At 39.1% G+C, this 72,089-nt stretch overlaps 9 long non-coding RNA genes across 9 annotated transcripts in view; all 9 read right to left on the reverse strand.

The window, feature by feature from the left end:
• Positions 1-11,713: 11,713 nt before the first annotated feature.
• On the reverse strand, positions 11,714-13,294 carry LOC307049191. Its single transcript, XR_013810737.1, has 2 exons — positions 13,052-13,294; positions 11,714-12,297 (listed from the first exon to the last, which is right to left on the reverse strand). It is a non-coding gene; the product is annotated as an uncharacterized lncRNA (long non-coding RNA).
• Positions 13,295-18,641: 5,347 nt separating this feature from the next.
• LOC307070187 lies at positions 18,642-20,235 on the reverse strand. Its single transcript, XR_013811533.1, has 2 exons — positions 19,993-20,235; positions 18,642-19,238 (listed from the first exon to the last, which is right to left on the reverse strand). It is a non-coding gene; the product is annotated as an uncharacterized lncRNA (long non-coding RNA).
• A 5,360-nt stretch (positions 20,236-25,595) lies between these two features.
• Positions 25,596-27,176, reverse strand: LOC307047764. Its single transcript, XR_013810692.1, has 2 exons — positions 26,934-27,176; positions 25,596-26,179 (listed from the first exon to the last, which is right to left on the reverse strand). It is a non-coding gene; the product is annotated as an uncharacterized lncRNA (long non-coding RNA).
• A 5,361-nt stretch (positions 27,177-32,537) lies between these two features.
• On the reverse strand, positions 32,538-34,118 carry LOC307048263. Its single transcript, XR_013810699.1, has 2 exons — positions 33,876-34,118; positions 32,538-33,121 (listed from the first exon to the last, which is right to left on the reverse strand). It is a non-coding gene; the product is annotated as an uncharacterized lncRNA (long non-coding RNA).
• Positions 34,119-39,472: 5,354 nt separating this feature from the next.
• LOC307048391 lies at positions 39,473-41,053 on the reverse strand. The gene is made up of 2 exons (XR_013810703.1): positions 40,811-41,053; positions 39,473-40,056 (listed from the first exon to the last, which is right to left on the reverse strand). It is a non-coding gene; the product is annotated as an uncharacterized lncRNA (long non-coding RNA).
• A 5,354-nt stretch (positions 41,054-46,407) lies between these two features.
• LOC307048274 lies at positions 46,408-47,988 on the reverse strand. The gene is made up of 2 exons (XR_013810700.1): positions 47,746-47,988; positions 46,408-46,991 (listed from the first exon to the last, which is right to left on the reverse strand). It is a non-coding gene; the product is annotated as an uncharacterized lncRNA (long non-coding RNA).
• Positions 47,989-55,641: 7,653 nt separating this feature from the next.
• On the reverse strand, positions 55,642-57,222 carry LOC307068895. Its single transcript, XR_013811474.1, has 2 exons — positions 56,980-57,222; positions 55,642-56,225 (listed from the first exon to the last, which is right to left on the reverse strand). It is a non-coding gene; the product is annotated as an uncharacterized lncRNA (long non-coding RNA).
• A 5,369-nt stretch (positions 57,223-62,591) lies between these two features.
• On the reverse strand, positions 62,592-64,172 carry LOC307069286. Its single transcript, XR_013811487.1, has 2 exons — positions 63,930-64,172; positions 62,592-63,175 (listed from the first exon to the last, which is right to left on the reverse strand). It is a non-coding gene; the product is annotated as an uncharacterized lncRNA (long non-coding RNA).
• Positions 64,173-71,826: 7,654 nt separating this feature from the next.
• Positions 71,827-72,089, reverse strand: part of LOC307070285 — a 1,581-nt gene continuing 1,318 nt past the window's right edge. Inside the window, exon 2 of the long non-coding RNA XR_013811535.1 lies at positions 71,827-72,089. This exon is cut by the window's right edge and continues 321 nt beyond it. This is a non-coding gene — a long non-coding RNA (uncharacterized lncRNA).

The following is a 72,089-nucleotide window of genomic DNA, read 5'->3' on the forward strand; positions in this document are numbered from 1 at the left end:
CCCTTTTGATTCCTGGTGCGCGAGGAGAGGGCATTAAGAGGGCTGCTTTGGGAAGCGCCGGAGACGGGCGCAGGCCAGGGCTAAAGGCGCGGACCCCGGAGAAGGGCATGGGACGCTGGGGCTGCTGCTGCTGCTGCCGCCGTGGGGCCTGTGTGCGAGCACGGGTCACTGTCCGACCCGCCTTCTGGGGCGCCTGTGCACACCGCCACTGCCGGGGTCCCGGAACCCAGGGACGGCTTTCCCGGAAAGCGCACGGAGCGCCTCAGTTTGGTGCAACGTCACGCCAGCCTCTGCCGCCGCAGGCCCACCCCACACTGCGCGCCCCTCCCTCCCCTCTGCCTGAGTGAACCCAGAGCCCCCGAATCAGCGGCTCCCTTAAACCCGTCCTGTATGAGTGACGAACGGACGCCCTCCGGCGACCTACGCGCAGAGGCGGGGCCAGGTCCAACGCTGAGACTCGGGAGCTGTGAGAGCAGGGAAGAGACAGGGAAATCTCTCTGTGCAGCCTCGGAGGCAGTGGATTAAATCTCCACGGTCCACTTGATGTGGCCTGCGTCTGTGGAGTGCATGAATGGACAGCGAATCATCCCAAATTGAGGAAGTGGACTTTGAGGACAAGATTTAAGACTTTCCCCCCTTTTCCTCTTTTTACAACGAATGATACCAAATTAAGGAGATGGACTTAGAGAGCAAGATTTCAGACTTCTCGCCCTTTTCCTCTTTTTACAATGAATTATCCCAAATTGAGGAGGTGGACTTGGAGAGCAAGATTTTTGATTTTTCCCCCTGCTCTCTTTTTGTGAATGTGTATGTGTAATCTTCTGTGTAAGATTCTCTCTGTATAGCTTTGCTTCCACCATATGTCCCAGGGTTCTATCTGTCCGTTTTTTTTCAATAATTACTTTTTAATTTTAATAATGCTACTATATGTCATACTTTATTCTATTTTACTTTACCTGCTCTTTCTTTTTTCTCCTACTTTCCCTTCCTCCCTCCCTCCCTCCGCTCCTCCTTTCCTTCTTTCTTTTTCTTTCCTCCCTCCCTCCATCCCACCCTTCTTCTTTCCACTTTCTTTTTCTTTCCTTCCTCCCTCCCTCCCTCCTGTCTTTCTTTCTTTCTTTCCTTCCTCCCTCCCTCCATCCCTTCTTCCATTCACTCTTCCTTTAGCTTTCATTCCTCCCTCCCTCCCTCCTTTCTTTCTTTCTTTCTTTCCATCCTTCCTCCCTCCCTCCCTCCTTTCTTTCTTTCTTACTTCCTTCCATCCTTTCTTCCCTTCTTCCTTTCTTTCCCTCTCTCTTTCTTTCTTCTACTAATTCTTTCTTTCTACTTTTTCTCCCTGTTATTCTGAGCCGGGTGGATGAAAGGCTCTTGGTGCTGCAGCCAGGAGTCAGTGCTGTGCCTCTGAAGTGGGAGAGCCAACTTCAGGACACGGGTCCACAAGAGACCTCCCAGCTCCTCATAATATCAAGCAGTGAAAATCTCCCAGAGATCTCCATCTCAACACCAGCACCACGCTTCAGTCAACGACCAGCAAGCTACAGTGCTGGTCACCCTATGCCAAGCAACTAGCAAGGCAGGAACACAACGCCACCCATTAGCCGAGAGGCTACCTAAAAACATAATAAGGCCACAGGCACCCCAAAACACACCACCAGAGGTGGACCTGTCCACCAGAAAGACAAGATCGAGCCTCAACCACCAGAACACAGGCATTAGTCCCCCCCACCAGGAAGCCTACACAACCTACTGAAACAACCTTAGCCACTGGGGACAGACACCAAAAACAACAGGAACTATGAATCTGCAGCCTGCAAAAAGGAGACCCCAAACACAGTAACATAAGCAAAATGAGAAGACAGAAAAACACACAGCAGGTGAAGGAGCAAGATAAAAACCTACCACACCTAACAATTGAAGAGGTAATAGGTAGTCTACCTGAAAAAGAATTCAGAATAATGATAGTAAAGCTGATCCAAGATTCTATTTCCAAGATCCAAATCTTGGAAATAGAATAGACAAAATGCAAGAAACAGTTAACAACGACCTAGAACAACTAAAGATGAATCAAGCATCAATTAAAAACACAATAAAGGAAATGAAAAATACTCTAGATGGGATCAATAGCAGAATAACTGAGGCAGAAGAACGGATAAGTGAGGTGGAAGATAAAACAGTGGAAATAACTGCTGCAGAGCAAAATAAAGAAAACAGAATGAAAAGAACAGAGGACAGTCTTAGAGACGTCTGGGACAACATTAAACGCACCAACATTCGAATTATAGGGGTTCCAGAAGAAGAAGAGAAAAATAAAGGGACTGAGAAAATATTTGAAGAGATTATAGTTGAAAACTTCCCTAATATGGGAAAGGAAATAGTTAATCAAGTCCAGGAGGCACAGAGAGTCCCATACAGAATAAATCCAAGGAGAGATACGCCAAGACACATATTAATCAAACTGTCAAAAATTAAACACAAAGAAATCATATTGAAAGCAGCAAGGGGAAAAAAACAAATAACACACAAGGGAATCCCCATCAGGTTAACAGCTGATCTCTCAGCAGAAACTCTACAAGCCAGAAGGCAGTGGCAGGACATACTTAAAGTGATGAAGGAGAGAAAACTGCAACCAAGATTACTCTACCCAGCAAGGATCTCATTCAGATTTGATGGAGAAATTAAAACGTTTACAGACAAGCAAAAGCTGAGAGAGTTCAGCACCACAAAACCAGCTTTACAACAAATGCTAAAGGAACTTCTCTAGGCAAGAAACACAACAGAAGGAATATACCTACAACAACGAACCCAAAGCAATTAAGGAAATGGGAATAGGAACATACATACCAATAATTACCTTAAATATAAATGGACAAAATGCTCCCATCAAAAGACACAGGTTGGCTGAATGGATACAAAAACAAGACCCATATATATGCTGTCTACAAGAGACCCACTTCAGACCTAGAGATACATACAGATTGAAAGTAAGGGGATGGAAAAAGATATTCCATGCAAATGGAAATCAAAAGAAAGCTGCAGTAGCAATTCTTATATCAGACAAAATAGACTTTAAAATAAAGACTATTAGAAGAGACAAAGAAGGACACTATATAATGATAAAGGGATCGATCCAAGAAGAAGATATAACAATTGTAAATATTTATGCACCCTACATAGGAGCACCTCAATACATAAGGCAAACACTAACAGCCATAAAAGGGGAAATCGACAGTAACACAATCATAGTAGGGGACTTTAACACCCCACTTTCACCAATGGACAGATCATCCAAAATGAAAATAAATAAGGAAACACAAGCTTTAAATGATACATTAAACAAGATGGACTTAATTGATATTTATAGGACATTCGATCCAAAAACAACAGAATACACATTTTTCTCAAGTGCTCATGGAACATTCTCCAGGATAGATCATATCTTGGGTCACAAATCAAGCCTTGGTAAATTTAAGAAAATTGAAATTGTATCAAGTATCTTTTCCGACCACAATGCTATGAGACTAGACATCAATTACAGGAAAAGATCTGTAAAAAATACAAACACGTGGAGGCTAAACAATACACTACTCAGTAACGAAGTGATCAGTGAAGAAATCAAAGAGGAAATTTAAAATTACGTAGAAAGAAATGACAATGGAGACACGACGACCCAAAACCTATGGGACGCAGCAAAAGCAGTTCTAAGGGGGAAGTTTATAGCAATACAATCCCACCTTAAGGAACAGGAAACATCTCGAGTAAACAACCTGACCCTGCACCTAAAGCAATTAGAGAAAGAAGAACAAAAAAGCCCCAAAGTTAGCAGAAGGAAAGAAATCATAAAGATCAGATCAGAAATAAATGAAAAAGAAATGAAGGAAACGATAGCAAAGATCAATAAAACTAAAAGCTGGTTCTTTGAGAAGATAAACAAAATTGACAAACCATTAGCCAGACTCATCAAGAAAAAAAGGGAGAAGACTCAAATCAATAGAATTAGATTTGAAAAAGGAGAAATAACAACTGACACTGCAGAAATACAAAAGTTCATGAGAGATTACTACAAGAAACTCTATGACAATGAAATGGACAACCTGGAAGAAATGGACAAATTCTTAGAAATGCAAATCCTGCCAAGACTGACTCAGGAAGAAATAGAAAATATGAATAGACCAATCACAAGCACTGAAATTGAAACTGTGATTAAAAATATTCCAACAAACAAAAGCCCGGGACCGGATGGCTTCACAGGCGAATTCTATCGAACATTTAGAGAAGAGCTAACATCCATCCTTCCCAAACTCTTCCAAACAATTTCAGAGGAAGGAACATTCCCAAAGTCATTCTACGAGGCCACCATCACCTTGATACATAAAACAGGCAAGGATGTCACAAAGAAAGAAAACTACAGGCCAATATCACTGATGAACATAGATGTAAAAATCTTCAACAGAATACTAGCAAACAGAATCCAACAGCACATTAAAAGGATCATACACCATGATCAAGTGGGGTTTATTCCAGGAATGCAAGGATTCTTCAATATACGCAAATCAATCAATGTGATACACCATATTAACAAGTTGAAGGAGAAAAATCTTATGATCATCTAAATAGATGCAGAGAAAGCTTTCGACAAAATTCAACACCCATTTATGATAAAAACCCTGCAGAAAGTAGGCATAGAGGGAACTTTCCTCAACATAATAAGGCCCATATATGACAAACCCACAGCCAGCATCGTCCTCAATGGTGAAAAACTGAAACCATTTCCACTAAGATCAGGAACAAGACAAGGTTGCCCACTCTCACCACTCTTATTCAACCTAGTTTTGGAAGTTTTAGCCACAGCAATCAGAGAAGAAAAGGAAATAAAAGGAATCCTAATTGGAAAAGAAGAAGTAAAGCTGTCACTGTTTGCAGATGACATGATACTATTCATAGAGAATCCTAAAGATGTTACCAGAAAACTACTAGAGCTAATCAATGATTTGGTAAAGTAGCAGGATACAAAATTTATGCACAGACATCTCTGGCATTCCTGTACACTAATGATGAAAAATCTGAAAATGAAATCAAGAAAACACTCCCATTTACCATTGCAACAAAAAGAATAAAATATCTAGGAATAAACCTACCTAAGGAGACAAATGACCTGTATGCAGAAAATTATAAGACACTGATGAAAGAAATTAAAGATGATACAAACAGATGGAGAGATATACCATGCTCCTGGATTGGAAGAATCAATATTGAAAAATGACTCTACTACCCAAGGCAACCTACAGATTCAATGCAATCCCTATCAAACTACCACTGGCATTTTTCACAGAACTAGAACAAAAAAATTCAAAATTTGTTTGGAAAAACAAAAGACCCCGAATAGCCAAAGCAATCTTGAGAACGAAAAACAGAGCTGGAGGAATCAGGCTCCCTGACTTCAGACTATACTACAAAGCTACAGTAATCAAGACAGTGTGGTACTGCCACAAAAACAGAAAGATAGATCAATGGAACAGGATAGAAAGCCCAGAGATAAAGCCACGCACCTATGGTCACCTTATCTTTGATAAAGGAGGCAGGAATGTACAGTGGAGAAAGGACAGCCTCTTCAATAAGTGGAGCTGGGAAAACAGGACAGGGACATTTAAATGTATGAGATTAGAGCATTCCCTAACACCATACACAAAAATAAGCTCAAAATGGATTAAAGACCTAAATGTAAGGCCAGAAACTATCAAACTCTTAGAGGAAAACATAGGTAGAACAGTCTATGACATAAATCACAGCAAGATCCTTTTGGACACACCTCCTAGAGAAATGGAACTAAAAACAAAGATAAACAAATGGGACCTAATGAAACTTCAAAGCTTTTGCACAGCAAAGGAAACCATAAACAAGACCAAAAGACAACCCTCAGAATCGGAGAAAATATTTGCAAATGAAGCAACTGACAAAGGATTAATCTCCAAAATTTATAAACAGCTCATGCAGCTCAATAGCAAAAAAACAAACAACCCAATCCAAAAATGGGCAGAAGACTTCAATAGGCATTTCTCCAAAGAAGATATACAGACTGCCAACAAACACATGAAAGAATGCTCAACATCATTAATCATTAGAGAAATGTAAATCAAAACTACAATGAGATATCATCTCACACCAGTCAGAATGGCCATCATCAAGAAATCTAGAAACAATAAATGCTGGAGAGGGTGTGGAGAAAAGGGAACACTCTTGAACTGCTGGTGGGAATGAGAATTGGTACAGCCACTATGGAGAACAGTATGGCGGTTCCTTAAAAAACTAAAAATAGAACTACCATATGACCCAGCAATCCCACTACTAGGCATATACCCTGAGAAAACCATAATTCAAAAAGAGACATGTAGCAAAATGTTCATTGCAGCTCTATTCACAATAGCCTGGATATGGAAACAACCTAAGTGTCCATCAAGAGATGAATGGATAAAGAAGATATGGCACATATATACAATGGAATATTACTCAGCCATAAAAAGGAACGAAACTGAGCTATTTGTAATGAGGTGGATAGACCTAGAGTCTGTCATACAGAGTGAAGTAAGTCAGAAAGAGAAAGACAAATACCATATGCTAACACATATATATGGAATTTTTTTTAAAAATATCATGAAGAACCTAGGGGCAAAATGGGAATAAAGACACAGACATACTTGAGAATGAACTTGAGGATATCGGGAGAGGGAAGGGTTAACTGTGACAAAGCGAAAGAGAGGCATGGACATATATACACTACCGAACGTAAGGTAGATAGACAGTGGGAAGCAGCCGCAGAGCACAGGGAGATCAGTTCGGTGCTTTGTGACCACCTGGAGGGGTTTGATAGGGAGGGTGGGAGGGAGGGAGATGCATGAGGGAAGGGATGTGGGAACAGATGTATATGTATGACTGATTCACTTTGTTATAAAGCAGAAACTATTAAAAAAATAAAAATTTTAAAATTTTAAAAAACTAAACATTATTGCCCTAAGGGATGATATGACTTGAATACATTTGTAAACACAAATGAAATGTAATCACTGGGGCCAATATTTGTTGGAAATGTACTATCTACAATATTATTTCGAAATAAATTTACTTAATTAAAATAAAGAGAAAGTTGATATCCCTTTATTAAACATACTGTCACTGAAGTTCTTTGCCATTCACATAAAATTTCTTCATGATTAATAATAATTTTGTTAAATTTTAACCTACGTTTTATATTTTCCATTTCGCTCACCATGGAACATATGTCAAATAAGTATATTTCCTGCTCTGCTTTCTTCATACAATTTGTCAGTGTGATGGAAGGAAAGTTTGGTGGTTAATTTATGGGTCACCTTCTCTGGCAATATGGTCCCCGGTTATCTGCTGAAACATTATTCTGGGTGTTTCTGTAAGGATGCTTTTGCACGAGAGTATTATTTACATCAGTGGCCTGAGTAAAGGCGGTTGCCCTGTATAGGGAGGAAATTCCTCTTCCAATCCAATGACGGCCTGAATAGAACAAGGCTGACTATCACCGAGGTAAAAGACGATTCCCCTGTTGCATGGGCTTCCAGCAGGCTTTCAGCTCTGCAGATTTTGAGATGGCCAAACTTTGTAATCTCTCTATCTCTCTCAATCAATCTCTCTCTCTCTCTCTCTCTCTCTCTCTCTCTCTCTCTCTCTCTCTCTCTGTCTCACTGTCTCTCACTTTCTGTAACATATTTCTGTATGTATATATATATTTATATTTTGCAATATTTAATTTGAATATTTCATCTGTCTTATCATGCACATGATTACCTATGGTCAATTAAAATTATAAATTTTCAAAGTTATTATAAAGTGAAGTTAAAGTAGAAACTACTGTTACATGACACATCTGATGTGGAATTATGACAAATATAATGAGCTTGTAGCAAATAACTGAAGTCAGGATCCAGTGCCCTAGCATGTTCTCCAAATATCTTATTTCTACCTTTTCAGAGATTTAGCTGTCAACAGTTCTTCTACGGTTCCTCTCTTCTCTCCTGGACATGAACACTACACTTTTCTCTGCTGTTCCCTTGGGCACTGAAGCTTCTCGTGATGGGCCATGGTTGTTTAAGTGCCCTGTCTCGTTTAGAAATAAATTTGCAACTCTCATTTTATATTACTCTGGAATGTGGGAACACATGTTTCATGGAATCAGGATGTCCCTCTCACCTGACGCGAACACTACCCTAGACTGCTGTCGTGCACTTAAAATTCCTTTATCAGGAAATAAATCCCTTGTGTTTCATAAGTAAATATCAAGTTTCAATTGTGTGAAAACAAAAATAGATATAAGATACCATTTAAGACTAACAGCGTCACATATAAGTGATTGAGAGTGGGGTTGGGAGTGGAGAGAAGGTCAGAGCACTAAGGTCTGAAATCTAGATGAAATATGGACTTAGGGCTCATCTGATATACTTGCTTTCTTCTGCTCTTTCCAAACATGCTTTATAGCTTTGAAGACAGTAATTGAAAAAGGTTTTCACTGTTTATTCTCTGTCTTCTTTTTCAACCCTCCAGAACCCTCAACCTGCCACATTACCTTCACTGCCCCATATATACAACATAACTGTCCAAGTTGGTACTTTGACATGCTGCCCATGCATTTACTAAGAATCCTTTCATAGCTTTCATAATTCAACCTGCAGTCAGAAGGAAGAACTGGCGTAGTAACGTGTCTTGGTCAATTAATCAGCAAGCTTCTGACGAATGTCATTTTATAATGGGAAAGGAGGAAGAAGAGGAGATGAAGAGGAGAGAAAGAGAAAGAGGAGAGACAGAGAAAGAGGAGACAGTTGAGATTTCAGAAGGGTCACCAGCTAAGCATGTTCCAGAAGTCCAGGACCTAAACTGTCCCTCAAGCTCAGCCACATGTTCACTACTATAAAATATTTAAATATTATAATAGCGGGTTATAGAAATGAAATTACAGTGTATAATATATAATTGGGAAAACATAATATTGTTCCAAAATGAAAACGTCTAATAAACTGCCAAGAAAAATCACTGCTTATATTTTGCTGTATTTAGTGTTAGGTGTTTCCTAGTTTCATAAACCCACAGACATGCATACATGTCTTTCAGGTTACTGATTTGAGATCTTTTATCTTTTGCTACATAGATGCCTCCAGCCATAAGTTGCTCTCTATGTGCTGCATTACATTTATCCCTAAAGGTCTTCTATGTTTTCTTTGCATTTTCATTCATCCCAAACTATTTTCTATGTATTTCTTATTTCTTCCTCGACCCACTGTTTACTTAGGAGTGTGTAACCAAACTCATAGATGTCACAGAAACAGAGAGAAGAATGGTGGTTAGCAGGGGCTGAGGGGTTCAGCAAAAGAGATGTTGGGCAATGTGTACAAGCCTGCAGGCATACACTGAAGAAGCTCTGGGAGTCCATGGAACATCATGGTGAGTCTAGTTAATAACACTCAGTTGTGTAGTTGAAATTTGCTCAAAAAATAGACCTTAAGGATTCTCATCACACACACACACACACACACACACACACACACACACACAAATACATAGACATAGACATATTTAAATGATTAATGTTGAAGTGGTTAATGTATTAAGTGACCAATGGTGGTAATCACTGCACAAAGTACACATATATCAAATCATCCCATTATGCAACGCAAATATGTCCAATTTACTTTGTCAATTATACCTCAAAAATACCGGATGGAAAAGATGAAAGAAGAACCAGCCTACAAAACAGTAACAAAGTCTGAGAATCTTTGTGTTCCTTCTCCTTGCCTCTCTTAGGCTCTGATACTGTTCTCTGAGAGAGCTTCCCTTAACAATTCTTCTCTGTGGGCCTTGTATCCACCACACAGTGGATAATCACTTCTAGTCACATATACTGACCACATGTGAAATAGGTAGAGTGGAAAGTGGGGAAAGAGGGCTGGAATGTCATTACAATTCTTGAAAAATCAGTCTTTTGCGTTTTGGCTCATAGTTAATTTAGTTGTCATTTCCCTCAAAAACTTATTAGACACCCGACATCATTCATTCCTCCAATCATTTCTGTGTCCCAGGGACCTCACTCAGGTCCTTTCCTGGAAGTACTTTTCTGGCCTGATTAAATTGCTGCCTTGATCCCTGAACACAATTCAACTACCATGAGGCTCCCTGGAACAAAGGTGGAAAGACTACAACTTCTGTCTCTTTTCTCTCTTGTTGCAGTCAACGGAAGTTGGACTTCAATTTCAAAACCACTTCTAACCTCATCTCTTACTCTTTACGGCTTACAAGTGTTGACTTTCCTAATTCAACAAGGTTTTGAATATCTAAGCTGTATTTTTTTCTTTTCATTTTTTAATATTTCTGACCTGCCAACCAGAATTTTTTTCCTGAACATATATTTATTGAAATACCCCGATCAAGTCAACAAGTGACCAATATTTGGTTTGCCTCTCAGAATACCATGGACAAATATTACTGCAAATATTTTCCCATTGAATAAAATGTATCACCACAATTATGGCTTCTAATATCAAATTCTTGCCAACCACCTCCAGACTCTAAGCCAATGCCATAATTTTAAGATATGTTATGGAAGCATCCCTCCTCAAACACTAATTTCTGTGTCAGGTCAAATAACACTAGCTACAGGAGAGACAACTCCCAAATATCAGTGTTGATATCTCACTCATACAATTGTCTCATAAGCATCGGGCAGTAATCGGGACATCTTTTCTTTCCTGCAGTTCTGGCATCTTGGACTCCTTTACTTCTAGGACCACAAGAAGAGATATGCTTAAAGAACACATCCCTTTTCACCGCTTACTGGACCTGTAAGCTACTCACTTAGAAAACAAGCTGCATAGCAACAGTCATTTTGTAAATCTAGATAAAGAGTGGAATCCCCAGTGTACCTCAAAAGTGGGGTCAAATCAGTCAAGAAAGCAATTTCAGACGTGAAAAAATATAATAAGACACTGAGGTTGTTGAGGTTTGCAGTAAGAAGAACGTGTTGTGCACATGGAGAGCAGGCAGCACTGTGCATGGTAAGGACCCTTGAAACTTCCCTTTATTTGTACTGCCCATGTTTTCAGAACTACTATAATTTTATGCAGAATATCCCAATAATTTCCCAAAGCCTTTAATATTTCATATGATATTATAAATACCGTTATTTTGGAAAAGAATAGGAACACAGAATATGCAAGTGTAATATAGTTTAAGAATCACCTTATGCGCTGTACTAGGTATGTCTGAACCTCTTTCCTTCTAGAGCAAACATTGTGGTGGTGGTGATGGTGGTTACAGGCATGATGACACAGACAATGATAATTGGCCTCCTCAAAAAGTCCCAAATATGTGCCCGGCATTTTGGTAACTGAATTACACACATTCATGTAAATTTTATGCCTAAGCCTGTTGGCACTGTATATGTGATTTTCCCCACATTTTAATAAAGGGATTGAACTTCTGAGGAGTTAAATAATTTGTTGCTCAAATCAATCAAACAATAATTAAGAAAATAACCTGGATATGAAATTATATACAAATAATCATGGATATAACTCAAAATTCGTATAACACTGGTTGTGGGAGCCTGAAATTTGGATCGAAAAAGGATAGAAATCAACCAAAATTATGATATGATATGGCTAAAAGCAGGTTTTAAAAGAAAGAAAATACTTTTACCATCACAAAAATGAAGTGTGTTTTATTCAGGAAATGGAGGATAAGTAACAATTGCTCATCTGGTAGAAACCGCTGCCCAGGTGACAGACAGACACAGAAGACAGTGAGAGAATCCTCAGAGGGTACCCAGGAGGAGAGATACTGCTCTTCCTTCTGAGGCTCTGTGATGCTTTCTTGAATACCTCCCAGAGGGAAGCAGCATAGCAGACTCAGATAGGAAACCTCTGACCGTCAAGAATCACCACACTCACACTGCAGGCTGAAGGGTGGAAAGCTTCTTCTGTATCCATGATAGGCTTTGAAGAGAAGATGAAGGTGGGGCTGTGGAACTAGGTGAGCCGATTGTCCTTATCCTTTCCAGATGCAGATAAAAGCTGAAGCTGTTACTTGTTCTTGGGTGGGCACTTCTGCTGGCATTGCTGGGGAGGTGTCACAGGAGGGCATTTCTCAGTGCACTTTATAGGTGGGCAAGGGTCTGAACCCTTGGTAGGTGAGCAAGGATCAGGGCACTTAGTTGGGCACACTGGAGTTTGCTTGTCCTGCTGCTTGCATTGCTGCTGTTGAGAAGACATTTTTCTGGGGTCTTAATACCTGAAAGAAAGTATATGACCGTGTTCACAAGAAGGAATTCCTTCAGAGAGAAGAGCCAAAGCTTTTATAACTCAAATAGACAGTATCTCTCCAGTCTCTAAGTACGGGTTTTAATCTCTTTAATACCTTTTAATGAATTTCTGACTTCTCTCTCGTTCTTTAGCAAATCTATTCATCAGCCCGGAGAAAACATTGTCTTTTCTCATACAACATTTCCAAAGAAAATAGCTTTGTTTAAAAGAAACAAGCAATGTTTTCTCTTTTGGTTTCTTTCTTCTTCTTTTTTTTAATGAACACGTCATCTTCAAAAACAGCCATCACAAATTCTAGACTCCTGGGCTAGCTCACAAGCAATTTCTATCACCATTTTTTCTTATGAGGTCCCGACAGGATTACTTATGTACAAAGCAAAGGGCAATCAGGATGAATGTAAGGGCATCACACCTTCTAAGATAAATGCCTCTGAAATCACAGCAGAGGTCTGAGAGAAAGGCATAGAAAAATGTAAATACTTTACTCTTTATCCCTTCATGTCAAAATTTCCTGTTAATTTCTTTTTCAATAGAGGAATTCAAACTAGGTTTCAGAAATCTACTAAATACAATAGAACATTGGGCGCAGATTCCAAGTTCCCAACCACTAAGGAGCATTACACCCATGATCATAACTTTGGACCCATCAAATTTGCTGTCTCCAGCATAAACTCAACATTCAGGGGCCCGAGAACAAAGTTGAACTGAAGAATCAGACTCACCAGGATATCCAAAGTCAATCGGAACTCGAGCAGAAGGAAGATAGCTGTCGTGCAGCAGAGGCCCTTTTTATTGGGGTTTGCTGCCCCACCCAGGGGGAAGCGGAGCTACCAAAACTGGCCTGATTCAGTCATTTCCCAACCAAATGCAAATCCATCCTTAACTGGCTTGGCAGGGACTCTGAAAACAGGTAATGTCCTGCGCCAGCATCTCCTCACTAGATTATGTTCTCATGACTCACAGAGTCCCTGCCTTATTTCTCCGTTTCAGTGGTTTATGGCAGTGGGAGGATTTCGAAGCTTCTCTAACTTGTAGACAAAGGTTCCGTTTCTTGATTGGGGAAGATGACCCTTTTCTATCTTTCACTTTCCTTGACTTCTAAATCTGCCTGCCTAGTTGCACTTGAACTGGTGGCCATTTATTTGTACATGCTGGTTTGAGAAGGGCCTGGCTACCTGGTGACACCTTTCTCTTTATCTCAAGCCCATCTTATTTATAATGCATTTCCTCTTGATCCATGGCTTGCTAAGTGAAGTATCTTCTCTTCTAAAATGGACTGAAGGAGGGTTGCAGATCATCTCCGATGACTTCCCACCGTGATACTTAGATACGTTTAATAAAGTGATGACCTCAAGGGACCACCTTTCATTGCTTTGCTCCTTCAAATTAAGAACATCCAGCAGTCACATTCCTATGAATTTGGTAAATCTGTTTCACTTCCGGCCACAAGGAGGTCACTACGTGCGTAGCATCACCTACCATAATTCCAATCAGCTGGCAGATCACAACTTAGACTTACAATACAAACCAAGCCTTTTACTCATACCTCCCAAACGTGATATACCACCTGCTCTTACCTAATTTCTCCCAAAGGATCTCTTTGGATTTCTTCAACTTTTGAAGAAAGCTCAGAGGGGTCTTTAAGTATTCTGGCTTCCTGTCCCTTTGAAATTTTTGGAAAACCCTATCTAATAGGCAATGCCATTCAAGTCTCTAATTTTATATGTATTTAATATTTACGAATTATTTAAATACATGTCGTTTCACATCAAATCTAGGGGTAAATTCAAGAGAAACTTGATATTCCTTTTTTAAACATGCAGTCACTGAAGTTCATTGCCATTCATATAAAACTTCTTCATGATTAATAATAATTTTGTTAAAATTTTAACCTACGTTTTACATTTTCCATTTCGCTCACCGTGGAACATATGTCAAATAAGCGTATTTCCTGCTCTACATTCTTCATACAATTTGTCAGTGTGATGGAAGAAAAGTTTGGTGGTTAATTTATGGGTCACCTTCCCTGGCAATATGGTCCCCGGTTATCTGCTGAAACATTATTCTGGGTGTTTCTGTAAGGATGCTTTTGCACGAGAGTATTATTTACATCAGTGGCCTGAGTAAAGGCGGTTGCCCTCTATAGGGTGGGAATTCCTCTTCCAATCCACTGACCTCCTGAATGGAACAAGGCTGACCATCACCGAGGTAAAAGATGATTCTCCTGTTGCATGGGCTTCCAGAAGTCTCTCAGCTCTGCAGATTTTGAGTTTGCCAAACTTTGTAATCTCTCTTCTCTCTCAATCAATCTCTCTCTCTCTCTCTGTCTCTCTCTCTCTATCTCTATCTCTCACTGTCTCTCACTTTCTGTAACATATTTCTGTATGTATATATATATTTATATTTTGCAATCTTTAATTTGAATATTTCATCTGCCTTATCATGTACATGATTACCTATGGTCAATTAAAATTACAAATTTTCCAAATTACTATAAAGTGAAGTTAAAGTAGAAATTACTAATGTTACATGACACATCTGATGTGGAATTATGGCAAATATAATGAGCTTGTAGCAAATAACTGAAGTCAGGATCCAGTGCCCTAGCATGTTCTCCAAATATCTTATTTCTACCTTTTCAGAATTTAGTTGTCAACAGTTCTTCTACAGTTCCTCTCTTCTCTCCTGGACCTGAACACTACTCTTTTCTCTGCTGTCCCCTTGGGCACTGAAGCTTCTTGTGATGGGTCATGGTTGGTGAAGGGCCCTGTCTGGTTTAGAACTAATTTGCAACTCTCATTTTATATTACTGTGGAATGTGGGAACACATGTTTCATGGAATCAGGATGTCCCTCTCACCTGACACGAACACTTCCCTAGACCGCTGTCGTGCGCTTAAAATTCCTTTATCAGGAAATAAATCCCTTGTATTCCATAAGTAAATATCAGGTTTCAATTGTGTGAAACCAAAAATAGATATAAGATAACATTTAAGACTCACAGCGTCACATATAAGTGATTGAGAGTGGGGTTGGGAGTGGAGAGAAGGTCAGAGCATTAAGGTCTGAAATCTAGATGAAATATGGGCTTAGGGCTCATCTGATATACTTGCTTTCTTCTGCTTTTTCCAAACATGCTTTATGACTTTGAAGACAGTAATAGAAAAAGGTTTTCACTGTTTATTCTCTGTCTTCTTTTTCAACCCTCCAGAACCCTCAACCTGCCACATTACCTTCACTGCCCCATATATACAACATAACTGTCCAAGTTGGTACTTTGACATGTTGCCCATGCATTTAGTAAGAATCCTTTCATAGCTTTCATAATTCTACCTGCAGTCAGAAGGAAGAACTGGCCTAGTAACGTGTCTTGAGCAACTAATCTGCAAGCTTCTGAGGAATGTCGTTTTATAATGGGAAAGGAGGAAGAAGAGGAGAGAAAGAGAAAGAGGAGACACTTGAGACTTCAGAAGAGTCACCAGCTAAGCATGTGCCAGAAGTCCAGGACCTAACCTGTCCCTCAAGCTCAGCCACATGTTCACTACTATAAAAATTTAAATATTATAATAGCTGGTTATAAAAATGAAATTACAGTATATAATTTATAATTGGGAAAACATAAAGTTGTTCAAAAATGAACACGTCTAATAAACTGCCAAGAAAAATCACTGCTTATGTTTTGCTGTATTCAGTGTTAGGAGTTTTCTAGTTTCATATACCCACAGACATGCATACATGTCTTTCAGGTTACTGATTTGTGATCTTTTATCTTTTGCAACATAGATGCCTCCAGCCATAATTTGCTCTCTATACGCTGCATTACATTTATCCCTAAATTTCTTCTATGTTTTCTTTGCATTTTCATTCACCCCATAGAATTTTCTATGTATTTCTTATTTCTTCTTCGAGCCATTGTTTATTTAAGAGTGTGTTTCTATACTCATAGATGTCACAGAAACAGAGAGTAAACTGGTGGTCAGCAGGGGCTGAAGGGTTCAGCAAAAGAGGAGATGTTGGGCAATGGATACAAGCCTGCAGTCATACGATGAAGAAGCTCTGGGAGTCTATGGAACATCATGGTGAGTCTAGTTAATAACACTCAGTTGTGTAGTTAAACTTGCTCAGAAAATAGACCTTAAACATTCTCATCACACACACACACACACACACAAATACACAGACATAGACATATTTAAATGGTTAATGTTGAAGTGATTAATGTATTAAGTGACCAATGGTGGTAATCACTGCACAAAGTACACGTATGTCAAATCATCCCATTATGCACCGTAAATATGTCCAATTTAATTTGTCAATTATACCTCAAAAATTCCGAATCGAAAAGATGAAAGAAGAACCCTCCTACAAAACAGTAACAAAGTTTGAGAATCTTTGGGTTCCTTCTCCTCCTTGCCTCTCTTAGGCTCTGATACTGTTCTCTGAGAGAGCTTCCCTTAACAATTCTTCTCTGTGGGCCGTGTATCCCTCTCACAGTGGATAATCCCTTCTAGTCACCTGTACTGACCACATCTGAACGTGGTAGGGTATAAATTGGGGAAAGAGGGCTGGAATGTCATTACAATTCTTGAAAAATCAGTCTTTTTCGTTTTGGCACATAGTTTATTTAGTTGTCATTTCCCTCAAAAACTTATTAGACACCGGACATCATTCATTCCTCCAATCATTTCTGTGTCCCAGGGACCACACTCAGGTCCTTTTCTGGAAGTAATTTTCTGGCCTGATTAAATTGCTGCCTTGGTCCCTGAACATAATTTAACTACCATGAGGCTGCCTGGCACATAGTTGGAAAGACTACAACTTCTGTCTCTTTTCTCTGTTGTTACAGTCAACTGAAATTGGACTTCAAGTTCAAAACCACTTCTAACCTCATCTCTTACTCTTTACGGCTTACAAGTGTTGACTTTCCTAATTCAACAAGGTTTTGAATATCTGGGCTGTATTTTTTCCTATTCATTTTTTTTTTTTATTTCTGACCTGCCAACCAGAATTTTTTTTCCTGAACATATATTTATTGAAATACCCCAATCAAGTCAACAAGTGACCAATATTTGGTCTGCCTCTCAGAATACCATGGACAAAATTTACTGCAAATATTTTCCCATTGAATAAAATGTATCACCACATTTATGGCTTCCAATATCAGATTCCTTGCTTAACACCTCCAGACTCTACGCCAATGCCATAATTTTAAGATATGTTACAGAAGCATCCCTTCTCAAACACTAATTTCTGTGTCAGGTCAAATAACACTAGCTACAGGAGAGACAACTCCCAAATATCAGTGTTGATATCTCACTCATACAATTGTCTCATAAGCATCGGGCAGTAATCGGGACATCGTTTTTTTTCCTGCAGTTCTGGCATCTTGGACTCCTTTACTTCTAGGACCACAAGAAGAGATATGCTTAAAGAACACATCCCTTTTCACCGCTTACTGGACCTGTAAGCTACTCACTTAGAAAACAAGCTGCATAGCAACAGTCATTTTGTAAATCTAGATAAAGAGTGGAATCCCCAGTGTACCTCAAAAGTGGGGTCAAATCAGTCAAGAAAGCAATTTCAGACGTGAAAAAATATAATAAGACACTGAGGTTGTTGAGGTTTGCAGTAAGAAGAACGTGTTGTGCACATGGAGAGCAGGCAGCACTGTGCATGGTAAGGACCCTTGAAACTTCCCTTTATTTGTACTGCCCATGTTTTCAGAACTACTATAATTTTATGCAGAATATCCCAATAATTTCCCAAAGCCTTTAATATTTCATATGATATTATAAATACCGTTATTTTGGAAAAGAATAGGAACACAGAATATGCAAGTGTAATATAGTTTAAGAATCACCTTATGCGCTGTACTAGGTATGTCTGAACCTCTTTCCTTCTAGAGCAAACACTGTGGTGGTGGTGATGGTGGTTACAGGCATGATGACACAGACAATGATAATTGGCCTCCTCAAAAAGTCCCAAATATGTGCCCGGCATTTTGGTAACTGAATTACACACATTCATGTAAATTTTATGCCTAAGCCTGTTGGCACTGTATATGTGATTTTCCCCACATTTTAATAAAGGGATTGAACTTCTGAGGAGTTAAATAATTTGTTGCTCAAATCAATCAAACAATAATTAAGAAAATAACCTGGATATGAAATTATATACAAATAATCATGGATATAACTCAAAATTCGTATAACACTGGTTGTGGGAGCCTGAAATTTGGATCGAAAAAGGATAGAAATCAACCAAAATTATGATATGATATGGCTAAAAGCAGGTTTTAAAAGAAAGAAAATACTTTTACCATCACAAAAATGAAGTGTGTTTTATTCAGGAAATGGAGGATAAGTAACAATTGCTCATCTGGTAGAAACCGCTGCCCAGGTGACAGACAGACACAGAAGACAGTGAGAGAATCCTCAGAGGGTACCCAGGAGGAGAGATACTGCTCTTCCTTCTGAGGCTCTGTGATGCTTTCTTGAATACCTCCCAGAGGGAAGCAGCATAGCAGACTCAGATAGGAAACCTCTGACCGCCAAGAATCACCACACTCACACTGCAGGCTGAAGGGTGGAAAGCTTCTTCTGTATCCATGATAGGCTTTGAAGAGAAGATGAAGGTGGGGCTGTGGAACTAGGTGAGCCGATTGTCCTTATCCTTTCCAGATGCAGATAAAAGCTGAAGCTGTTACTTGTTCTTGGGTGGGCACTTCTGCTGGCATTGCTGGGGAGGTGTCACAGGAGGGCATTTCTCAGTGCACTTTATAGGTGGGCAAGGGTCTGAACCCTTGGTAGGTGAGCAAGGATCAGGGCACTTAGTTGGGCACACTGGAGTTTGCTTGTCCTGCTGCTTGCATTGCTGCTGTTGAGAAGACATTTTTCTGGGGTCTTAATATCTGAAAGAAAGTATATGACCGTGTTCACAAGAAGGAATTCCTTCAGAGAGAAGAGCCAAAGCTTTTATAACTCAAATAGACAGTATCTCTCCAGTCTCTAAGTACGGGTTTTAATCTCTTTAATACCTTTTAATGAATTTCTGACTTCTCTCTCGTTCTTTAGCAAATCTATTCATCAGCCCGGAGAAAACATTGTCTTTTCTCATACAACATTTCCAAAGAAAATAGCTTTCTTTAAAAGAAACAAGCAATGTTTTCTCTTTTGGTTTCTTTCTTCTTCTTTTTTTTAATGAACACGTCATCTTCAAAAACAGCCATCACAAATTCTAGACTCCTGGGCTAGCTCACAAGCAATTTCTATCACCATTTTTTCTTATGAGGTCCCGACAGGATTACTTATGTACAAAGCAAAGGGCAATCAGGATGAATGTAAGGGCATCACACCTTCTAAGATAAATGCCTCTGAAATCACAGCAGAGGTCTGAGAGAAAGGCATAGAAAAATGTAAATACTTTACTCTTTATCCCTTCATGTCAAAATTTCCTGTTAATTTCTTTTTCAATAGAGGAATTCAAACTAGGTTTCAGAAATCTACTAAATACAATAGAACATTGGGCGCAGATTCCAAGTTCCCAACCACTAAGGAGCATTACACCCATGATCATAACTTTGGACCCATCAAATTTGCTGTCTCCAGCATAAACTCAACATTCAGGGGCCCGAGAACAAAGTTGAACTGAAGAATCAGACTCACCAGGATATCCAAAGTCAATCGGAACTCGAGCAGAAGGAAGATAGCTGTCGTGCAGCAGAGGCCCTTTTTATTGGGGTTTGCTGCCCCACCCAGGGGGAAGCGGAGCTACCAAAACTGGCCTGATTCAGTCATTTCCCAACCAAATGCAAATCCATCCTTAACTGGCTTGGCAGGGACTCTGAAAACAGGTAATGTCCTGCGCCAGCATCTCCTCACTAGATTATGTTCTCATGACTCACAGAGTCCCTGCCTTATTTCTCCGTTTCAGTGGTTTATGGCAGTGGGAGGATTTCGAAGCTTCTCTAACTTGTAGACAAAGGTTCCGTTTCTTGATTGGGGAAGATGACCCTTTTCTATCTTTCACTTTCCTTGACTTCTAAATCTGCCTGCCTAGTTGCACTTGAACTGGTGGCCATTTATTTGTACATGCTGGTTTGAGAAGGGCCTGGCTACCTGGTGACACCTTTCTCTTTATCTCAAGCCCATCTTATTTATAATGCATTTCCTCTTGATCCATGGCTTGCTAAGTGAAGTATCTTCTCTTCTAAAATGGACTGAAGGAGGGTTGCAGATCATCTCCGATGACTTCCCACCGTGATACTTAGATACGTTTAATAAAGTGATGACCTCAAGGGACCACCTTTCATTGCTTTGCTCCTTCAAATTAAGAACATCCAGCAGTCACATTCCTATGAATTTGGTAAATCTGTTTCACTTCCGGCCACAAGGAGGTCACTACGTGCGTAGCATCACCTACCATAATTCCAATCAGCTGGCAGATCACAACTTAGACTTACAATACAAACCAAGCCTTTTACTCATACCTCCCAAACGTGATATACCACCTGCTCTTACCTAATTTCTCCCAAAGGATCTCTTTGGATTTCTTCAACTTTTGAAGAAAGCTCAGAGGGGTGTTTAAGTATTCTGGCTTCCTGTCCCTTTGAAATTTTTGGAAAACCCTATCTAATAGGCAATGCCATTCAAGTCTCTAATTTTATATGTATTTAATATTTACGAATTATTTAAATACATGTCGTTTCACATCAAATCTAGGGGTAAATTCAAGAGAAACTTGATATTCCTTTTTTAAACATGCAGTCACTGAAGTTCATTGCCATTCATATAAAACTTCTTCATGATTAATAATAATTTTGTTAAAATTTTAACCTACGTTTTACATTTTCCATTTCGCTCACCATGGAACATATGTCAAATAAGCGTATTTCCTGCTCTACATTCTTCATACAATTTGTCAGTGTGATGGAAGAAAAGTTTGGTGGTTAATTTATGGGTCACCTTCCCTGGCAATATGGTCCCCGGTTATCTGCTGAAACATTATTCTGGGTGTTTCTGTAAGGATGCTTTTGCACGAGAGTATTATTTACATCTGTGGCCTGAGTAAAGGCGGTTGCCCTCTATAGGGTGGGAATTCCTCTTCCAATCCACTGACCTCCTGAATGGAACAAGGCTGACCATCACCGAGGTAAAAGATGATTCTCCTGTTGCATGGGCTTCCAGAAGTCTCTCAGCTCTGCAGATTTTGAGTTTGCCAAACTTTGTAATCTCTCTTCTCTCTCAATCAATCTCTCTCTCTCTCTCTGTCTCTCTCTCTCTATCTCTATCTCTCACTGTCTCTCACTTTCTGTAACATATTTCTGTATGTATATATATATTTATATTTTGCAATATTTAATTTGAATATTTCATCTGCCTTATCATGTACATGATTACCTATGGTCAATTAAAATTACAAATTTTCCAAATTACTATAAAGTGAAGTTAAAGTAGAAATTACTAATGTTACATGACACATCTGATGTGGAATTATGGCAAATATAATGAGCTTGTAGCAAATAACTGAAGTCAGGATCCAGTGCCCTAGCATGTTCTCCAAATATCTTATTTCTACCTTTTCAGAATTTAGTTGTCAACAGTTCTTCTACAGTTCCTCTCTTCTCTCCTGGACCTGAACACTACTCTTTTCTCTGCTGTCCCCTTGGGCACTGAAGCTTCTTGTGATGGGTCATGGTTGGTGAAGGGCCCTGTCTGGTTTAGAACTAATTTGCAACTCTCATTTTATATTACTGTGGAATGTGGGAACACATGTTTCATGGAATCAGGATGTCCCTCTCACCTGACACGAACACTTCCCTAGACCGCTGTCGTGCGCTTAAAATTCCTTTATCAGGAAATAAATCCCTTGTATTCCATAAGTAAATATCAGGTTTCAATTGTGTGAAACCAAAAATAGATATAAGATAACATTTAAGACTCACAGCGTCACATATAAGTGATTGAGAGTGGGGTTGGGAGTGGAGAGAAGGTCAGAGCATTAAGGTCTGAAATCTAGATGAAATATGGGCTTAGGGCTCATCTGATATACTTGCTTTCTTCTGCTTTTTCCAAACATGCTTTATGACTTTGAAGACAGTAATAGAAAAAGGTTTTCACTGTTTATTCTCTGTCTTCTTTTTCAACCCTCCAGAACCCTCAACCTGCCACATTACCTTCACTGCCCCATATATACAACATAACTGTCCAAGTTGGTACTTTGACATGTTGCCCATGCATTTAGTAAGAATCCTTTCATAGCTTTCATAATTCTACCTGCAGTCAGAAGGAAGAACTGGCCTAGTAACGTGTCTTGAGCAACTAATCTGCAAGCTTCTGAGGAATGTCGTTTTATAATGGGAAAGGAGGAAGAAGAGGAGAGAAAGAGAAAGAGGAGACACTTGAGACTTCAGAAGAGTCACCAGCTAAGCATGTGCCAGAAGTCCAGGACCTAACCTGTCCCTCAAGCTCAGCCACATGTTCACTACTATAAAAATTTAAATATTATAATAGCTGGTTATAAAAATGAAATTACAGTATATAATTTATAATTGGGAAAACATAAAGTTGTTCAAAAATGAACACGTCTAATAAACTGCCAAGAAAAATCACTGCTTATGTTTTGCTGTATTCAGTGTTAGGAGTTTTCTAGTTTCATAAACCCACAGACATGCGTACATGTCTTTCAGGTTACTGATTTGTGATCTTTTATCTTTTGCAACATAGATGCCTCCAGCCATAATTTGCTCTCTATACGCTGCATTACATTTATCCCTAAATTTCTTCTATGTTTTCTTTGCATTTTCATTCACCCCATAGAATTTTCTATGTATTTCTTATTTCTTCTTCGAGCCATTGTTTATTTAAGAGTGTGTTTCTATACTCATAGATGTCACAGAAACAGAGAGTAAACTGGTGGTCAGCAGGGGCTGAAGGGTTCAGCAAAAGAGGAGATGTTGGGCAATGGATACAAGCCTGCAGTCATACGATGAAGAAGCTCTGGGAGTCTATGGAACATCATGGTGAGTCTAGTTAATAACACTCAGTTGTGTAGTTAAACTTGCTCAGAAAATAAACCTTAAACATTCTCATCACACACACACACACACACACAAATACACAGACATAGACATATTTAAATGGTTAATGTTGAAGTGATTAATGTATTAAGTGACCAATGGTGGTAATCACTGCACAAAGTACACGTATGTCAAATCATCCCATTATGCACCGTAAATATGTCCAATTTAATTTGTCAATTATACCTCAAAAATTCCGAATCGAAAAGATGAAAGAAGAACCCTCCTACAAAACAGTAACAAAGTTTGAGAATCTTTGGGTTCCTTCTCCTCCTTGCCTCTCTTAGGCTCTGATACTGTTCTCTGAGAGAGCTTCCCTTAACAATTCTTCTCTGTGGGCCGTGTATCCCTCTCACAGTGGATAATCCCTTCTAGTCACCTGTACTGACCACATCTGAACGTGGTAGGGTATAAATTGGGGAAAGAGGGCTGGAATGTCATTACAATTCTTGAAAAATCAGTCTTTTTCGTTTTGGCACATAGTTTATTTAGTTGTCATTTCCCTCAAAAACTTATTAGACACCGGACATCATTCATTCCTCCAATCATTTCTGTGTCCCAGGGACCACACTCAGGTCCTTTTCTGGAAGTAATTTTCTGGCCTGATTAAATTGCTGCCTTGGTCCCTGAACATAATTTAACTACCATGAGGCTGCCTGGCACATAGTTGGAAAGACTACAACTTCTGTCTCTTTTCTCTGTTGTTACAGTCAACTGAAATTGGACTTCAAGTTCAAAACCACTTCTAACCTCATCTCTTACTCTTTACGGCTTACAAGTGTTGACTTTCCTAATTCAACAAGGTTTTGAATATCTGGGCTGTATTTTTTCCTATTCATTTTTTTTTTTTATTTCTGACCTGCCAACCAGAATTTTTTTTCCTGAACATATATTTATTGAAATACCCCGATCAAGTCAACAAGTGACCAATATTTGGTCTGCCTCTCAGAATACCATGGACAAAATTTACTGCAAATATTTTCCCATTGAATAAAATGTATCACCACATTTATGGCTTCCAATATCAGATTCCTTGCTTAACACCTCCAGACTCTACGCCAATGCCATAATTTTAAGATATGTTACAGAAGCATCCCTTCTCAAACACTAATTTCTGTGTCAGGTCAAATAACACTAGCTACAGGAGAGACAACTCCCAAATATCAGTGTTGATATCTCACTCATACAATTGTCTCATAAGCATCGGGCAGTAATCGGGACATCGTTTTTTTTCCTGCAGTTCTGGCATCTTGGACTCCTTTACTTCTAGGACCACAAGAAGAGATATGCTTAAAGAACACATCCCTTTTCACCGCTTACTGGACCTGTAAGCTACTCACTTAGAAAACAAGCTGCATAGCAACAGTCATTTTGTAAATCTAGATAAAGAGTGGAATCCCCAGTGTACCTCAAAAGTGGGGTCAAATCAGTCAAGAAAGCAATTTCAGACGTGAAAAAATATAATAAGACACTGAGGTTGTTGAGTTTTGCAGTAAGAAGAACGTGTTGTGCACATGGAGAGCAGGCAGCACTGTGCATGGTAAGGACCCTTGAAACTTCCCTTTATTTGTACTGCCCATGTTTTCAGAACTACTATAACTTTATGCAGAATATCCCAATAATTTCCCAAAGCCTTTAATATTTCATATGATATTATAAATACCGTTATTTTGGAAAAGAATAGGAACACAGAATATGCAAGTGTAATATAGTTTAAGAATCACCTTATGTGCTGTACTAGGTATGTCTGAACCTCTTTCCTTCTAGAGCAAACACTGTGGTGGTGGTGATGGTGGTTACAGGCATGATGACACAGACAATGATAATTGGCCTCCTCAAAAAGTCCCAAATATGTGCCCGGCATTTTGGTAACTGAATTACACACATTCATGTAAATTTTATGCCTAAGCCTGTTGGCACTGTATATGTGATTTTCCCCACATTTTAATAAAGGGATTGAACTTCTGAGGAGTTAAATAATTTGTTGCTCAAATCAATCAAACAATAATTAAGAAAATAACCTGGATATGAAATTATATACAAATAATCATGGATATAACTCAAAATTCGTATAACACTGGTTGTGGGAGCCTGAAATTTGGATCGAAAAAGGATAGAAATCAACCAAAATTATGATATGATATGGCTAAAAGCAGGTTTTAAAAGAAAGAAAATACTTTTACCATCACAAAAATGAAGTGTGTTTTATTCAGGAAATGGAGGATAAGTAACAATTGCTCATCTGGTAGAAACCGCTGCCCAGGTGACAGACAGACACAGAAGACAGTGAGAGAATCCTCAGAGGGTACCCAGGAGGAGAGATACTGCTCTTCCTTCTGAGGCTCTGTGATGCTTTCTTGAATACCTCCCAGAGGGAAGCAGCATAGCAGACTCAGATAGGAAACCTCTGACCGTCAAGAATCACCACACTCACACTGCAGGCTGAAGGGTGGAAAGCTTCTTCTGTATCCATGATAGGCTTTGAAGAGAAGATGAAGGTGGGGCTGTGGAACTAGGTGAGCCGATTGTCCTTATCCTTTCCAGATGCAGATAAAAGCTGAAGCTGTTACTTGTCCTTGGGTGGGCACTTCTGCTGGCATTGCTGGGGAGGTGTCACAGGAGGGCATTTCTCAGTGCACTTTATAGGTGGGCAAGGGTCTGAACCCTTGGTAGGTGAGCAAGGATCAGGGCACTTAGTTGGGCACACTGGAGTTTGCTTGTCCTGCTGCTTGCATTGCTGCTGTTGAGAAGACATTTTTCTGGGGTCTTAATATCTGAAAGAAAGTATATGACCGTGTTCACAAGAAGGAATTCCTTCAGAGAGAAGAGCCAAAGCTTTTATAACTCAAATAGACAGTATCTCTCCAGTCTCTAAGTACGGGTTTTAATCTCTTTAATACCTTTTAATGAATTTCTGACTTCTCTCTCGTTCTTTAGCAAATCTATTCATCAGCCCGGAGAAAACATTGTCTTTTCTCATACAACATTTCCAAAGAAAATAGCTTTGTTTAAAAGAAACAAGCAATGTTTTCTCTTTTGGTTTCTTTCTTCTTCTTTTTTTTAATGAACACGTCATCTTCAAAAACAGCCATCACAAATTCTAGACTCCTGGGCTAGCTCACAAGCAATTTCTATCACCATTTTTTCTTATGAGGTCCCGACAGGATTACTTATGTACAAAGCAAAGGGCAATCAGGATGAATGTAAGGGCATCACACCTTCTAAGATAAATGCCTCTGAAATCACAGCAGAGGTCTGAGAGAAAGGCATAGAAAAATGTAAATACTTTACTCTTTATCCCTTCATGTCAAAATTTCCTGTTAATTTCTTTTTCAATAGAGGAATTCAAACTAGGTTTCAGAAATCTACTAAATACAATAGAACATTGGGCGCAGATTCCAAGTTCCCAACCACTAAGGAGCATTACACCCATGATCATAACTTTGGACCCATCAAATTTGCTGTCTCCAGCATAAACTCAACATTCAGGGGCCCGAGAACAAAGTTGAACTGAAGAATCAGACTCACCAGGATATCCAAAGTCAATCGGAACTCGAGCAGAAGGAAGATAGCTGTCGTGCAGCAGAGGCCCTTTTTATTGGGGTTTGCTGCCCCACCCAGGGGGAAGCGGAGCTACCAAAACTGGCCTGATTCAGTCATTTCCCAACCAAATGCAAATCCATCCTTAACTGGCTTGGCAGGGACTCTGAAAACAGGTAATGTCCTGCGCCAGCATCTCCTCACTAGATTATGTTCTCATGACTCACAGAGTCCCTGCCTTATTTCTCCGTTTCAGTGGTTTATGGCAGTGGGAGGATTTCGAAGCTTCTCTAACTTGTAGACAAAGGTTCCGTTTCTTGATTGGGGAAGATGACCCTTTTCTATCTTTCACTTTCCTTGACTTCTAAATCTGCCTGCCTAGTTGCACTTGAACTGGTGGCCATTTATTTGTACATGCTGGTTTGAGAAGGGCCTGGCTACCTGGTGACACCTTTCTCTTTATCTCAAGCCCATCTTATAATGCATTTCCTCTTGATCCATGGCTTGCTAAGTGAAGTATCTTCTCTTCTAAAATGGACTGAAGGAGGGTTGCAGATCATCTCCGATGACTTCCCACCGTGATACTTAGATACGTTTAATAAAGTGATGACCTCAAGGGACCACCTTTCATTGCTTTGCTCCTTCAAATTAAGAACATCCAGCAGTCACATTCCTATGAATTTGGTAAATCTGTTTCACTTCCGGCCACAAGGAGGTCACTACGTGCGTAGCATCACCTACCATAATTCCAATCAGCTGGCAGATCACAACTTAGACTTACAATACAAACCAAGCCTTTTACTCATACCTCCCAAACGTGATATACCACCTGCTCTTACCTAATTTCTCCCAAAGGATCTCTTTGGATTTCTTCAACTTTTGAAGAAAGCTCAGAGGGGTCTTTAAGTATTCTGGCTTCCTGTCCCTTTGAAATTTTTGGAAAACCCTATCTAATAGGCAATGCCATTCAAGTCTCTAATTTTATATGTATTTAATATTTACGAATTATTTAAATACATGTCGTTTCACATCAAATCTAGGGGTAAATTCAAGAGAAACTTGATATTCCTTTTTTAAACATGCAGTCACTGAAGTTCATTGCCATTCATATAAAACTTCTTCATGATTAATAATAATTTTGTTAAAATTTTAACCTACATTTTACATTTTCCATTTCGCTCACCGTGGAACATATGTCAAATAAGCGTATTTCCTGCTCTACATTCTTCATACAATTTGTCAGTGTGATGGAAGAAAAGTTTGGTGGTTAATTTATGGGTCACCTTCCCTGGCATATGGTCCCCGGTTATCTGCTGAAACATTATTCTGGGTGTTTCTGTAAGGATGCTTTTGCACGAGAGTATTATTTACATCAGTGGCCTGAGTAAAGGCGGTTGCCCTCTATAGGGTGGGAATTCCTCTTCCAATCCACTGACCGCCTGAGTAGAACAAGGCTGACCATCACCGAGGTGAAAGATGATTCTCCTGATGCATGGGCTTCCAGAAGTCTCTCAGCTCTGCAGATTTTGAGTTTGCCAAACTTTGTAATCTCTCTATCTCTCTCAATCAATCTCTCTCTCTCTCTCTGTCTCTCTCTCTCTATCTCTATCTCTCACTGTCTCTCACTTTCTGTAACATATTTCTGTATGTATATATATATTTATATTTTGCAATATTTAATTTGAATATTTCATCTGCCTTATCATGTACATGATTACCTATGGTCAATTAAAATTACAAATTTTCCAAATTACTATAAAGTGAAGTTAAAGTAGAAATTACTAATGTTACATGACACATCTGATGTGGAATTATGGCAAATATAATGAGCTTGTAGCAAATAACTGAAGTCAGGATCCAGTGCCCTAGCATGTTCTCCAAATATCTTATTTCTACCTTTTCAGAATTTAGTTGTCAACAGTTCTTCTACAGTTCCTCTCTTCTCTCCTGGACCTGAACACTACTCTTTTCTCTGCTGTCCCCTTGGGCACTGAAGCTTCTTGTGATGGGTCATGGTTGGTGAAGGGCCCTGTCTGGTTTAGAACTAATTTGCAACTCTCATTTTATATTACTGTGGAATGTGGGAACACATGTTTCATGGAATCAGGATGTCCCTCTCACCTGACACGAACACTTCCCTAGACCGCTGTCGTGCGCTTAAAATTCCTTTATCAGGAAATAAATCCCTTGTATTCCATAAGTAAATATCAGGTTTCAATTGTGTGAAACCAAAAATAGATATAAGATAACATTTAAGACTCACAGCATCACATATAAGTGATTGAGAGTGGGGTTGGGAGTGGAGAGACGGTCAGAGCATTAAGGTCTGAAATCTAGATGAAATATGGGCTTAGGGCTCATCTGATATACTTGCTTTCTTCTGCTTTTTCCAAACATGCTTTATGACTTTGAAGACAGTAATAGAAAAAGGTTTTCACTGTTTATTCTCTGTCTTCTTTTTCAACCCTCCAGAACCCTCAACCTGCCACATTACCTTCACTGCCCCATATATACAACATAACTGTCCAAGTTGGTACTTTGACATGTTGCCCATGCATTTAGTACGAATCCTTTCATAGCTTTCATAATTCTACCTGCAGTCAGAAGGAAGAACTGGCCTAGTAACGTGTCTTGAGCAACTAATCTGCAAGCTTCTGAGGAATGTCGTTTTATAATGGGAAAGGAGGAAGAAGAGGAGAGAAAGAGAAAGAGGAGACACTTGAGACTTCAGAAGAGTCACCAGCTAAACATGTGCCAGAAGTCCAGGACCTAACCTGTCCCTCAAGCTCAGCCACATGTTCACTACTATAAAAATTTAAATATTATAATAGCTGGTTATAAAAATGAAATTACAGTATATAATTTATAATTGGGAAAACATAAAGTTGTTCAAAAATGAACACGTCTAATAAACTGCCAAGAAACATCACTGCTTATGTTTTGCTGTATTCAGTGTTAGGAGTTTTCTAGTTTCATAAACCCACAGACATGCATACATGTCTTTCAGGTTACTGATTTGTGATCTTTTATCTTTTGCAACATAGATGCCTCCAGCCATAATTTGCTCTCTATACGCTGCATTACGTTTATCCCTAAATTTCTTCTATGTTTTCTTTGCATTTTCATTCACCCCATAGAATTTTCTATGTATTTCTTATTTCTTCTTCGAGCCATTGTTTATTTAAGAGTGTGTTTCTATACTCATAGATGTCACAGAAACAGAGAGTAAACTGGTGGTCAGCAGGGGCTGAAGGGTTCAGCAAAAGAGGAGATGTTGGGCAATGGATACAAGCCTGCAGCCATACGATGAAGAAGCTCTGGGAGTCTATGGAACATCATGGTGAGTCTAGTTAATAACACTCAGTTGTGTAGTTAAACTTGCTCAGAAAATAGACCTTAAGCATTCTCATCACACACACACACACACACACACACAAATACACAGACATAGACATATTTAAATGGTTAATGTTGAAGTGATTAATGTATTAAGTGACCAATGGTGGTAATCACTGCACAAAGTACACGTGTGTCAAATCATCCCATTATGCACCGTAAATATGTCCAATTTAATTTGTCAATTATACCTCAAAAATTCCGAATCGAAAAGATGAAAGAAGAACCCTCCTACAAAACAGTAACAAAGTTTGAGAATCTTTGGGTTCCTTCTCCTCCTTGCCTCTCTTAGGCTCTGATACTGTTCTCTGAGAGAGCTTCCCTTAACAATTCTTCTCTGTGGGCCGTGTATCCCTCTCACAGTGGATAATCCCTTCTAGTCACCTGTACTGACCACATCTGAAAGTGGTAGGGTATAAATTGGGGAAAGAGGGCTGGAATGTCATTACAATTCTTGAAAAATCAGTCTTTTTCGTTTTGGCACATAGTTTATTTAGTTGTCATTTTCCTCAAAAACTTATTAGACACCGGACATCATTCATTCCTCCAATCATTTCTGTGTCCCAGGGACCACACTCAGGTCCTTTTCTGGAAGTAATTTTCTGGCCTGATTAAATTGCTGCCTTGGTCCCTGAACATAATTTAACTACCATGAGGCTGCCTGGCACATAGTTGGAAAGACTACAACTTCTGTCTCTTTTCTCTGTTGTTACAGTCAACTGAAATTGGACTTCAAGTTCAAAACCACTTCTAACCTCATCTCTTACTCTTTACGGCTTACAAGTGTTGACTTTCCTAATTCAACAAGGTTTTGAATATCTGGGCTGTATTTTTTCCTATTCATTTTTTTTTTTTAATTTCTGACCTGCCAACCAGAATTTTTTTTCCTGAACATATATTTATTGAAATACCCCGATCAAGTCAACAAGTGACCAATATTTGGTCTGCCTCTCAGAATACCATGGACAAAATTTACTGCAAATATTTTCCCATTGAATAAAATGTATCACCACATTTATGGCTTCCAATATCAGATTCCTTGCTTAACACCTCCAGACTCTACGCCAATGCCATAATTTTAAGATATGTTACAGAAGCATCCCTTCTCAAACACTAATTTCTGTGTCAGGTCAAATAACACTAGCTACAGGAGAGACAACTCCCAAATATCAGTGTTGATATCTCACTCATACAATTGTCTCATAAGCATCGGGCAGTAATCGGGACATCGTTTTTTTTCCTGCAGTTCTGGCATCTTGGACTCCTTTACTTCTAGGACCACAAGAAGAGATATGCTTAAAGAACACATCCCTTTTCACCGCTTACTGGACCTGTAAGCTACTCACTTAGAAAACAAGCTGCATAGCAACAGTCATTTTGTAAATCTAGATAAAGAGTGGAATCCCCAGTGTACCTCAAAAGTGGGGTCAAATCAGTCAAGAAAGCAATTTCAGACGTGAAAAAATATAATAAGACACTGAGGTTGTTGAGGTTTGCAGTAAGAAGAACGTGTTGTGCACATGGAGAGCAGGCAGCACTGTGCATGGTATGGACCCTTGAAACTTCCCTTTATTTGTACTGCCCATGTTTTCAGAACTACTATAATTTTATGCAGAATATCCCAATAATTTCCCAAAGCCTTTAATATTTCATATGATATTATAAATACCGTTATTTTGGAAAAGAATAGGAACACAGAATATGCAAGTGTAATATAGTTTAAGAATCACCTTATGCGCTGTACTAGGTATGTCTGAACCTCTTTCCTTCTAGAGCAAACATTGTGCTGGTGGTGATGGTGGTTACAGGCATGATGACACAGACAATGATAATTGGCCTCCTCAAAAAGTCCCAAATATGTGCCCGGCATTTTGGTAACTGAATTACACACATTCATGTAAATTTTATGCCTAAGCCTGTTGGCACTGTATATGTGATTTTCCCCACATTTTAATAAAGGGATTGAACTTCTGAGGAGTTAAATAATTTGTTGCTCAAATCAATCAAACAATAATTAAGAAAATAACCTGGATATGAAATTATATACAAATAATCATGGATATAACTCAAAATTCGTATAACACTGGTTGTGGGAGCCTGAAATTTGGATCGAAAAAGGATAGAAATCAACCAAAATTATGATATGATATGGCTAAAAGCAGGTTTTAAAAGAAAGAAAATACTTTTACCATCACAAAAATGAAGTGTGTTTTATTCAGGAAATGGAGGATAAGTAACAATTGCTCATCTGGTAGAAACCGCTGCCCAGGTGACAGACAGACACAGAAGACAGTGAGAGAATCCTCAGAGGGTACCCAGGAGGAGAGATACTGCTCTTCCTTCTGAGGCTCTGTGATGCTTTCTTGAATACCTCCCAGAGGGAAGCAGCATAGCAGACTCAGATAGGAAACCTCTGACCGTCAAGAATCACCACACTCACACTGCAGGCTGAAGGGTGGAAAGCTTCTTCTGTATCCATGATAGGCTTTGAAGAGAAGATGAAGGTGGGGCTGTGGAACTAGGTGAGCCGATTGTCCTTATCCTTTCCAGATGCAGATAAAAGCTGAAGCTGTTACTTGTTCTTGGGTGGGCACTTCTGCTGGCATTGCTGGGGAGGTGTCACAGGAGGGCATTTCTCAGTGCACTTTATAGGTGGGCAAGGGTCTGAACCCTTGGTAGGTGAGCAAGGATCAGGGCACTTAGTTGGGCACACTGGAGTTTGCTTGTCCTGCTGCTTGCATTGCTGCTGTTGAGAAGACATTTTTCTGGGGTCTTAATATCTGAAAGAAAGTATATGACCGTGTTCACAAGAAGGAATTCCTTCAGAGAGAAGAGCCAAAGCTTTTATAACTCAAATAGACAGTATCTCTCCAATCTCTAAGTACGGGTTTTAATCTCTTTAATACCTTTTAATGAATTTCTGACTTCTCTCTCGTTCTTTAGCAAATCTATTCATCAGCCCGGAGAAAACATTGTCTTTTCTCATACAACATTTCCAAAGAAAATAGCTTTCTTTAAAAGAAACAAGCAATGTTTTCTCTTTGGGTTTCTTTCTTCTTCTTTTTTTTAATGAACACGTCATCTTCAAAAACAGCCATCACAAATTCTAGACTCCTGGGCTAGCTCACAAGCAATTTCTATCACCATTTTTTCTTATGAGGTCCCGACAGGATTACTTATGTACAAAGCAAAGGGCAATCAGGATGAATGTAAGGGCATCACACCTTCTAAGATAAATGCCTCTGAAATCACAGCAGAGGTCTGAGAGAAAGGCATAGAAAAATGTAAATACTTTACTCTTTATCCCTTCATGTCAAAATTTCCTGTTAATTTCTTTTTCAATAGAGGAATTCAAACTAGGTTTCAGAAATCTACTAAATACAATAGAACATTGGGCGCAGATTCCAAGTTCCCAACCACTAAGGAGCATTACACCCATGATCATAACTTTGGACCCATCAAATTTGCTGTCTCCAGCATAAACTCAACATTCAGGGGCCCGAGAACAAAGTTGAACTGAAGAATCAGACTCACCAGGATATCCAAAGTCAATCGGAACTCGAGCAGAAGGAAGATAGCTGTCGTGCAGCAGAGGCCCTTTTTATTGGGGTTTGCTGCCCCACCCAGGGGGAAGCGGAGCTACCAAAACTGGCCTGATTCAGTCATTTCCCAACCAAATGCAAATCCATCCTTAACTGGCTTGGCAGGGACTCTGAAAACAGGTAATGTCCTGCGCCAGCATCTCCTCACTAGATTATGTTCTCATGACTCACAGAGTCCCTGCCTTATTTCTCCGTTTCAGTGGTTTATGGCAGTGGGAGGATTTCGAAGCTTCTCTAACTTGTAGACAAAGGTTCCGTTTCTTGATTGGGGAAGATGACCCTTTTCTATCTTTCACTTTCCTTGACTTCTAAATCTGCCTGCCTAGTTGCACTTGAACTGGTGGCCATTTATTTGTACATGCTGGTTTGAGAAGGGCCTGGCTACCTGGTGACACCTTTCTCTTTATCTCAAGCCCATCTTATAATGCATTTCCTCTTGATCCATGGCTTGCTAAGTGAAGTATCTTCTCTTCTAAAATGGACTGAAGGAGGGTTGCAGATCATCTCCGATGACTTCCCACCGTGATACTTAGATACGTTTAATAAAGTGATGACCTCAAGGGACCAACTTTCATTGCTTTGCTCCTTCAAATTAAGAACATCCAGCAGTCACATTCCTATGAATTTGGTAAATCTGTTTCACTTCCGGCCACAAGGAGGTCACTACGTGCGTAGCATCACCTACCATAATTCCAATCAGCTGGCAGATCACAACTTAGACTTACAATACAAACCAAGCCTTTTACTCATACCTCCCAAACGTGATATACCACCTGCTCTTACCTAATTTCTCCCAAAGGATCTCTTTGGATTTCTTCAACTTTTGAAGAAAGCTCAGAGGGGTGTTTAAGTATTCTGGCTTCCTGTCCCTTTGAAATTTTTGGAAAACCCTATCTAATAGGCAATGCCATTCAAGTCTCTAATTTTATATGTATTTAATATTTACGAATTATTTAAATACATGTCGTTTCACATCAAATCTAGGGGTAAATTCAAGAGAAACTTGATATTCCTTTTTTAAACATGCAGTCACTGAAGTTCATTGCCATTCATATAAAACTTCTTCATGATTAATAATAATTTTGTTAAAATTTTAACCTACATTTTACATTTTCCATTTCGCTCACCGTGGAACATATGTCAAATAAGCGTATTTCCTGCTCTACATTCTTCATACAATTTGTCAGTGTGATGGAAGAAAAGTTTGGTGGTTAATTTATGGGTCACCTTCCCTGGCATATGGTCCCCGGTTATCTGCTGAAACATTATTCTGGGTGTTTCTGTAAGGATGCTTTTGCACGAGAGTATTATTTACATCAGTGGCCTGAGTAAAGGCGGTTGCCCTCTATAGGGTGGGAATTCCTCTTCCAATCCACTGACCGCCTGAGTAGAACAAGGCTGACCATCACCGAGGTGAAAGATGATTCTCCTGATGCATGGGCTTCCAGAAGTCTCTCAGCTCTGCAGATTTTGAGTTTGCCAAACTTTGTAATCTCTCTATCTCTCTCAATCAATCTCTCTCTCTCTCTCTGTCTCTCTCTCTCTATCTCTATCTCTCACTGTCTCTCACTTTCTGTAACATATTTCTGTATGTATATATATATTTATATTTTGCAATATTTAATTTGAATATTTCATCTGCCTTATCATGTACATGATTACCTATGGTCAATTAAAATTACAAATTTTCCAAATTACTATAAAGTGAAGTTAAAGTAGAAATTACTAATGTTACATGACACATCTGATGTGGAATTATGGCAAATATAATGAGCTTGTAGCAAATAACTGAAGTCAGGATCCAGTGCCCTAGCATGTTCTCCAAATATCTTATTTCTACCTTTTCAGAATTTAGTTGTCAACAGTTCTTCTACAGTTCCTCTCTTCTCTCCTGGACCTGAACACTACTCTTTTCTCTGCTGTCCCCTTGGGCACTGAAGCTTCTTGTGATGGGTCATGGTTGGTGAAGGGCCCTGTCTGGTTTAGAACTAATTTGCAACTCTCATTTTATATTACTGTGGAATGTGGGAACACATGTTTCATGGAATCAGGATGTCCCTCTCACCTGACACGAACACTTCCCTAGACCGCTGTCGTGCGCTTAAAATTCCTTTATCAGGAAATAAATCCCTTGTATTCCATAAGTAAATATCAGGTTTCAATTGTGTGAAACCAAAAATAGATATAAGATAACATTTAAGACTCACAGCATCACATATAAGTGATTGAGAGTGGGGTTGGGAGTGGAGAGACGGTCAGAGCATTAAGGTCTGAAATCTAGATGAAATATGGGCTTAGGGCTCATCTGATATACTTGCTTTCTTCTGCTTTTTCCAAACATGCTTTATGACTTTGAAGACAGTAATAGAAAAAGGTTTTCACTGTTTATTCTCTGTCTTCTTTTTCAACCCTCCAGAACCCTCAACCTGCCACATTACCTTCACTGCCCCATATATACAACATAACTGTCCAAGTTGGTACTTTGACATGTTGCCCATGCATTTAGTACGAATCCTTTCATAGCTTTCATAATTCTACCTGCAGTCAGAAGGAAGAACTGGCCTAGTAACGTGTCTTGAGCAACTAATCTGCAAGCTTCTGAGGAATGTCGTTTTATAATGGGAAAGGAGGAAGAAGAGGAGAGAAAGAGAAAGAGGAGACACTTGAGACTTCAGAAGAGTCACCAGCTAAGCATGTGCCAGAAGTCCAGGACCTAACCTGTCCCTCAAGCTCAGCCACATGTTCACTACTATAAAAATTTAAATATTATAATAGCTGGTTATAAAAATGAAATTACAGTATATAATTTATAATTGGGAAAACATAAAGTTGTTCAAAAATGAACACGTCTAATAAACTGCCAAGAAAAATCACTGCTTATGTTTTGCTGTATTCAGTGTTAGGTGTTTTCTAGTTTCATAAACCCACAGACATGCATACATGTCTTTCAGGTTACTGATTTGTGATCTTTTATCTTTTGCAACATAGATGCCTCCAGCCATAATTTGCTCTCTATACGCTGCATTACATTTATCCCTAAATTTCTTCTATGTTTTCTTTGCATTTTCATTCACCCCATAGAATTTTCTATGTATTTCTTATTTCTTCTTTGAGCCATTGTTTATTTAAGAGTGTGTTTCTATACTCATAGATGTCACAGAAACAGAGAGTAAACTGGTGGTCAGCAGGGGCTGAAGGGTTCAGCAAAAGAGGAGATGTTGGGCAATGGATACAAGCCTGCAGTCATACGATGAAGAAGCTCTGGGAGTCTATGGAACATTATGGTGAGTCTAGTTAATAACACTCAGTTGTGTAGTTAAACTTGCTCAGAAAATAGACCTTAAGCATTCTCATCACACACACACACACACACACAAATACACAGACATAGACATATTTAAATGGTTAATGTTGAAGTGATTAATGTATTAAGTGACCAATGGTGGTAATCACTGCACAAAGTACACGTGTGTCAAATCATCCCATTATGCACCGTAAATATGTCCAATTTAATTTGTCAATTATACCTCAAAAATTCCGAATCGAAAAGATGAAAGAAGAACCCTCCTACAAAACAGTAACAAAGTTTGAGAATCTTTGGGTTCCTTCTCCTCCTTGCCTCTCTTAGGCTCTGATACTGTTCTCTGAGAGAGCTTCCCTTAACAATTCTTCTCTGTGGGCCGTGTATCCCTCTCACAGTGGATAATCCCTTCTAGTCACCTGTACTGACCACATCTGAAAGTGGTAGGGTATAAATTGGGGAAAGAGGGCTGGAATGTCATTACAATTCTTGAAAAATCAGTCTTTTTCGTTTTGGCACATAGTTTATTTAGTTGTCATTTCCCTCAAAAACTTATTAGACACCGGACATCATTCATTCCTCCAATCATTTCTGTGTCCCAGGGACCACACTCAGGTCCTTTTCTGGAAGTAATTTTCTGGCCTGATTAAATTGCTGCCTTGGTCCCTGAACATAATTTAACTACCATGAGGCTGCCTGGCACATAGTTGGAAAGACTACAACTTCTGTCTCTTTTCTCTGTTGTTACAGTCAACTGAAATTGGACTTCAAGTTCAAAACCACTTCTAACCTCATCTCTTACTCTTTACGGCTTACAAGTGTTGACTTTCCTAATTCAACAAGGTTTTGAATATCTGTGCTGTATTTTTTCCTATTCATTTTTTTTTATTTCTGACCTGCCAACCAGAATTTTTTTTTCCTGAACATATATTTATTGAAATACCCCGATCAAGTCAACAAGTGACCAATATTTGGTCTGCCTCTCAGAATACCATGGACAAAATTTACTGCAAATATTTTCCCATTGAATAAAATGTATCACCACATTTATGGCTTCCAATATCAGATTCCTTGCTTAACACCTCCAGACTCTACGCCAATGCCATAATTTTAAGATATGTTACAGAAGCATCCCTTCTCAAACACTAATTTCTGTGTCAGGTCAAATAACACTAGCTACAGGAGAGACAACTCCTAAATATCAGTGTTGATATCTCACTCATACAATTGTCTCATAAGCATCGGGCAGTAATCGGGACATCGTTTTTTTTCCTGCAGTTCTGGCATCTTGGACTCTTTTACTTCTAGGACCACAAGAAGAGATATGCTTAAAGAACACATCCCTTTTCACCGCTTACTGGACCTGTAAGCTACTCACTTAGAAAACAAGCTGCATAGCAACAGTCATTTTGTAAATCTAGATAAAGAGTGGAATCCCCAGTGTACCTCAAAAGTGGGGTCAAATCAGTCAAGAAAGCAATTTCAGACGTGAAAAAATATAATAAGACACTGAGGTTGTTGAGGTTTGCAGTAAGAAGAACGTGTTGTGCACATGGAGAGCAGGCAGCACTGTGCATGGTAAGGACCCTTGAAACTTCCCTTTATTTGTACTGCCCATGTTTTCAGAACTACTATAATTTTATGCAGAATATCCCAATAATTTCCCAAAGCCTTTAATATTTCATATGATATTATAAATACCGTTATTTTGGAAAAGAATAGGAACACAGAATATGCAAGTGTAATATAGTTTAAGAATCACCTTATGCGCTGTACTAGGTATGTCTGAACCTCTTTCCTTCTAGAGCAAACATTGTGGTGGTGGTGATGGTGGTTACAGGCATGATGACACAGACAATGATAATTGGCCTCCTCAAAAAGTCCCAAATATGTGCCCGGCATTTTGGTAACTGAATTACACACATTCATGTAAATTTTATGCCTAAGCCTGTTGGCACTGTATATGTGATTTTCCCCACATTTTAATAAAGGGATTGAACTTCTGAGGAGTTAAATAATTTGTTGCTCAAATCAATCAAACAATAATTAAGAAAATAACCTGGATATGAAATTATATACAAATAATCATGGATATAACTCAAAATTCGTATAACACTGGTTGTGGGAGCCTGAAATTTGGATCGAAAAAGGATAGAAATCAACCAAAATTATGATATGATATGGCTAAAAGCAGGTTTTAAAAGAAAGAAAATACTTTTACCATCACAAAAATGAAGTGTGTTTTATTCAGGAAATGGAGGATAAGTAACAATTGCTCATCTGGTAGAAACCGCTGCCCAGGTGACAGACAGACACAGAAGACAGTGAGAGAATCCTCAGAGGGTACCCAGGAGGAGAGATACTGCTCTTCCTTCTGAGGCTCTGTGATGCTTTCTTGAATACCTCCCAGAGGGAAGCAGCATAGCAGACTCAGATAGGAAACCTCTGACCGTCAAGAATCACCACACTCACACTGCAGGCTGAAGGGTGGAAAGCTTCTTCTGTATCCATGATAGGCTTTGAAGAGAAGATGAAGGTGGGGCTGTGGAACTAGGTGAGCCGATTGTCCTTATCCTTTCCAGATGCAGATAAAAGCTGAAGCTGTTACTTGTTCTTGGGTGGGCACTTCTGCTGGCATTGCTGGGGAGGTGTCACAGGAGGGCATTTCTCAGTGCACTTTATAGGTGGGCAAGGGTCTGAACCCTTGGTAGGTGAGCAAGGATCAGGGCACTTAGTTGGGCACACTGGAGTTTGCTTGTCCTGCTGCTTGCATTGCTGCTGTTGAGAAGACATTTTTCTGGGGTCTTAATATCTGAAAGAAAGTATATGACCGTGTTCACAAGAAGGAATTCCTTCAGAGAGAAGAGCCAAAGCTTTTATAACTCAAATAGACAGTATCTCTCCAGTCTCTAAGTACGGGTTTTAATCTCTTTAATACCTTTTAATGAATTTCTGACTTCTCTCTCGTTCTTTAGCAAATCTATTCATCAGCCCGGAGAAAACATTGTCTTTTCTCATACAACATTTCCAAAGAAAATAGCTTTCTTTAAAAGAAACAAGCAATGTTTTCTCTTTGGGTTTCTTTCTTCTTCTTTTTTTTAATGAACACGTCATCTTCAAAAACGGCCATCACAAATTCTAGACTCCTGGGCTAGCTCACAAGCAATTTCTATCACCATTTTTTCTTATGAGGTCCCGACAGGATTACTTATGTACAAAGCAAAGAGCAATCAGGATGAATGTAAGGGCATCACACCTTCTAAGATAAATGCCTCTGAAATCACAGCAGAGGTCTGAGAGAAAGGCATAGAAAAATGTAAATACTTTACTCTTTATCCCTTCATGTCAAAATTTCCTGTTAATTTCTTTTTCAATAGAGGAATTCAAACTAGGTTTCAGAAATCTACTAAATACAATAGAACATTGGGCGCAGATTCCAAGTTCCCAACCACTAAGGAGCATTACACCCATGATCATAACTTTGGACCCATCAAATTTGCTGTCTCCAGCATAAACTCAACATTCAGGGGCCCGAGAACAAAGTTGAACTGAAGAATCAGACTCACCAGGATATCCAAAGTCAATCGGAACTCGAGCAGAAGGAAGATAGCTGTCGTGCAGCAGAGGCCCTTTTTATTGGGGTTTGCTGCCCCACCCAGGGGGAAGCGGAGCTACCAAAACTGGCCTGATTCAGTCATTTCCCAACCAAATGCAAATCCATCCTTAACTGGCTTGGCAGGGACTCTGAAAACAGGTAATGTCCTGCGCCAGCATCTCCTCACTAGATTATGTTCTCATGACTCACAGAGTCCCTGCCTTATTTCTCCGTTTCAGTGGTTTATGGCAGTGGGAGGATTTCGAAGCTTCTCTAACTTGTAGACAAAGGTTCCGTTTCTTGATTGGGGAAGATGACCCTTTTCTATCTTTCACTTTCCTTGACTTCTAAATCTGCCTGCCTAGTTGCACTTGAACTGGTGGCCATTTATTTGTACATGCTGGTTTGAGAAGGGCCTGGCTACCTGGTGACACCTTTCTCTTTATCTCAAGCCCATCTTATAATGCATTTCCTCTTGATCCATGGCTTGCTAAGTGAAGTATCTTCTCTTCTAAAATGGACTGAAGGAGGGTTGCAGATCATCTCCGATGACTTCCCACCGTGATACTTAGATACGTTTAATAAAGTGATGACCTCAAGGGACCAACTTTCATTGCTTTGCTCCTTCAAATTAAGAACATCCAGCAGTCACATTCCTATGAATTTGGTAAATCTGTTTCACTTCCGGCCACAAGGAGGTCACTACGTGCGTAGCATCACCTACCATAATTCCAATCAGCTGGCAGATCACAACTTAGACTTACAATACAAACCAAGCCTTTTACTCATACCTCCCAAACGTGATATACCACCTGCTCTTACCTAATTTCTCCCAAAGGATCTCTTTGGATTTCTTCAACTTTTGAAGAAAGCTCAGAGGGGTGTTTAAGTATTCTGGCTTCCTGTCCCTTTGAAATTTTTGGAAAACCCTATCTAATAGGCAATGCCATTCAAGTCTCTAATTTTATATGTATTTAATATTTACGAATTATTTAAATACATGTCGTTTCACATCAAATCTAGGGGTAAATTCAAGAGAAACTTGATATTCCTTTTTTAAACATGCAGTCACTGAAGTTCATTGCCATTCATATAAAACTTCTTCATGATTAATAATAATTTTGTTAAAATTTTAACCTACATTTTACATTTTCCATTTCGCTCACCGTGGAACATATGTCAAATAAGCGTATTTCCTGCTCTACATTCTTCATACAATTTGTCAGTGTGATGGAAGAAAAGTTTGGTGGTTAATTTATGGGTCACCTTCCCTGGCATATGGTCCCCGGTTATCTGCTGAAACATTATTCTGGGTGTTTCTGTAAGGATGCTTTTGCACGAGAGTATTATTTACATCAGTGGCCTGAGTAAAGGCGGTTGCCCTCTATAGGGTGGGAATTCCTCTTCCAATCCACTGACCGCCTGAGTAGAACAAGGCTGACCATCACCGAGGTGAAAGATGATTCTCCTGATGCATGGGCTTCCAGAAGTCTCTCAGCTCTGCAGATTTTGAGTTTGCCAAACTTTGTAATCTCTCTATCTCTCTCAATCAATCTCTCTCTCTCTCTCTGTCTCTCTCTCTCTATCTCTATCTCTCACTGTCTCTCACTTTCTGTAACATATTTCTGTATGTATATATATATTTATATTTTGCAATATTTAATTTGAATATTTCATCTGCCTTATCATGTACATGATTACCTATGGTCAATTAAAATTACAAATTTTCCAAATTACTATAAAGTGAAGTTAAAGTAGAAATTACTAATGTTACATGACACATCTGATGTGGAATTATGGCAAATATAATGAGCTTGTAGCAAATAACTGAAGTCAGGATCCAGTGCCCTAGCATGTTCTCCAAATATCTTATTTCTACCTTTTCAGAATTTAGTTGTCAACAGTTCTTCTACAGTTCCTCTCTTCTCTCCTGGACCTGAACACTACTCTTTTCTCTGCTGTCCCCTTGGGCACTGAAGCTTCTTGTGATGGTTCATGGTTGGTGAAGGGCCCTGTCTGGTTTAGAACTAATTTGCAACTCTCATTTTATATTACTGTGGAATGTGGGAACACATGTTTCATGGAATCAGGATGTCCCTCTCACCTGACACGAACACTTCCCTAGACCGCTGTCGTGCGCTTAAAATTCCTTTATCAGGAAATAAATCCCTTGTATTCCATAAGTAAATATCAGGTTTCAATTGTGTGAAACCAAAAATAGATATAAGATAACATTTAAGACTCACAGCATCACATATAAGTGATTGAGAGTGGGGTTGGGAGTGGAGAGACGGTCAGAGCATTAAGGTCTGAAATCTAGATGAAATATGGGCTTAGGGCTCATCTGATATACTTGCTTTCTTCTGCTTTTTCCAAACATGCTTTATGACTTTGAAGACAGTAATAGAAAAAGGTTTTCACTGTTTATTCTCTGTCTTCTTTTTCAACCCTCCAGAACCCTCAACCTGCCACATTACCTTCACTGCCCCATATATACAACATAACTGTCCAAGTTGGTACTTTGACATGTTGCCCATGCATTTAGTACGAATCCTTTCATAGCTTTCATAATTCTACCTGCAGTCAGAAGGAAGAACTGGCCTAGTAACGTGTCTTGAGCAACTAATCTGCAAGCTTCTGAGGAATGTCGTTTTATAATGGGAAAGGAGGAAGAAGAGGAGAGAAAGAGAAAGAGGAGACACTTGAGACTTCAGAAGAGTCACCAGCTAAGCATGTGCCAGAAGTCCAGGACCTAACCTGTCCCTCAAGCTCAGCCACATGTTCACTACTATAAAAATTTAAATATTATAATAGCTGGTTATAAAAATGAAATTACAGTATATAATTTATAATTGGGAAAACATAAAGTTGTTCAAAAATGAACACGTCTAATAAACTGCCAAGAAAAATCACTGCTTATGTTTTGCTGTATTCAGTGTTAGGAGTTTTCTAGTTTCATAAACCCACAGACATGCATACATGTCTTTCAGGTTACTGATTTGTGATCTTTTATCTTTTGCAACATAGATGCCTCCAGCCATAATTTGCTCTCTATACGCTGCATTACATTTATCCCTAAATTTCTTCTATGTTTTCTTTGCATTTTCATTCACCCCATAGAATTTTCTATGTATTTCTTATTTCTTCTTCGAGCCATTGTTTATTTAAGAGTGTGTTTCTATACTCATAGATGTCACAGAAACAGAGAGTAAACTGGTGGTCAGCAGGGGCTGAAGGGTTCAGCAAAAGAGGAGATGTTGGGCAATGGATACAAGCCTGCAGTCATACGATGAAGAAGCTCTGGGAGTCTATGGAACATCATGGTGAGTCTAGTTAATAACACTCAGTTGTGTAGTTAAACTTGCTCAGAAAATAGACCTTAAGCATTCTCATCACACACACACACACACACACAAATACACAGACATAGACATATTTAAATGGTTAATGTTGAAGTGATTAATGTATTAAGTGACCAATGGTGGTAATCACTGCACAAAGTACACGTGTGTCAAATCATCCCATTATGCACCGTAAATATGTCCAATTTAATTTGTCAATTATACCTCAAAAATTCCGAATCGAAAAGATGAAAGAAGAACCCTCCTACAAAACAGTAACAAAGTTTGAGAATCTTTGGGTTCCTTCTCCTCCTTGCCTCTCTTAGGCTCTGATACTGTTCTCTGAGAGAGCTTCCCTTAACAATTCTTCTCTGTGGGCCGTGTATCCCTCTCACAGTGGATAATCCCTTCTAGTCACCTGTACTGACCACATCTGAAAGTGGTAGGGTATAAATTGGGGAAAGAGGGCTGGAATGTCATTACAATTCTTGAAAAATCAGTCTTTTTCGTTTTGGCACATAGTTTATTTAGTTGTCATTTCCCTCAAAAACTTATTAGACACCGGACATCATTCATTCCTCCAATCATTTCTGTGTCCCAGGGACCACACTCAGGTCCTTTTCTGGAAGTAATTTTCTGGCCTGATTAAATTGCTGCCTTGGTCCCTGAACATAATTTAACTACCATGAGGCTGCCTGGCACATAGTTGGAAAGACTACAACTTCTGTCTCTTTTCTCTGTTGTTACAGTCAACTGAAATTGGACTTCAAGTTCAAAACCACTTCTAACCTCATCTCTTACTCTTTACGGCTTACAAGTGTTGACTTTCCTAATTCAACAAGGTTTTGAATATCTGTGCTGTATTTTTTCCTATTCATTTTTTTTTATTTCTGACCTGCCAACCAGAATTTTTTTTTCCTGAACATATATTTATTGAAATACCCCGATCAAGTCAACAAGTGACCAATATTTGGTCTGCCTCTCAGAATACCATGGACAAAATTTACTGCAAATATTTTCCCATTGAATAAAATGTATCACCACATTTATGGCTTCCAATATCAGATTCCTTGCTTAACACCTCCAGACTCTACGCCAATGCCATAATTTTAAGATATGTTACAGAAGCATCCCTTCTCAAACACTAATTTCTGTGTCAGGTCAAATAACACTAGCTACAGGAGAGACAACTCCTAAATATCAGTGTTGATATCTCACTCATACAATTGTCTCATAAGCATCGGGCAGTAATCGGGACATCGTTTTTTTTCCTGCAGTTCTGGCATCTTGGACTCTTTTACTTCTAGGACCACAAGAAGAGATATGCTTAAAGAACACATCCCTTTTCACCGCTTACTGGACCTGTAAGCTACTCACTTAGAAAACAAGCTGCATAGCAACAGTCATTTTGTAAATCTAGATAAAGAGTGGAATCCCCAGTGTACCTCAAAAGTGGGGTCAAATCAGTCAAGAAAGCAATTTCAGACGTGAAAAAATATAATAAGACACTGAGGTTGTTGAGGTTTGCAGTAAGAAGAACGTGTTGTGCACATGGAGAGCAGGCAGCACTGTGCATGGTAAGGACCCTTGAAACTTCCCTTTATTTGTACTGCCCATGTTTTCAGAACTACTATAATTTTATGCAGAATATCCCAATAATTTCCCAAAGCCTTTAATATTTCATATGATATTATAAATACCGTTATTTTGGAAAAGAATAGGAACACAGAATATGCAAGTGTAATATAGTTTAAGAATCACCTTATGCGCTGTACTAGGTATGTCTGAACCTCTTTCCTTCTAGAGCAAACATTGTGGTGGTGGTGATGGTGGTTACAGGCATGATGACACAGACAATGATAATTGGCCTCCTCAAAAAGTCCCAAATATGTGCCCGGCATTTTGGTAACTGAATTACACACATTCATGTAAATTTTATGCCTAAGCCTGTTGGCACTGTATATGTGATTTTCCCCACATTTTAATAAAGGGATTGAACTTCTGAGGAGTTAAATAATTTGTTGCTCAAATCAATCAAACAGTAATTAAGAAAATAACCTGGATATGAAATTATATACAAATAATCATGGATATAACTCAAAATTCGTATAACACTGGTTGTGGGAGCCTGAAATTTGGATCGAAAAAGGATAGAAATCAACCAAAATTATGATATGATATGGCTAAAAGCAGGTTTTAAAAGAAAGAAAATACTTTTACCATCACAAAAATGAAGTGTGTTTTATTCAGGAAATGGAGGATAAGTAACAATTGCTCATCTGGTAGAAACCGCTGCCCAGGTGACAGACAGACACAGAAGACAGTGAGAGAATCCTCAGAGGGTACCCAGGAGGAGAGATACTGCTCTTCCTTCTGAGGCTCTGTGATGCTTTCTTGAATACCTCCCAGAGGGAAGCAGCATAGCAGACTCAGATAGGAAACCTCTGACCGTCAAGAATCACCACACTCACACTGCAGGCTGAAGGGTGGAAAGCTTCTTCTGTATCCATGATAGGCTTTGAAGAGAAGATGAAGGTGGGGCTGTGGAACTAGGTGAGCCGATTGTCCTTATCCTTTCCAGATGCAGATAAAAGCTGAAGCTGTTACTTGTTCTTGGGTGGGCACTTCTGCTGGCATTGCTGGGGAGGTGTCACAGGAGGGCATTTCTCAGTGCACTTTATAGGTGGGCAAGGGTCTGAACCCTTGGTAGGTGAGCAAGGATCAGGGCACTTAGTTGGGCACACTGGAGTTTGCTTGTCCTGCTGCTTGCATTGCTGCTGTTGAGAAGACATTTTTCTGGGGTCTTAATACCTGAAAGAAAGTATATGACCGTGTTCACAAGAAGGAATTCCTTCAGAGAGAAGAGCCAAAGCTTTTATAACTCAAATAGACAGTATCTCTCCAATCTCTAAGTATGGGTTTTAATCTCTTTAATACCTTTTAATGAATTTCTGACTTCTCTCTCGTTCTTTAGCAAATCTATTCATCAGCCCGGAGAAAACATTGTCTTTTCTCATACAACATTTCCAAAGAAAATAGCTTTGTTTAAAAGAAACAAGCAATGTTTTCTCTTTGGGTTTCTTTCTTCTTCTTTTTTTTAATGAAAACGTCATCTTCAAAAACGGCCATCACAAATTCTAGATTCCTGGGCTAGCTCACAAGCAATTTCTATCACCATTTTTTCTTATGAGGTCCCGACACGATTACTTATGTACAAAGCAAAGAGCAATCAGGATGAATGTAAGGGCATCACACCTTCTAAGATAAATGCCTCTGAAATCACAGCAGAGGTCTGAGAGAAAGGCATAGAAAAATGTAAATACTTTACTCTTTATCCCTTCATGTCAAAATTTCCTGTTAATTTCTTTTTCAATAGAGGAATTCAAACTAGGTTTCAGAAATCTACTAAATACAATAGAACATTGGGCGCAGATTCCAAGTTCCCAACCACTAAGGAGCATTACACCCATGATCATAACTTTGGACCCATCAAATTTGCTGTCTCCAGCATAAACTCAACATTCAGGGGCCCGAGAACAAAGTTGAACTGAAGAATCAGACTCACCAGGATATCCAAAGTCAATCGGAACTCGAGCAGAAGGAAGATAGCTGTCGTGCAGCAGAGGCCCTTTTTATTGGGGTTTGCTGCCCCACCCAGGGGGAAGCGGAGCTACCAAAACTGGCCTGATTCAGTCATTTCCCAACCAAATGCAAATCCATCCTTAACTGGCTTGGCAGGGACTCTGAAAACAGGTAATGTCCTGCGCCAGCATCTCCTCACTAGATTATGTTCTCATGACTCACAGAGTCCCTGCCTTATTTCTCCGTTTCAGTGGTTTGTGGCAGTGGGAGGATTTCGAAGCTTCTCTAACTTGTAGACAAAGGTTCCGTTTCTTGATTGGGGAAGATGACCCTTTTCTATCTTTCACTTTCCTTGACTTCTAAATCTGCCTGCCTAGTTGCACTTGAACTGGTGGCCATTTATTTGTACATGCTGGTTTGAGAAGGGCCTGGCTACCTGGTGACACCTTTCTCTTTATCTCAAGCCCATCTTATAATGCATTTCCTCTTGATCCATGGCTTGCTAAGTGAAGTATCTTCTCTTCTAAAATGGACTGAAGGAGGGTTGCAGATCATCTCCGATGACTTCCCACCGTGATACTTAGATACGTTTAATAAAGTGATGACCTCAAGGGACCAACTTTCATTGCTTTGCTCCTTCAAATTAAGAACATCCAGCAGACAAACCCACAGCCAACATTGTCCTCAATGGTGAAAAACTGAAACCATTTCCACTAAGATCAGGAACAAGACAAGGCTGCCCACTCTCACCACTCTTATTCAACATAGTTTTGGAAGTTTTAGCCACAGCAATCAGAGAAGAAAAGGAAATAAAAGGAATCCAAATTGGAAAAGAAGAAGTAAAGCTGTCACTGTTTGCAGATGACATGATACTATACATAGAGAATCCTAAAGATGCTACTGAAAAACTACTAGAGCTAATCAATGAATTTGGTAAAGTAGCAGGATACAAAATTAATGCACAGAAATCTCTGGCATTCCTGTACACTAATGATGAGAAATCTGAAAATGAAATCAAGAAAACACTCCCATTTACCATTGCAACAAAAAGAATAAAATATCTAGGAATAAACCTACCTAAGTAGACAAAAGACCTGTATGCAGAAAATTATAAGACACTGATGAAAGAAATTAAAGATGATACAAATAGATGGAGAGATATACCATGCTCCTGGATTGGAAGAATCAATATTGTGAAAATGACTCTACTACCCAAAGCAATCTACAGATTCATTGCAATCCCTATCAAACTACCACTGGCATTTTTCACAGAACTAGAACAAAAAATTTCAAAATTTGTTTGGAAAAACAAAAGACCCCGAATAGCCAAAGCAATCTTGAGAACGAAAAACGGAGCTGGAGGAATCAGGCTCCCTGACTTCAGACTATACTACAAAGCTACAGTAATTAAGACAGTGTGGTACTGGCATAAAAACAGAAAGATAGATCAGTGGATCAGGATAGAAAGCCCAGAGATAAACCCACGCACATATGGCCAACTTATCTTTGATAAAGGAGGCAGGAATGTACAGTGGAGAAAGGACAGCCTCTTCAATAAGTGGTGCTGGGAAAACTGGACAGGGACATGTAAAAGTATGAGATTAGATCATTCCCTAACACCATACACAAAAATAAGCTCAAAATGGATTAAAGACCTAAATGTAAGGCCAGAAACTATCAAACTCTTAGAGGAAAACATAGGTAGAACAGTCTATGACATAAATCACAGCAAGATCCTTTTGGACACACCTCCTAGAGAAATGGAACTAAAAACAAAGATAAACAAATGGGACCTAATGAAACTTCAAAGCTTTTGCACAGCAAAGGAAACCATAAACAAGACCAAAAGACAACCCTCAGAATCGGAGAAAATATTTGCAAATGAAGCAACTGACAAAGGATTAATCTCCAAAATTTATAAACAGCTCATGCAGCTCAATAGCAAAAAAACAAACAACCCAATCCAAAAATGGGCAGAAGACTTCAATAGGCATTTCTCCAAAGAAGATATACAGACTGCCAACAAACACATGAAAGAATGCTCAACATCATTAATGATTAGAGAAATGCAAATCAAAACTACAATGAGATATCATCTCACACCAGTCAGAATGGCCATCATCAAGAAATCTAGAAACAATAAATGCTGGAGAGGGTGTGGAGAAAAGGGAACACTCTTGCACTGCTGGTGGGAATGTGAATTGGTACAGCCACTATGGAGAACAGTATGGAGGTTCCTTAAAAAACTAAAAATAGAACTACCATATGACCCAGCAATCCCACTACTAGGCATATACCCTGAGAAAACCATAATTCAAAAAGAGACATGTACCAAAATGTTCATTGCAGCTCTATTCACAATAGCCCGGAGCTGGAAACAACCTAAGTGTCCATCATCGGATGAATGGATAAAGAAGATGTGGCACATATATACAATGGAATATTACTCAGCCATAAAAAGAAACGAAACTGAGCTATTTGTAATGAGGTGGATAGACCTAGAGTCTGTCATACAGAGTGAAGTAAGTCAGAAAGAGAAAGACAAATACCGTATGCTAACACATATATATGGAATTTTAAAAAAAAAATGTCATGAAGAACCTAGGGGTAAAACGGGAATAAAGACACAGACCTACTTGAGAATGGACTTGAGGATATGGGGAGGGGGAAGGGTAAGCTGTGACAAAGGGAAAGAGAGGCATGGACATATATACACTACCAAACCTAAGGTAGATAGATAGTGGGAAGCAGCCGCAGAGCACAGGGAGATCAGCTCGGTGCTTTGTGACCGCCTGGAGGGGTGGGATGGGGAGGGTGGGAGGGAGGGAGATGCATGAGGGAAGGGATGTGGAACAGATGTATATGTATGACTGATTCACTTTGTTATAAAGCAGAAACTAATAAAAATAAAAAATAAAAAATAAAAAAAAAGAACATCCAGCAGTCACATACCTATGAATTTGGTAAATCTGTTTCACTTCCGGCCACAAGGAGGTCACTACGTGCATAGCATCACCTACCATAATTCCAGTCAGCTGGCAGATCACAACTTAGACTTACAATACAAACCAAGCCTTTTACTCATACCTCCCAAACGTGATATACCACCTGCTCTTACCTAATTTCTCCCAAAGGATCTCTGTGGATTTCTTCAACTTTTGAAGAAAGCTCTGAGGGGTCTTTAAGTATTCTGGCTTCCTGTCCCTTTGAAATTTTTGGAAAACCCTATCTAATAGGCAATGCCATTCAAGTCTCTAATTTTATATGTATTTAATATTTACGAATTATTTAAATACATGTCGTTTCACATCAAATCTAGGGGTAAATTCAAGAGAAGCTTGATATTCCTTTTTTAAACATGCAGTCACTGAAGTTCATTGCCATTCATATAAAACTTCTTCATGATTAATAATAATTTTGTTAAAATTTTAACCTACGTTTTACATTTTCCATTTCGCTCACCGTGGAACATATGTCAAATAAGCGTATTTCTTACTCTACATTCTTCATACAATTTGTCAGTGTGATGGAAGAAAAGTTTGGTGATTAGTTTATGGGTCACCTTCCCTGGCAATATGGTCCCCGGTTCTCTGCTGAAACATTATTCTGGGTGTTTCTGTAAGGATGCTTTTGCACGAGAGTATTATTTACATCAGTGGCCTGAGTAAAGGCGGTTGCCCTCTATAGGGTGGGAATTCCTCTTCCAATCCACTGACCGCCTGAATAGAAGAAGGCTGACCATCACCGAGGTAAAAGATGATTCTCCTGTTGCATGGGCTTCCAGAAGTCTCTCAGCTCTGCAGATTTTGAGTTTGCCAAACTTTGTAATCTCTCTATCTCTCTCAATCAATCTCTCTCTCTCTCTCTGTCTCTCTCTCTCTATCTCTATCTCTCACTGTCTCTCACTTTCTGTAACATATTTCTGTATGTATATATATATTTATATTTTGCAATATTTAATTTGAATATTTCATCTGCCTTATCATGTACATGATTACCTATGGTCAATTAAAATTACAAATTTTCCAAATTACTATAAAGTGAAGTTAAAGTAGAAATTACTAATGTTACATGACACATCTGATGTGGAATTATGGCAAATATAATGAGCTTGTAGCAAATAACTGAAGTCAGGATCCAGTGCCCTAGCATGTTCTCCAAATATCTTATTTCTACCTTTTCAGAATTTAGTTGTCAACAGTTCTTCTACAGTTCCTCTCTTCTCTCCTGGACCTGAACACTACTCTTTTCTCTGCTGTCCCCTTGGGCACTGAAGCTTCTTGTGATGGGTCATGGTTGGTGAAGGGCCCTGTCTGGTTTAGAACTAATTTGCAACTCTCATTTTATATTACTGTGGAATGTGGGAACACATGTTTCATGGAATCAGGATGTCCCTCTCACCTGACACGAACACTTCCCTAGACCGCTGTCATGCGATTAAAATTCCTTTATCAGGAAATAAATCCCTTGTATTCCATAAGTAAATATCAGGTTTCAATTGTGTGAAACCAAAAATAGATATAAGATAACATTTAAGACTCACAGCGTCCCATATAAGTGATTGAGAGTGGGGTTGGGAGTGGAGAGAAGGTCAGAGCATTAAGGTCTGAAATCTAGATGAAATATGAGCTTCGGGCTCATCTGATATACTTGCTTTCTTCTGCTTTTTCCAAACATGCTTTATGACTTTGAAGACAGTAAAGAAAAAGGTTTTCACTGTTTATTCTCTGTCTTCTTTTTCAACCCTCCAGAACCCTCAACCTGCCACATTACCTTCACTGCCCCATATATACAACATAACTGTCCAAGTTGGTACTTTGACATGTTGCCCATGCATTTAGTAAGAATCCTTTCATAGCTTTCATAATTCTACCTGCAGTCAGAAGGAAGAACTGGCCTAGTAACGTGTCTTGAGCAACTAACCTGCAAGCTTCTGAGGAATGTCGTTTTATAATGGGAAAGGAGGAAGAAGAGGAGATGAAGAGGAGAGAAAGAGAAAGAGGAGACACTTGAGATTTCAGAAGAGTCACCAGCTAAGCATGTGCCAGAAGTCCAGGACCTAACCTGTCCCTCAAGCTCAGCCACATGTTCACTACTATAAAAATTTAAATATTATAATAGCTGGTTATAAAAATGAAATTACAGTATATAATTTATAATTGGGAAAACATAAAGTTGTTCAAAAATGAACACGTCTAATAAACTGCCAAGAAAAATCACTGCTTATGTTTTGCTGTATTCAGTGTTAGGAGTTTTCTAGTTTCATAAACCCACAGACATGCATACATGTCTTTCAGGTTACTGATTTGTGATCTTTTATCTTTTGCAACATAGATGCCTCCAGCCATAATTTGCTCTCTATACGCTGCATTACATTTATCCCTAAATTTCTTCTATGTTTTCTTTGCATTTTCATTCACCCCATAGAATTTTCTATGTATTTCTTATTTCTTCTTCGAGCCATTGTTTATTTAAGAGTGTGTTTCTATACTCATAGATGTCACAGAAACAGAGAGTAAACTGGTGGTCAGCAGGGGCTGAAGGGTTCAGCAAAAGAGGAGATGTTGGGCAATGGATACAAGCCTGCAGTCATACGATGAAGAAGCTCTGGGAGTCTATGGAACATCATGGTGAGTCTAGTTAATAACACTCAGTTGTGTAGTTAAACTTGCTCAGAAAATAGACCTTAAGCATTCTCATCACACACACACACACACACACACAAATACACAGACATAGACATATTTAAATGGTTAATGTTGAAGTGATTAATGTATTAAGTGACCAATGGTGGTAATCACTGCACAAAGTACACGTGTGTCAAATCATCCCATTATGCACCGTAAATATGTCCAATTTAATTTGTCAATTATACCTCAAAAATTCCGAATCGAAAAGATGAAAGAAGAACCCTCCTACAAAACAGTAACAAAGTTTGAGAATCTTTGGGTTCCTTCTCCTCCTTGCCTCTCTTAGGCTCTGATACTGTTCTCTGAGAGAGCTTCCCTTAACAATTCTTCTCTGTGGGCCGTGTATCCCTCTCACAGTGGATAATCCCTTCTAGTCACCTGTACTGACCACATCTGAAAGTGGTAGGGTATAAATTGGGGAAAGAGGGCTGGAATGTCATTACAATTCTTGAAAAATCAGTCTTTTTCGTTTTGGCACATAGTTTATTTAGTTGTCATTTCCCTCAAAAACTTATTAGACACCGGACATCATTCATTCCTCCAATCATTTCTGTGTCCCAGGGACCACACTCAGGTCCTTTTCTGGAAGTAATTTTCTGGCCTGATTAAATTGCTGCCTTGGTCCCTGAACATAATTTAACTACCATGAGGCTGCCTGGCACATAGTTGGAAAGACTACAACTTCTGTCTCTTTTCTCTGTTGTTACAGTCAACTGAAATTGGACTTCAAGTTCAAAACCACTTCTAACCTCATCTCTTACTCTTTGCGGCTTACAAGTGTTGACTTTCCTAATTCAACAAGGTTTTGAATATCTGGGCTGTATTTTTTCCTATTCATTTTTTTTTTTTATTTCTGACCTGCCAACCAGAATTTTTTTTCCTGAACATATATTTATTGAAATACCCCGATCAAGTCAACAAGTGACCAATATTTGGTCTGCCTCTCAGAATACCATGGACAAAATTTACTGCAAATATTTTCCCATTGAATAAAATGTATCACCACATTTATGGCTTCCAATATCAGATTCCTTGCTTAACGCCTCCAGACTCTACGCCAATGCCATAATTTTAAGATATGTTACAGAAGCACCCCTCCTCAAACTCTAATTTCTGTGTCAGGTCAAATAACACTAGCTACAGGAGAGACAACTCCCAAATATCAGTGTTGATATCTCACTCATACAATTGTCTCATAAGCATCGGGCAGTAATCGGGACATCGTTTTTTTTCCTGCAGTTCTGGCATCTTGGACTCCTTTACTTCTAGGACCACAAGAAGAGATATGCTTAAAGAACACATCCCTTTTCACCGCTTACTGGACCTGTAAGCTACTCACTTAGAAAACAAGCTGCATAGCAACAGTCATTTTGTAAATCTAGATAAAGAGTGGAATCCCCAGTGTACCTCAAAAGTGGGGTCAAATCAGTCAAGAAAGCAATTTCAGACGTGAAAAAATATAATAAGACACTGAGGTTGTTGAGGTTTGCAGTAAGAAGAACGTGTTGTGCACATGGAGAGCAGGCAGCACTGTGCATGGTAAGGACCCTTGAAACTTCCCTTTATTTGTACTGCCCATGTTTTCAGAACTACTATAATTTTATGCAGAATATCCCAATAATTTCCCAAAGCCTTTAATATTTCATATGATATTATAAATACCGTTATTTTGGAAAAGAATAGGAACACAGAATATGCAAGTGTAATATAGTTTAAGAATCACCTTATGCGCTGTACTAGGTATGTCTGAACCTCTTTCCTTCTAGAGCAAACATTGTGGTGGTGGTGATGGTGGTTACAGGCATGATGACACAGACAATGATAATTGGCCTCCTCAAAAAGTCCCAAATATGTGCCCGGCATTTTGGTAACTGAATTACACACATTCATGTAAATTTTATGCCTAAGCCTGTTGGCACTGTATATGTGATTTTCCCCACATTTTAATAAAGGGATTGAACTTCTGAGGAGTTAAATAATTTGTTGCTCAAATCAATCAAACAATAATTAAGAAAATAACCTGGATATGAAATTATATACAAATAATCATGGATATAACTCAAAATTCGTATAACACTGGTTGTGGGAGCCTGAAATTTGGATCGAAAAAGGATAGAAATCAACCAAAATTATGATATGATATGGCTAAAAGCAGGTTTTAAAAGAAAGAAAATACTTTTACCATCACAAAAATGAAGTGTGTTTTATTCAGGAAATGGAGGATAAGTAACAATTGCTCATCTGGTAGAAACCGCTGCCCAGGTGACAGACAGACACAGAAGACAGTGAGAGAATCCTCAGAGGGTACCCAGGAGGAGAGATACTGCTCTTCCTTCTGAGGCTCTGTGATGCTTTCTTGAATACCTCCCAGAGGGAAGCAGCATAGCAGACTCAGATAGGAAACCTCTGACCGTCAAGAATCACCACACTCACACTGCAGGCTGAAGGGTGGAAAGCTTCTTCTGTATCCATGATAGGCTTTGAAGAGAAGATGAAGGTGGGGCTGTGGAACTAGGTGAGCCGATTGTCCTTATCCTTTCCAGATGCAGATAAAAGCTGAAGCTGTTACTTGTTCTTGGGTGGGCACTTCTGCTGGCATTGCTGGGGAGGTGTCACAGGAGGGCATTTCTCAGTGCACTTTATAGGTGGGCAAGGGTCTGAACCCTTGGTAGGTGAGCAAGGATCAGGGCACTTAGTTGGGCACACTGGAGTTTGCTTGTCCTGCTGCTTGCATTGCTGCTGTTGAGAAGACATTTTTCTGGGGTCTTAATATCTGAAAGAAAGTATATGACCGTGTTCACAAGAAGGAATTCCTTCAGAGAGAAGAGCCAAAGCTTTTATAACTCAAATAGACAGTATCTCTCCAGTCTCTAAGTACGGGTTTTAATCTCTTTAATACCTTTTAATGAATTTCTGACTTCTCTCTCGTTCTTTAGCAAATCTATTCATCAGCCCGGAGAAAACATTGTCTTTTCTCATACAACATTTCCAAAGAAAATAGCTTTCTTTAAAAGAAACAAGCAATGTTTTCTCTTTGGGTTTCTTTCTTCTTCTTTTTTTTAATGAACACGTCATCTTCAAAAACAGCCATCACAAATTCTAGACTCCTGGGCTAGCTCACAAGCAATTTCTATCACCATTTTTTCTTATGAGGTCCCGACAGGATTACTTATGTACAAAGCAAAGGGCAATCAGGATGAATGTAAGGGCATCACACCTTCTAAGATAAATGCCTCTGAAATCACAGCAGAGGTCTGAGAGAAAGGCATAGAAAAATGTAAATACTTTACTCTTTATCCCTTCATGTCAAAATTTCCTGTTAATTTCTTTTTCAATAGAGGAATTCAAACTAGGTTTCAGAAATCTACTAAATACAATAGAACATTGGGCGCAGATTCCAAGTTCCCAACCACTAAGGAGCATTACACCCATGATCATAACTTTGGACCCATCAAATTTGCTGTCTCCAGCATAAACTCAACATTCAGGGGCCCGAGAACAAAGTTGAACTGAAGAATCAGACTCACCAGGATATCCAAAGTCAATCGGAACTCGAGCAGAAGGAAGATAGCTGTCGTGCAGCAGAGGCCCTTTTTATTGGGGTTTGCTGCCCCACCCAGGGGGAAGCGGAGCTACCAAAACTGGCCTGATTCAGTCATTTCCCAACCAAATGCAAATCCATCCTTAACTGGCTTGGCAGGGACTCTGAAAACAGGTAATGTCCTGCGCCAGCATCTCCTCACTAGATTATGTTCTCATGACTCACAGAGTCCCTGCCTTATTTCTCCGTTTCAGTGGTTTGTGGCAGTGGGAGGATTTCGAAGCTTCTCTAACTTGTAGACAAAGGTTCCGTTTCTTGATTGGGGAAGATGACCCTTTTCTATCTTTCAGTTTCCTTGACCTCTAAATCTGCCTGCCTAGTTGCACTTGAACTGGTGGCCATTTATTTGTACATGCTGGTTTGAGAAGGGCCTGGCTACCTGGTGACACCTTTCTCTTTATCTCAAGCCCATCTTATAATGCATTTCCTCTTGATCCATGGCTTGCTAAGTGAAGTATCTTCTCTTCTAAAATGGACTGAAGGAGGGTTGCAGATCATCTCCGATGACTTCCCACCGTGATACATAGATACGTTTAATAAAGTGATGACCTCAAGGGACCACCTTTCATTGTTTTGCTCCTTCAAATAAAGAACATCCAGCAGTCACATTCCTATGAATTTGGTAAATCTGTTTCACTTCCGGCCACAAGGAGGTCACTACGTGCGTAGCATCACCTACCATAATTCCAATCAGCTGGCAGATCACAACTTAGACTTACAATACAAACCAAGCCTTTTACTCATACCTCCCAAACGTGATATACCACCTGCTCTTACCTAATTTCTCCCAAAGGATCTCTTTGGATTTCTTCAACTTTTGAAGAAAGCTCAGAGGGGTGTTTAAGTATTCTGGCTTCCTGTCCCTTTGAAATTTTTGGAAAACCCTATCTAATAGGCAATGCCATTCAAGTCTCTAATTTTATATGTATTTAATATTTATGAATTATTTAAATACATGTCATTTCACATCAAATCTACGGGTAAATTCAAGAGAAACTTGATATTCCTTTTTTAAACATGCAGTCACTGAAGTTCATTGCCATTCATATAAAACTTCTTCATGATTAATAATAATTTTGTTAAAATTTTAACCTACGTTTTACATTTTCCATTTTGCTCACCGTGGAACATATGTCAAATAAGCGTATTTCCTGCTCTACATTCTTCATACAATTTGTCAGTGTGATGGAAGAAAAGTTTGGTGGTTAATTTATGGGTCACCTTCCCTGGCATATGGTCCCCGGTTATCTGCTGAAACATTATTCTGGGTGTTTCTGTAAGGATGCTTTTGCACGAGAGTATTATTTACATCAGTGGCCTGAGTAAAGGCGGTTGCCCTCTATAGGGTGGGAATTCCTCTTCCAATCCACTGACTGCCTGAGTAGAACAAGGCTGACCATCACCGAGGTGAAAGATGATTCTCCTGATGCATGGGCTTCCAGAAGTCTCTCAGCTCTGCAGATTTTGAGTTTGCCAAACTTTGTAATCTCTCTATCTCTCTCAATCAATCTCTCTCTCTCTCTCTGTCTCTCTCTCTCTATCTCTATCTCTCACTGTCTCTCACTTTCTGTAACATATTTCTGTATGTATATATATATTTATATTTTGCAATATTTAATTTGAATATTTCATCTGCCTTATCATGTACATGATTACCTATGGTCAATTAAAATTACAAATTTTCCAAATTACTATAAAGTGAAGTTAAAGTAGAAATTACTAATGTTACATGACACATCTGATGTGGAATTATGGCAAATATAATGAGCTTGTAGCAAATAACTGAAGTCAGGATCCAGTGCCCTAGCATGTTCTCCAAATATCTTATTTCTACCTTTTCAGAATTTAGTTGTCAACAGTTCTTCTACAGTTCCTCTCTTCTCTCCTGGACCTGAACACTACTCTTTTCTCTGCTGTCCCCTTGGGCACTGAAGCTTCTTGTGATGGGTCATGGTTGGTGAAGGGCCCTGTCTGGTTTAGAACTAATTTGCAACTCTCATTTTATATTACTGTGGAATGTGGGAACACATGTTTCATGGAATCAGGATGTCCCTCTCACCTGACACGAACACTTCCCTAGACCGCTGTTGTGCACTTAAAATTCCTTTATCAGGAAATAAATCCCTTGTATTCCATAAGTAAATATCAGGTTTCAATTGTGTGAAACCAAAAATAGATATAAGATAACATTTAAGACTCACAGCGTCACATATAAGTGATTGAGAGTGGGGTTGGGAGTGGAGAGAAGGTCAGAGCATTAAGGTCTGAAATCTAGATGAAATATGGGCTTAGGGCTCATCTGATATACTTGCTTTCTTCTGCTTTTTCCAAACATGCTTTATGACTTTGAAGACAGTAATAGAAAAAGGTTTTCACTGTTTATTCTCTGTCTTCTTTTTCAACCCTCCAGAACCCTCAACCTGCCACATTACCTTCACTGCCCCATATATACAACATAACTGTCCAAGTTGGTACTTTGACATGTTGCCCATGCATTTAGTAAGAATCCTTTCATAGCTTTCATAATTCTACCTGCAGTCAGAAGGAAGAACTGGCCTAGTAACGTGTCTTGAGCAACTAACCTGCAAGCTTCTGAGGAATGTCGTTTTATAATGGGAAAGGAGGAAGAAGAGGAGATGAAGAGGAGAGAAAGAGAAAGAGGAGACACTTGAGATTTCAGAAGAGTCACCAGCTAAGCATGTGCCAGAAGTCCAGGACCTAACCTGTCCCTCAAGCTCAGCCACATGTTCACTACTATAAAACTTTAAATATTATAATAGCTGGTTATAAAAATGAAATTACAGTATATAATTTATAATTGGGAAAACATAAAGTTGTTCAAAAATGAACACGTCTAATAAACTGCCAAGAAAAATCACTGCTTATGTTTTGCTGTATTCAGTGTTAGGAGTTTTCTAGTTTCATAAACCCACAGACATGCATACATGTCTTTCAGGTTACTGATTTGTGATCTTTTATCTTTTGCAACATAGATGCCTCCAGCCATAATTTGCTCTCTATACGCTGCATTACATTTATCCCTAAATTTCTTCTATGTTTTCTTTGCATTTTCATTCACCCCATAGAATTTTCTATGTATTTCTTATTTCTTCTTCGAGCCATTGTTTATTTAAGAGTGTGTTTCTATACTCATAGATGTCACAGAAACAGAGAGTAAACTGGTGGTCAGCAGGGGCTGAAGGGTTCAGCAAAAGAGGAGATGTTGGGCAATGGATACAAGCCTGCAGCCATACGATGAAGAAGCTCTGGGAGTCTATGGAACATCATGGTGAGTCTAGTTAATAACACTCAGTTGTGTAGTTAAACTTGCTCAGAAAATAGACCTTAAGCATTCTCATCACACACACACACACACACACACAAATACACAGACATAGACATATTTAAATGGTTAATGTTGAAGTGATTAATGTATTAAGTGACCAATGGTGGTAATCACTGCACAAAGTACACGTATGTCAAATCATCCCATTATGCACCGTAAATATGTCAAATTTAATTTGTCAATTATACCTCAAAAATTCCGAATCGAAAAGATGAAAGAAGAACCCTCCTACAAAACAGTAACAAAGTTTGAGAATCTTTGGGTTCCTTCTCCTCCTTGCCTCTCTTAGGCTCTGATACTGTTCTCTGAGAGAGCTTCCCTTAACAATTCTTCTCTGTGGGCCGTGTATCCCTCTCACAGTGGATAATCCCTTCTAGTCACCTGTACTGACCACATCTGAAAGTGGTAGGGTATAAATTGGGGAAAGAGGGCTGGAATGTCATTACAATTCTTGAAAAATCAGTCTTTTTCGTTTTGGCACATAGTTTATTTAGTTGTCATTTCCCTCAAAAACTTATTAGACACCGGACATCATTCATTCCTCCAATCATTTCTGTGTCCCAGGGACCACACTCAGGTCCTTTTCTGGAAGTAATTTTCTGGCCTGATTAAATTGCTGCCTTGGTCCCTGAACATAATTTAACTACCATGAGGCTGCCTGGCACATAGTTGGAAAGACTACAACTTCTGTCTCTTTTCTCTGTTGTTACAGTCAACTGAAATTGGACTTCAAGTTCAAAACCACTTCTAACCTCATCTCTTACTCTTTACGGCTTACAAGTGTTGACTTTCCTAATTCAACAAGGTTTTGAATATCTGTGCTGTATTTTTTCCTATTCATTTTTTTTTTTTATTTCTGACCTGCCAACCAGAATTTTTTTTCCTGAACATATATTTATTGAAATACCCCGATCAAGTCAACAAGTGACCAATATTTGGTCTGCCTCTCAGAATACCATGGACAAAATTTACTGCAAATATTTTCCCATTGAATAAAATGTATCACCACATTTATGGCTTCCAATATCAGATTCCTTGCTTAACACCTCCAGACTCTACGCCAATGCCATAATTTTAAGATATGTTACAGAAGCATCCCTTCTCAAACACTAATTTCTGTGTCAGGTCAAATAACACTAGCTACAGGAGAGACAACTCCCAAATATCAGTGTTGATATCTCACTCATACAATTGTCTCATAAGCATCGGGCAGTAATCGGGACATCGTTTTTTTTCCTGCAGTTCTGGCATCTTGGACTCTTTTACTTCTAGGACCACAAGAAGAGATATGCTTAAAGAACACATCCCTTTTCACCGCTTACTGGACCTGTAAGCTACTCACTTAGAAAACAAGCTGCATAGCAACAGTCATTTTGTAAATCTAGATAAAGAGTGGAATCCCCAGTGTACCTCAAAAGTGGGGTCAAATCAGTCAAGAAAGCAATTTCAGACGTGAAAAAATATAATAAGACACTGAGGTTGTTGAGTTTTGCAGTAAGAAGAACGTGTTGTGCACATGGAGAGCAGGCAGCACTGTGCATGGTAAGGACCCTTGAAACTTCCCTTTATTTGTACTGCCCATGTTTTCAGAACTACTATAATTTTATGCAGAATATCCCAATAATTTCCCAAAGCCTTTAATATTTCATATGATATTATAAATACCGTTATTTTGGAAAAGAATAGGAACACAGAATATGCAAGTGTAATATAGTTTAAGAATCACCTTATGCGCTGTACTAGGTATGTCTGAACCTCTTTCCTTCTAGAGCAAACATTGTGGTGGTGGTGATGGTGGTTACAGGCATGATGACACAGACAATGATAATTGGCCTCCTCAAAAAGTCCCAAATATGTGCCCGGCATTTTAGTAACTGAATTACACACATTCATGTAAATTTTATGCCTAAGCCTGTTGGCACTGTATATGTGATTTTCCCCACATTTTAATAAAGGGATTGAACTTCTGAGGAGTTAAATAATTTGTTGCTCAAATCAATCAAACAATAATTAAGAAAATAACCTGGATATGAAATTATATACAAATAATCATGGATATAACTCAAAATTCGTATAACACTGGTTGTGGGAGCCTGAAATTTGGATCGAAAAAGGATAGAAATCAACCAAAATTATGATATGATATGGCTAAAAGCAGGTTTTAAAAGAAAGAAAATACTTTTACCATCACAAAAATGAAGTGTGTTTTATTCAGGAAATGGAGGATAAGTAACAATTGCTCATCTGGTAGAAACCGCTGCCCAGGTGACAGACAGACACAGAAGACAGTGAGAGAATCCTCAGAGGGTACCCAGGAGGAGAGATACTGCTCTTCCTTCTGAGGCTCTGTGATGCTTTCTTGAATACCTCCCAGAGGGAAGCAGCATAGCAGACTCAGATAGGAAACCTCTGACCGTCAAGAATCACCACACTCACACTGCAGGCTGAAGGGTGGAAAGCTTCTTCTGTATCCATGATAGGCTTTGAAGAGAAGATGAAGGTGGGGCTGTGGAACTAGGTGAGCCGATTGTCCTTATCCTTTCCAGATGCAGATAAAAGCTGAAGCTGTTACTTGTTCTTGGGTGGGCACTTCTGCTGGCATTGCTGGGGAGGTGTCACAGGAGGGCATTTCTCAGTGCACTTTATAGGTGGGCAAGGGTCTGAACCCTTGGTAGGTGAGCAAGGATCAGGGCACTTAGTTGGGCACACTGGAGTTTGCTTGTCCTGCTGCTTGCATTGCTGCTGTTGAGAAGACATTTTTCTGGGGTCTTAATACCTGAAAGAAAGTATATGACCGTGTTCACAAGAAGGAATTCCTTCAGAGAGAAGAGCCAAAGCTTTTATAACTCAAATAGACAGTATCTCTCCAATCTCTAAGTATGGGTTTTAATCTCTTTAATACCTTTTAATGAATTTCTGACTTCTCTCTCGTTCTTTAGCAAATCTATTCATCAGCCTGGAGAAAACATTGTCTTTTCTCATACAACATTTCCAAAGAAAATAGCTTTCTTTAAAAGAAACAAGCAATGTTTTCTCTTTGGGTTTCTTTCTTCTTCTTTTTTTTAATGAAAACGTCATCTTCAAAAACGGCCATCACAAATTCTAGATTCCTGGGCTAGCTCACAAGCAATTTCTATCACCATTTTTTCTTATGAGGTCCCGACAGGATTACTTATGTACAAAGCAAAGAGCAATCAGGATGAATGTAAGGACATCACACCTTCTAAGATAAATGCCTCTGAAATCACAGCAGAGGTCTGAGAGAAAGGCATAGAAAAATGTAAATACTTTACTCTTTATCCCTTCATGTCAAAATTTCCTGTTAATTTCTTTTTCAATAGAGGAATTCAAACTAGGTTTCAGAAATCTACTAAATACAATAGAACATTGGGCGCAGATTCCAAGTTCCCAACCACTAAGGAGCATTACACCCATGATCATAACTTTGGACCCATCAAATTTGCTGTCTCCAGCATAAACTCAACATTCAGGGGCCCGAGAACAAAGTTGAACTGAAGAATCAGACTCACCAGGATATCCAAAGTCAATCGGAACTCGAGCAGAAGGAAGATAGCTGTCGTGCAGCAGAGGCCCTTTTTATTGGGGTTTGCTGCCCCACCCAGGGGGAAGCGGAGCTACCAAAACTGGCCTGATTCAGTCATTTCCCAACCAAATGCAAATCCATCCTTAACTGGCTTGGCAGGGACTCTGAAAACAGGTAATGTCCTGCGCCAGCATCTCCTCACTAGATTATGTTCTCATGACTCACAGAGTCCCTGCCTTATTTCTCCGTTTCAGTGGTTTGTGGCAGTGGGAGGATTTCGAAGCTTCTCTAACTTGTAGACAAAGGTTCCGTTTCTTGATTGGGGAAGATGACCCTTTTCTATCTTTCACTTTCCTTGACTTCTAAATCTGCCTGCCTAGTTGCACTTGAACTGGTGGCCATTTATTTGTACATGCTGGTTTGAGAAGGGCCTGGCTACCTGGTGACACCTTTCTCTTTATCTCAAGCCCATCTTATAATGCATTTCCTCTTGATCCATGGCTTGCTAAGTGAAGTATCTTCTCTTCTAAAATGGACTGAAGGAGGGTTGCAGATCATCTCCGATGACTTCCCACCGTGATACTTAGATACGTTTAATAAAGTGATGACCTCAAGGGACCAACTTTCATTGCTTTGCTCCTTCAAATTAAGAACATCCAGCAGACAAACCCACAGCCAACATTGTCCTCAATGGTGAAAAACTGAAACCATTTCCACTAAGATCAGGAACAAGACAAGGCTGCCCACTCTCACCACTCTTATTCAACATAGTTTTGGAAGTTTTAGCCACAGCAATCAGAGAAGAAAAGGAAATAAAAGGAATCCAAATTGGAAAAGAAGAAGTAAAGCTGTCACTGTTTGCAGATGACATGATACTATACATAGAGAATCCTAAAGATGCTACTGAAAAACTACTAGAGCTAATCAATGAATTTGGTAAAGTAGCAGGATACAAAATTAATGCACAGAAATCTCTGGCATTCCTGTACACTAATGATGAGAAATCTGAAAATGAAATCAAGAAAACACTCCCATTTACCATTGCAACAAAAAGAATAAAATATCTAGGAATAAACCTACCTAAGTAGACAAAAGACCTGTATGCAGAAAATTATAAGACACTGATGAAAGAAATTAAAGATGATACAAATAGATGGAGAGATATACCATGCTCCTGGATTGGAAGAATCAATATTGTGAAAATGACTCTACTACCCAAAGCAATCTACAGATTCATTGCAATCCCTATCAAACTACCACTGGCATTTTTCACAGAACTAGAACAAAAAATTTCAAAATTTGTTTGGAAAAACAAAAGACCCCGAATAGCCAAAGCAATCTTGAGAACGAAAAACGGAGCTGGAGGAATCAGGCTCCCTGACTTCAGACTATACTACAAAGCTACAGTAATTAAGACAGTGTGGTACTGGCATAAAAACAGAAAGATAGATCAGTGGATCAGGATAGAAAGCCCAGAGATAAACCCACGCACATATGGCCAACTTATCTTTGATAAAGGAGGCAGGAATGTACAGTGGAGAAAGGACAGCCTCTTCAATAAGTGGTGCTGGGAAAACTGGACAGGGACATGTAAAAGTATGAGATTAGATCATTCCCTAACACCATACACAAAAATAAGCTCAAAATGGATTAAAGACCTAAATGTAAGGCCAGAAACTATCAAACTCTTAGAGGAAAACATAGGTAGAACAGTCTATGACATAAATCACAGCAAGATCCTTTTGGACACACCTCCTAGAGAAATGGAACTAAAAACAAAGATAAACAAATGGGACCTAATGAAACTTCAAAGCTTTTGCACAGCAAAGGAAACCATAAACAAGACCAAAAGACAACCCTCAGAATCGGAGAAAATATTTGCAAATGAAGCAACTGACAAAGGATTAATCTCCAAAATTTATAAACAGCTCATGCAGCTCAATAGCAAAAAAACAAACAACCCAATCCAAAAATGGGCAGAAGACTTCAATAGGCATTTCTCCAAAGAAGATATACAGACTGCCAACAAACACATGAAAGAATGCTCAACATCATTAATGATTAGAGAAATGCAAATCAAAACTACAATGAGATATCATCTCACACCAGTCAGAATGGCCATCATCAAGAAATCTAGAAACAATAAATGCTGGAGAGGGTGTGGAGAAAAGGGAACACTCTTGCACTGCTGGTGGGAATGTGAATTGGTACAGCCACTATGGAGAACAGTATGGAGGTTCCTTAAAAAACTAAAAATAGATCTACCATATGACCCAGCAATCCCACTACTAGGCATATACCCTGAGAAAACCATAATTCAAAAAGAGACATGTACCAAAATGTTCATTGCAGCTCTATTCACAATAGCCCGGAGCTGGAAACAACCTAAGTGTCCATCATCGGATGAATGGATAAAGAAGATGTGGCACATATATACAATGGAATATTACTCAGCCATAAAAAGAAACGAAACTGAGCTATTTGTAATGAGGTGGATAGACCTAGAGTCTGTCATACAGAGTGAAGTAAGTCAGAAAGAGAAAGACAAATACCGTATGCTAACACATATATATGGAATTTAAAAAAAAAAATGTCATGAAGAACCTAGGGGTAAAACGGGAATAAAGACACAGACCTACTTGAGAATGGACTTGAGGATATGGGGAGGGGGAAGGGTAAGCTGTGACAAAGGGAAAGAGAGGCATGGACATATATACACTACCAAACCTAAGGTAGATAGATAGTGGGAAGCAGCCGCAGAGCACAGGGAGATCAGCTCGGTGCTTTGTGACCGCCTGGAGGGGTGGGATGGGGAGGGTGGGAGGGAGGGAGATGCATGAGGGAAGGGATGTGGAACAGATGTATATGTATGACTGATTCACTTTGTTATAAAGCAGAAACTAATAAAAATAAAAAATAAAAAATAAAAAAAAGAACATCCAGCAGTCACATTCCTATGAATTTGGTAAATCTGTTTCACTTCCGGCCACAAGGAGGTCACTACGTGCATAGCATCACCTACCATAATTCCAATTAGCTGGCAGATCACAACTTAGACTTACAATACAAACCAAGCCTTTTACTCATACCTCCCAAACGTGATATACCACCTGCTCTTACCTAATTTCTCCCAAAGGATCTCTTTGGATTTCTTCAACTTTTGAAGAAAGCTCTGAGGGGTCTTTAAGTATTCTGGCTTCCTGTCCCTTTGAAATTTTTGGAAAACCCTATCTAATAAGCAATGACATTCAAGTCTCTAATTTTATATGTATTTAATATTTACGAATTATTTAAATACATGTTGTTTCACATCAAATCTACGGGTAAATTCAAGAGAAGCTTGATATTCCTTTTTTAAACATGCAGTCACTGAAGTTCATTGCCATTCATATAAAACTTCTTCATGATTAATAATAATTTTGTTAAAATTTTAACCTACGTTTTACATTTTCCATTTCGCTCACCGTGGAACATATGTCAAATAAGCGTATTTCCTGCTCTACATTCTTCATACAATTTGTCAGTGTGATGGAAGAAAAGTTTGGTGATTAATTTATGGGTCACCTTCCCTGGCAATATGGTCCCCGGTTCTCTGCTGAAACATTATTCTGGGTGTTTCTGTAAGGATGCTTTTGCACGAGAGTATTATTTACATCAGTGGCCTGAGTAAAGGCGGTTGCCCTTTATAGGGTGGGAATTCCTCTTCCAATCCACTGACCGCCTGAATGGAACAAGGCTGACCATCACCGAGGTAAAAGATGATTCTCCTGTTGCATGGGCTTCCAGAAGTCTCTCAGCTCTGCAGATTTTGAGTTTGCCAAACTTTGTAATCTCTCTATCTCTCTCAATCAATCTCTCTCTCTCTCTCTGTCTCTCTCTCTCTATCTCTATCTCTCACTGTCTCTCACTTTCTGTAACATATTTCTGTATGTATATATATATTTATATTTTGCAATATTTAATTTGAATATTTCATCTGCCTTATCATGTACATGATTACCTATGGTCAATTAAAATTACAAATTTTCCAAATTACTATAAAGTGAAGTTAAAGTAGAAATTACTAATGTTACATGACACATCTGATGTGGAATTATGGCAAATATAATGAGCTTGTAGCAAATAACTGAAGTCAGGATCCAGTGCCCTAGCATGTTCTCCAAATATCTTATTTCTACCTTTTCAGAATTTAGTTGTCAACAGTTCTTCTACAGTTCCTCTCTTCTCTCCTGGACCTGAACACTACTCTTTTCTCTGCTGTCCCCTTGGGCACTGAAGCTTCTTGTGATGGGTCATGGTTGGTGAAGGGCCCTGTCTGGTTTAGAACTAATTTGCAACTCTCATTTTATATTACTGTGGAATGTGGGAACACATGTTTCATGGAATCAGGATGTCCCTCTCACCTGACACGAACACTTCCCTAGACCGCTGTTGTGCACTTAAAATTCCTTTATCAGGAAATAAATCCCTTGTATTCCATAAGTAAATATCAGGTTTCAATTGTGTGAAACCAAAAATAGATATAAGATAACATTTAAGACTCACAGCGTCACATATAAGTGATTGAGAGTGGGGTTGGGAGTGGAGAGAAGGTCAGAGCATTAAGGTCTGAAATCTAGATGAAATATGGGCTTAGGGCTCATCTGATATACTTGCTTTCTTCTGCTTTTTCCAAACATGCTTTATGACTTTGAAGACAGTAATAGAAAAAGGTTTTCACTGTTTATTCTCTGTCTTCTTTTTCAACCCTCCAGAACCCTCAACCTGCCACATTACCTTCACTGCCCCATATATACAACATAACTGTCCAAGTTGGTACTTTGACATGTTGCCCATGCATTTAGTAAGAATCCTTTCATAGCTTTCATAATTCTACCTGCAGTCAGAAGGAAGAACTGGCCTAGTAACGTGTCTTGAGCAACTAACCTGCAAGCTTCTGAGGAATGTCGTTTTATAACGGGAAAGGAGGAAGAAGAGGAGATGAAGAGGAGAGAAAGAGAAAGAGGAGACACTTGAGATTTCAGAAGAGTCACCAGCTAAGCATGTGCCAGAAGTCCAGGACCTAACCTGTCCCTCAAGCTCAGCCACATGTTCACTACTATAAAAATTTAAATATTATAATAGCTGGTTATAAAAATGAAATTACAGTATATAATTTATAATTGGGAAAACATAAAGTTGTTCAAAAATGAACACGTCTAATAAACTGCCAAGAAACATCACTGCTTATATTTTGCTGTATTCAGTGTTAGGAGTTTTCTAGTTTCATAAACCCACAGACATGCATACATGTCTTTCAGGTTACTGATTTGTGATCTTTTATCTTTTGCAACATAGATGCCTCCAGCCATAATTTGCTCTCTATACGCTGCATTACATTTATCCCTAAATTTCTTCTATGTTTTCTTTGCATTTTCATTCACCCCATAGAATTTTCTATGTATTTCTTATTTCTTCTTCGAGCCATTGTTTATTTAAGAGTGTGTTTCTATACTCATAGATGTCACAGAAACAGAGAGTAAACTGGTGGTCAGCAGGGGCTGAAGGGTTCAGCAAAAGAGGAGATGTTGGGCAATGGATACAAGCCTGCAGTCATACGATGAAGAAGCTCTGGGAGTCTATGGAACATCATGGTGAGTCTAGTTAATAACACTCAGTTGTGTAGTTAAACTTGCTCAGAAAATAGACCTTAAGCATTCTCATCACACACACACACACACACACACACAAATACACAGACATAGACATATTTAAATGGTTAATGTTGAAGTGATTAATGTATTAAGTGACCAATGGTGGTAATCACTGCACAAAGTACACGTATGTCAAATCATCCCATTATGCACCGTAAATATGTCCAATTTAATTTGTCAATTATACCTCAAAAATTCCGAATCGAAAAGATGAAAGAAGAACCCTCCTACAAAACAGTAACAAAGTTTGAGAATCTTTGGGTTCCTTCTCCTCCTTGCCTCTCTTAGGCTCTGATACTGTTCTCTGAGAGAGCTTCCCTTAACAATTCTTCTCTGTGGGCCGTGTATCCCTCTCACAGTGGATAATCCCTTCTAGTCACCTGTACTGACCACATCTGAAAGTGGTAGGGTATAAATTGGGGAAAGAGGGCTGGAATGTCATTACAATTCTTGAAAAATCAGTCTTTTTCGTTTTGGCACATAGTTTATTTAGTTGTCATTTTCCTCAAAAACTTATTAGACACCGGACATCATTCATTCCTCCAATCATTTCTGTGTCCCAGGGACCACACTCAGGTCCTTTTCTGGAAGTAATTTTCTGGCCTGATTAAATTGCTGCCTTGGTCCCTGAACATAATTTAACTACCATGAGGCTGCCTGGCACATAGTTGGAAAGACTACAACTTCTGTCTCTTTTCTCTGTTGTTACAGTCAACTGAAATTGGACTTCAAGTTCAAAACCACTTCTAACCTCATCTCTTACTCTTTACGGCTTACAAGTGTTGACTTTCCTAATTCAACAAGGTTTTGAATATCTGTGCTGTATTTTTTCCTATTCATTTTTTTTTTATTTCTGACCTGCCAACCAGAATTTTTTTTTCCTGAACATATATTTATTGAAATACCCCGATCAAGTCAACAAGTGACCAATATTTGGTCTGCCTCTCAGAATACCATGGACAAAATTTACTGCAAATATTTTCCCATTGAATAAAATGTATCACCACATTTATGGCTTCCAATATCAGATTCCTTGCTTAACACCTCCAGACTCTACGCCAATGCCATAATTTTAAGATATGTTACAGAAGCATCCCTTCTCAAACACTAATTTCTGTGTCAGGTCAAATAACACTAGCTACAGGAGAGACAACTCCTAAATATCAGTGTTGATATCTCACTCATACAATTGTCTCATAAGCATCGGGCAGTAATCGGGACATCGTTTTTTTTCCTGCAGTTCTGGCATCTTGGACTCCTTTACTTCTAGGACCACAAGAAGAGATATGCTTAAAGAACACATCCCTTTTCACCGCTTACTGGACCTGTAAGCTACTCACTTAGAAAACAAGCTGCATAGCAACAGTCATTTTGTAAATCTAGATAAAGAGTGGAATCCCCAGTGTACCTCAAAAGTGGGGTCAAATCAGTCAAGAAAGCAATTTCAGACGTGAAAAAATATAATAAGACACTGAGGTTGTTGAGGTTTGCAGTAAGAAGAACGTGTTGTGCACATGGAGAGCAGGCAGCACTGTGCATGGTAAGGACCCTTGAAACTTCCCTTTATTTGTACTGCCCATGTTTTCAGAACTACTATAATTTTATGCAGAATATCCCAATAATTTCCCAAAGCCTTTAATATTTCATATGATATTATAAATACCGTTATTTTGGAAAAGAATAGGAACACAGAATATGCAAGTGTAATATAGTTTAAGAATCACCTTATGCGCTGTACTAGGTATGTCTGAACCTCTTTCCTTCTAGAGCAAACATTGTGGTGGTGGTGATGGTGGTTACAGGCATGATGACACAGACAATGATAATTGGCCTCCTCAAAAAGTCCCAAATATGTGCCCGGCATTTTGGTAACTGAATTACACACATTCATGTAAATTTTATGCCTAAGCCTGTTGGCACTGTATATGTGATTTTCCCCACATTTTAATAAAGGGATTGAACTTCTGAGGAGTTAAATAATTTGTTGCTCAAATCAATCAAACAATAATTAAGAAAATAACCTGGATATGAAATTATATACAAATAATCATGGATATAACTCAAAATTCGTATAACACTGGTTGTGGGAGCCTGAAATTTGGATCGAAAAAGGATAGAAATCAACCAAAATTATGATATGATATGGCTAAAAGCAGGTTTTAAAAGAAAGAAAATACTTTTACCATCACAAAAATGAAGTGTGTTTTATTCAGGAAATGGAGGATAAGTAACAATTGCTCATCTGGTAGAAACCGCTGCCCAGGTGACAGACAGACACAGAAGACAGTGAGAGAATCCTCAGAGGGTACCCAGGAGGAGAGATACTGCTCTTCCTTCTGAGGCTCTGTGATGCTTTCTTGAATACCTCCCAGAGGGAAGCAGCATAGCAGACTCAGATAGGAAACCTCTGACCGTCAAGAATCACCACACTCACACTGCAGGCTGAAGGGTGG

This window comes from Hyperoodon ampullatus (assembly GCF_949752795.1).
Source record: "Hyperoodon ampullatus genome assembly, chromosome: 2".
NCBI lineage: Eukaryota > Metazoa > Chordata > Mammalia > Artiodactyla > Ziphiidae > Hyperoodon > Hyperoodon ampullatus.